This window comes from Antedon mediterranea, chromosome 3 (genome assembly GCF_964355755.1).
Source record: "Antedon mediterranea chromosome 3, ecAntMedi1.1, whole genome shotgun sequence".
NCBI classification, from domain to species: Eukaryota; Metazoa; Echinodermata; class Crinoidea; order Comatulida; family Antedonidae; genus Antedon; species Antedon mediterranea.
In genome coordinates, this window is record NC_092672.1 from 972096 (window position 1) to 1033043 (window position 60948).

The 60948-nt window shown below is 34.0% G+C and overlaps 6 protein-coding genes across 7 annotated transcripts in view; 4 read left to right on the forward strand and 2 right to left on the reverse strand.

Moving 5' to 3' along the window:
• LOC140044422 (nitric oxide synthase 1-like) overlaps window positions 1-3717 on the forward strand; it is a 19795-nt gene extending 16078 nt beyond the window's left edge. For both annotated transcript variants that reach the window (XM_072088919.1, XM_072088920.1), the window contains 6 exons: window positions 320-489; window positions 596-806; window positions 1103-1190; window positions 1445-1724; window positions 2250-2438; window positions 2857-3717. In XM_072088919.1, the coding sequence (XP_071945020.1) occupies window positions 320-489; window positions 596-806; window positions 1103-1190; window positions 1445-1724; window positions 2250-2438; window positions 2857-2997 (1079 nt within the window). In that variant the 3' untranslated portion in view covers window positions 2998-3717. The remainder of the gene's footprint in view (window positions 1-319; window positions 490-595; window positions 807-1102; window positions 1191-1444; window positions 1725-2249; window positions 2439-2856) is intronic.
• Window positions 3718-6873: 3156 nt separating this feature from the next.
• Window positions 6874-10856, reverse strand: LOC140044423 (uncharacterized). The gene is made up of 2 exons (XM_072088922.1): window positions 10726-10856; window positions 6874-7897 (listed from the first exon to the last, which is right to left on the reverse strand). Exon 2 carries the CDS (start codon window positions 7865-7867, stop codon window positions 6935-6937), a length of 933 nt encoding a protein of 310 aa, XP_071945023.1. The 5' UTR covers window positions 7868-7897; window positions 10726-10856; the 3' UTR covers window positions 6874-6934.
• Window positions 10857-19804: 8948 nt separating this feature from the next.
• Window positions 19805-25276, forward strand: LOC140044424 (cytochrome P450 2U1-like). Its single transcript, XM_072088923.1, has 4 exons — window positions 19805-20233; window positions 22048-22806; window positions 23116-23316; window positions 24769-25276. The coding sequence occupies exons 1-4, from the start codon at window positions 19858-19860 to the stop codon at window positions 24978-24980; spliced, it is 1548 nt and encodes a 515-aa protein (XP_071945024.1). The 5' UTR covers window positions 19805-19857; the 3' UTR covers window positions 24981-25276.
• A 6495-nt stretch (window positions 25277-31771) lies between these two features.
• LOC140043313 (14-3-3-like protein) lies at window positions 31772-33572 on the forward strand. Its single transcript, XM_072087815.1, has 4 exons — window positions 31772-31955; window positions 32616-32728; window positions 32896-33245; window positions 33489-33572. The coding sequence occupies exons 1-3, from the start codon at window positions 31776-31778 to the stop codon at window positions 33233-33235; spliced, it is 633 nt and encodes a 210-aa protein (XP_071943916.1). The 5' UTR covers window positions 31772-31775; the 3' UTR covers window positions 33236-33245; window positions 33489-33572.
• A 3227-nt stretch (window positions 33573-36799) lies between these two features.
• Window positions 36800-51317, reverse strand: LOC140044425 (E3 ubiquitin-protein ligase CHFR-like). Its single transcript, XM_072088924.1, has 16 exons — window positions 51175-51317; window positions 50595-50691; window positions 49336-49384; window positions 48990-49053; window positions 48118-48195; window positions 47221-47623; window positions 46826-46901; window positions 46463-46541; window positions 46253-46317; window positions 45635-45729; window positions 45285-45529; window positions 44424-44507; window positions 43773-43843; window positions 40179-40377; window positions 39237-39312; window positions 36800-39145 (listed from the first exon to the last, which is right to left on the reverse strand). Exons 1-16 carry the CDS (start codon window positions 51278-51280, stop codon window positions 39109-39111), a joined length of 1824 nt encoding a protein of 607 aa, XP_071945025.1. The 5' UTR covers window positions 51281-51317; the 3' UTR covers window positions 36800-39108.
• A 155-nt stretch (window positions 51318-51472) lies between these two features.
• On the forward strand, window positions 51473-60203 carry LOC140043315 (WD repeat-containing protein 89 homolog). Its single transcript, XM_072087817.1, has 9 exons — window positions 51473-51852; window positions 52033-52117; window positions 54552-54690; window positions 56549-56738; window positions 57218-57358; window positions 57506-57605; window positions 57955-58017; window positions 58369-58461; window positions 58802-60203. Exons 1-9 carry the CDS (start codon window positions 51650-51652, stop codon window positions 58928-58930), a joined length of 1143 nt encoding a protein of 380 aa, XP_071943918.1. The 5' UTR covers window positions 51473-51649; the 3' UTR covers window positions 58931-60203.
• The last annotated feature ends 745 nt before the right edge of the window (window positions 60204-60948 follow it).

Genomic DNA, 60948 nt, shown 5'->3' on the forward strand with positions numbered 1-60948 from the left:
GTTCACCACCAAATGTGACCACCAAATCAAGTCGAGATGGCCACACGCCGCTACATTATTCCACAGTGAAATAACGTAGCGGCGGCGTGTATATTCACTGTGAAATAACGTAGTGGCGTGTATATTCACTGTGGAATAACGTAGCGGCGTGTATATTCACTGTGAAATAACGTAGCGGCGTGTATATTCACTGTGAAATAACGTAGCGGCGCGGCGTGTATATTCACTGTGAAATAACGTAGCGGCGCGGCGTGTATATTCACTACTTATTATTGTCTAGAATGAATGGTGGGTTACACTAAGTTTGTTTTTCTTCCAGGGACTGTAAAAAATTGGAAAGTAGAAGACCGTCTGCCTCAGTGTTCTTTGAGAACAGCTTTATCACGATACTTGGACATTACGTCACCTCCTACTCCAGACTTTTTAGCTTTGCTTGCTAATTTCACCGACAATGAAGATGACAAGAAATATCTGAACACTCTAGCCGCTGTAAGTATACTATGATAAATGAACCTTTAGGCTAACTTGAAACGATAATATCGAGGAGTACTCTCTAGAGACAGTGCATAAAACAATTGTTTTTATTTATCTTTAGGGAACTTCATTGTACGAAGATTGGAAGTTCGAACATCACCCAAACTTAGCAGAAATATTAGAAGAATATTCAACTGTTGAAATTCCAGCTTCTCTTCTAATAGCAGAGTTACCGATGTTAAAGCCTAGATATTATTCCATTAGTTCAAGTCCCCGTATGTTTCCAGGAGAAATTCATCTTACAGTCGCCGTTGTTATTTATACAACTCGTGGTAAGTACTTTAATTGGCGACGCTGGAGACACCCTTTTCCAAATCAGGTACAAACGGCAAGTCCATTTGCAATCAAGTCCTATTCAACTTTGGTGTATAGGTGTGGAGGATGGCAGGAGGAAAAGAGAACTTATATCATTTGTTAATATTCACACTCATCTTGTGAACATCGTTTGGTTGCATGACGCCTTGATCCTATTATGTATACGAAAATAAGCGATTGATTTAATATTACTTTTTTTGAGTGGTAACTATAACAAAAAAATAAATCCTAAACATTTGCATTTGTTTTTCAGAGGGCCAAGGCGTGGAACACAATGGAGTTTGCTCAACATGGCTTAGCACAAGAAAACAAGGAGATGAAGTGGCAGCTTATACTAAATCGTAAGTATCTAAACAAAATAAGAATAAGCCTACTTTACCAGAAAAATGACATTCGGTGATATTATGTTACTTATGATAATATATTGTTTTATTTTGAAACATTGAGTAAGAGATTGTAACAATGGAAACTCTTTAATACTTTTGGAAACATCTGGTGTTTTGCAAACCTGTACTGCACTCTTATTCTCTCAACAAAATGAAAATCACTGTAAAAAAAACAATTAATGGTGATTAAAATGATATTTTGAATACAGAGCGAGTACGTTCCACATCCCAAGCAACCCATCAACACCAGTGGTTATGATCGGTCCTGGCACAGGTATTGCGCCTTTCCGTGGCTTTTGGCAAGACAGAGTACACTACTTAACTGACAAGCAAAACAACGGCAAATTGTCAGCAGATTGGAAGCTGTATTTTGGGTGTCGACGTTCTGATATGGATCACATTTATAAAGATGAGATGCAAGATGCCCTTAACGGCGAAGCTCTTACTGACTTATTTACCGCGTATTCACGAGAACCTGGTCAGCAAAAGGTGAGTTTATTATTACTTAGCTTTTACGAATATTCTAGAAAACGGAATGTTTTCGAAAGTTGTTTCGTTACGATGCATGCACTATTATTTGATTTATAATAATAATCAAATTGATTTGAATTGTCCGTGTTTTATTGTTTAAAAAATGCGCAAATGGGAAGTTAGTAATTAAATACAAACACTAGCAGAAAGAGAAGAACAAGTTTTAAACTTGTGACGTCCGAAAAGGAAAAAATTCAATCGTACACTATAAACTAGTTTGTTCCGTTTCAATATCAACGTATACCGTGCACGTTGACATGCGCAGTGTTTGTTCCGTTTCAATATCAACGTATACCGTGCACGTTGACATGCGCAGTGTTTGTTCCGTTTCAATATCAACGTATACCGTGCACGTTGACATGCGCAGTGTTTGTTCCGTTTCAATATCAACGTATACCGTGCACGTTGACATGCGCAGTGGGTGTACTGTATATTATTCTATGCGCATAAACTCAGTTTAATGTTTTTGTAATCTTCTCATAGACGTATGTCCAAGATATGCTAATACAAAGCAGTTCTCAATTCTACAATTACATTATGAACAACGAGGGGCATATTTTCGTTTGTGGTGATGTATCGATGGCCTCTGGTGTTTACAAAGCATTCTTACAAATCTTGGAAGAAAATGGATTGACGAAAGAGGAGGCTAAGACAAATATGTCCAATATGTTGGTAAGTGACATTTATTCATTCAATCAATTTTTAGATTTTTTTTATAATTACAATAATAACAATCATGATCATGATTACAACTTTTATTTTTTTGTACTATTTACGTTTGGTTCCCATTTTGACGCAATACAACGACGTACGCGCAACGCATGTGAGTTTGCCAATCACAAGCGACAGTTCGGATGACTCATCGAGATTGGTCAAATCATTAAATGCTTGGTTCCCACTAGAGAAGCAACACAGCGCAACGTAACGGAGTTGACCAATTACAAGCGATCTAATTCCTTATCATTGGTCAAGGGAGTCGCTTGCGTTGTGTCTATCTAGGGCCTTGCATTGCGTCTATCTAGGGCCTTGCATTGCGTAACCTCAGTTACATAGCGCCTAATTATTATTTCTTTTTAATTATTCATTTCAGCGAGAACATCGGTATCATGAAGACATCTTTGGCGTTACACTTCGAACTGATGAGGTGACGCGTCAACTACGAGAGAATGAAACGAGTGACACGAGTCAACAACTGGCGTTTAAAACGAGGATAAACCCAGCAAAGAAATAGTAGCTAAATCATGGTTTTTACTTCTTTATGCCTAAATTATTAATCCCTAGCGTTTATTTGTAACGTGTAGGTAAAACCATCACCGTGTTACTATACTCTGTAGGCCTAAGGGCACTGGCCTATATTTAAGTAAAATAGTCGAAGCTTGGACACAAATCCATGTTTTTTTTCTAACGTAGCGCCACCAGAGCCTTTTTATTTTTTAACGAGTGCAAGTATGACACGCTATGTGTGCCAAAAGTTTTTAGAACCTACATTGTATTATTTAAAAATATTTCAGTTTATTATGCACATCATGAACTAATAAAATGTACATTATGTAATCTTATGTAATGTACATTATGTAATCTTTCCTTGTCATTTATTCATAAGTTATTGTTTTGATGTAAACATTTGTTAACTGTTCAAAAATGTTCCAAAATATTAAGACATTCCATAAAGTTTACAAAATCGTGATATAAAGTTGCCATGGACAACAGACTGCTTCACACTTGGACGCAATGCAAAGTAATTTAACCAATCAGAGTTGAGATGATCCATAGGAATATGGCTTTGGAAATATAATTAAATCAAAATAAAAACAAGTTATTGTGAATAATGTTTAGCTTGGCGTTTCAAATTAACCAAGGCTTTTTTGTGAAAATGTTTTATACAGTGTATTTGTAATTTGTATTATGTAATTGACTTTTGACTTAGGTCATGCGGAATTTGTATAAATTATTTGCCAAATTAAATTTTAAACTTTAATGCATGTTTTACCTGTATTTTGTAATTAAATAAATGATTTTTACTACAGTCAATAACAAGCCATTCATACAGCAACAAGTTAATAATCAACATGAATAAATTTATTTATCATAAAAACACATTATATAACCATACATTTCAGTATCAATTAACATAACAAATAAATCCCATACCAACAAATACTAGCAAGTCCTCAAACATTAGGCCTATCAGCTACGTCAATACATACATTATCAACAATAATTTCTCTTGCTTTTAATTAAAATGCATTTAGTATTCTAAAAGTACGTTCACACTTAGCCTGTGTTCTGTCCAGTGAAAACTATTTTACGTTTTCAGATCACACATGATTTGTACAAAAATACGGAATGAGTTCAGTGTGTGAACAGTCTAGTATTCTTAAATACTACACCCATTTTTCATGATATCTGGACACCGGTTAGTGTGAATGGGGGTTAATGATTCGGGACAATTAGTCTGCTATCAGCTTTTTGTTAAACCTTGTTTAAATAAAGCATCATAAACAGAACTAATGAACTTAAAATTAAAACTACAATGTGAGAGTGTGCATGTGATTTACACAAAACATTTAAAGCTCTGTCCACACTATCAAACTTGTTTGACAAAAAAAACTATGATGTGCATAAATATTGTAGTGATATGACATCATCTAGTCCATATATAGGCATATCACATTTTTTGTTGTTGATAAAGTTTGATAGTGTAAACAGAGCTTAAAAATGTATTTTTTAAACTATTGTCTATAGATAGCAGATATTTATGTCCATTAGTACACAACATAAATCTGTGCAACAAAGCCATTTTAAAAGGTAAAGTGAGAAACTGTACACAAAAAGAATGCTGAAGATATAATGTAAAATGTTTTGTCGACTTGAGAAAATCACTTCAAATTCCATTTTGGGTATTTTGCATTATGTTGTCTATTCCTGACCACATGCAATGATTTAACATATGTTTCAATATGATGATATAGTAAAATAATACCACCATAATACAATATACTGGTATGGATCGATTCATTTACATTATGAAAGACAAAATAACAAAATTAAAACACTTAATGAAATTTAAGTAGGGGATAAACAATATCATTTACTGGTACTGAAGTCCTTTCTAATTTTAATATAAAGGTCAAAGGTTAGTACATTTTGTATCACTAAATATCCAACTAAATAAAACCCCAACAAAACACTATAAAAAGTCAATTATAGTAGTATTAAGCTACAGTATACTTTAAACTATAGTATTATATAGTAGTAAGTAAGCAAAATTTATGTCTTATCGATATATTAAACATAAACACAGAAAATACAATTACTTATTATCACACATTCTAGAAAAAAACAACATAATCCACTGGCATTTTAGTTGCAACTTAAAAAACCATTCTTTTTGTTTACCAAATTAACATCACACACAAAATACGTTTTATGGAATGAACAACCCTAATCTATAATATTGAGATAATCTAAACATCTTCCGTCATATTAACAAACATTTTGTTAATCTCATCATTTAAATTTGAATTAATTTTCATTTTTAATATTTGTAAATCTTTGTTATTATCCAAAATAAATAAAAATTTTGTTTAACGTCTGGAATTTTCATAAGGATCTTTACTATAATATTAGATTTTGTCTTGACAAACTAAAAGTGGTAATATTTAATTCAGTGTTAATTATTATTATTAAAGCAAAAATATACTCATTCTAAATTAAAAAAGCATTATAGGATTAACATTTCATTGAATATCCTATGTTTATTTTAAAAGGTACAAATTCAAATTAAATCTTTTATATATGAAATTGAAATTTTTTTAAAACTCTATTTAGAGAGGAAAACACTTCCAAACTTTACTACAAAAATTGTATTTTTAATTTGATATACCATCTGCTGTATTATCAATAATTCTATGATTTTTTTATTTTATAAATTAATAACTTAAATACTATTTACTACTACTACTATAAAAATGTAAAAAACAATATCTTATTTGAAATATCACAAAATTATCAGAGATCATAAAATGTTGGCAATCAAGAAGATTTTAGCTCTTAAATATGTTATAAATGTAAATGCATGCATTGCTATTTAGGCAAATATATAATAATAAATGACTATAATACTCCACTACATATCTTAAGTAATTTCTTAGGTACATTCTTAACTTTTCGCCAGATTATCCCAAGTTGCTTTCCAAGGGCTTATGTTTGGAAGAAATGTTTAAAAAAAAAGAAATATTATGCAAAACAAAAAAAGAAAACAAGGCTAACCAGCAAGAAAAGTCATTTAAAAATATCAGGGTCATTTTACTGCTTTAAAAAATATTTTTTTTTTTTTCAATGTGTGATTCTTAGGCAGTCTTAATGCATTATGGGATTTTTTTTTAAATTTCATTTCAACCCCTGTACTTCAAAACATATACGTATACATTAACAAGTAAACAGAAAAAAGGGATTTGAAAAAAAAACCATAAAATATCATATAAATGCATTATGGGATGGAGCAGGTGCAATGCATTATGGTAGTATTCAAATTCAATGAATGAGTGTCTAGTCAGTTGTTTTACAAGGTCATTTAAAAGAGCAGGGTCATTTACTGCTTAATATATTCATTTTTCTAATGTGTGATTGTTATGCAGTCCCAATGCATTATGATAGAAGAGCTATCATAATTTGAAAATAGTAAAATTGAGCTAACAGTTTTACAAGGTAATCATTTCAGTTTGTTGGAATGAATAATGTCATCAAAGAAATCTTTGATGTAAATTGTAATATTTATCAATTCACAAATAAAGTGTGGTCATACTTTTTCATTTACGCAAAAAAAATATTGATAGCACCTGAAAATGGATTCAAGTTTTTAAAAAAAGCTTACCTAAAAAAAGTTTTCATAAAAAAAAATATGATCAAACCTAATTTTGCAACCAAACATTTAACTATATGTATGGTTGTCAAATGCATTGTTTTGTCATTTATATATTATATATTATGAACATAAAACAAAACATTACTTTCAACACCAAGTTGCAATAATTAATCTTTACCCAGGTGAACGTTCACCTCATTCTACTTTGGTAAAGGCTATTAAAACATTTTATATATTTTATATATTTCCACTGTTACAACTACTACTAAATGAATAGAAGGAAATTCCCAGCAGACTCCTACTAAGATTTCTCTGGCATAGTAATTTCACACGTATCAGTAAAAGGAATTTTTGCAGTAACTGGTATGTACTCCGCTTGCGCAACAACGTCACGCTCTCGCTCGCATTGAAACGGATGATATAATTTCATTGTTGAAGTATAGATGATGTAAGCGAGCGTAATTCCAGCAAGACCGTCCACGAGGTAGTGATGACACGTGTACATGCTGGCCCACACAATCCAACAAACATGAAACACACCGAATCGGTAACCAAACCACGGTCGAAATAACATAACAACTGCCGGCCATGCCACATGCAGACTGGGAAATGCACCAAATGTTACTTTTGATTTACCGTACAAGTTATGAAATAACGGATATCCAAGCATGGCGTCAACTCGCTTAAAACCAGCCTCATTGTCAGCTACGGATATAATATTTCCATTTGCGTCATATTGTACAGAGTCTACAAACCAAGGGGAGGCTGTCGGGCTGACAAGCTGAACAAGAACAGCGATAAAGTTCACCCAACCAGCTACCCACAGATACAACGGTACTTCATGTCGCCTTCCAACGTATATCAAGTATAGAGAAAATACCAACGGCAGTATAAAATGGAACAAGTATGGAATGGCCGCAATAAAATCTAAAACTGGTGAGGTATGACTTGACAGGATCTTATGTGGGTAACAATGAAATAAGGAGTGTTCGAGCCACGGAAGAAACGCTGTACTCACATGCTTCTCGTCTAAGCCTAAAAGTTTTTGCAAATCGTGATAAAAGGTGAATGTGATGAGATAAGCACCAAAAGGTATAAACGCAAGCAGGATCTTGCCGAGGAGTGGCGTGCGCCTAGCCCCGGTAAACCCGCAGTGGACAACCGGAGCCGTCTTTACAAAGTTTGTGACTTTCGACACGGCAGTGCCCTGTGTCCAGTGGATTCTTGGTGCCATAATATTACTTTGGAATAATCACTTAGAAAACTGGAAAAAAAAAATGTAAAAATATATGTTAAAAAATAAATAATAAAATTAATCAACTATTTTACTGGACCATTGCACAGTAAATTTTGTTTCCAGGCTGGAATAAAAAATGATTATTATGTATTTAAGCACTCAGTAATAAGTTATAAAATATAAAATTGTAGGGAATATGTAACTTCAACAGGGTAAAGTATGCCATTATTGTAACTGTATAAATACCAACTTATTATTAGTACAATATAGCGTATAGTATATGACATTACAGTATTGCACTGTCTACATAGACCAACATATTAGTACAATAGTTCTCACCGAATGACCTCAAAAATTCCGGTTATCAATTGTGCAAACAATAGTGTTAAACAAATATGCTTTTCATTTATACTGTACAGTGTATTACAGTAATGTCAGCTTAAAGAATTTCACAATACAGTAGTAAGTTTCAGGGAGGCTTCCCCGACACACAAATTCTAGGTCCAGGTGAGACCCATGACACATTATGCGTAGCTCCTACAGTACAGTAGGTCTTGCGAATCGGAATGTCTTGAGAATTACCGTAAGTGCCAGAGACTAGCACTTTAATTAATAAATTTGGTCAATTATTCTTTCAACCATGACCTAATCAGATACAATTGTGGTAACGGTAGTACAGTAGTTCAATCAATCTATGGTGAACTACAATAGGGTTTTATTAGAAATATTATAATAATAAAGGAGAATTATATTATTTTATGAATCACAAGAAAATATAATGAAGGACTGAATTGGCAAGATTTTAAACTAGTTGTCATGGTTGCAACTGAAGGTCAAGTGAATTCAAAGAAGAGATTATTAAAATTTAAAGAAAAGATTTTTGAACAGGACAAGGATTTAAAAAAGACTACGCCTCCACATGTTGGCAAAAATGTCAAATATTCATGACAATACAATCAGAATAAAATTACTAATATTTTTCAATTTTTCAAAGAATTTCAAAAGAAATTTACAAAACATTATCTTTAAAGCTTGGTTCCCACTTAAGATGCAACATATGGACAACGTTAGAATCACAAGTCACAAGTGACAGTGTGGATGATCCATCACATGATTGCTCAAATGACATTGCATCTTTCCAACGTCTATTTAGGCTTAGTTACCCTGTGGTTAAGTTGATTCCTGCCCACTAAAGCGAGTGTGCCTCACATGGCACCAACTTAACCTGGAAAATACAGTAACTAAACTGAACAGGATCCTAGGACAACAAACTTAAGCTCTGTCTACACTATCAAACTTTATTGTGACAAAATAACTTGATGTGCCCATATGGACACGATGATGTCGTATCACTACCATATTTGAGAACATCACACTTTTTTTGTCAAACTAGTTTGATAGTGTGGACAGAGCTTTAGATAAGTTTCTGTAAATTTGTTATGTGAAGCGTCGCTGATTACATAAGCTATCATAGAAATGAGCGAGCGTTATACAGATGTTAATGAAAGAGATGATCTATCCCTGGTAGACAGTAATCATGTATTATTGAAACAATACAAGTCATGGGTCAAAGTGTAACCATGGAGAAATAATCATGTGGTGTATCCATCTGATCTATTGCGCAATATCCATTTGTTTCCTTTAATGAATTAAATATCAAATAAAACATCAAGTCAGTGAAATCTGAAAACCAACTGACATGTTGCAATATTTAAAAGCTGATTTGATTAGCAGAAGTAACAATATAAAGATATCATGAGATTGTAGTATTATCAATATTGCATACAGATATAACCTTAGTCTTTGGTACTCACTTATCAATCTAGAATGTACTGTATTGGTATCCTATTTATCATTCTGTAAGTTTGAACTTACTGTAGGTTTGATGGTTTAAATTCTAATTAGCATGCAATGACCTATGAACCCAAATCATTAATGCAAGAAGTCCTTATTGTTTGCAATTTCACACCTTCTTTGATTTCTAATATAAATACCCTTTGACAGTTGGTGCAAGAATACAAAGCAGGATTTCCTATTGTGTTAGGGAAGCCAAGCTTAGTCTGTGATGAAATCAGTTTGCACTTCATTATTGTACAAAAATGCTTGTCATCCAAATTTTAAGAAGATGGTTTGGGGCAGGGTATCCATACAGTTATTAAAAAAAAAGAAACAAATTGTTTGGTGGAGTTACACAAGATTATCATAAAGATACACACCAGACCAAAGATGGGTGTGGCCTTACTGATACTATCATGGTCAGTGACGTAAATGTATTTTGAACTCCAAATTACAAGGATGACCTGTTGCCAAACGATACAGTTGCAGCCGCCGCTCATTTCAAGCCAACTGGACCAGATCGTCTTAAAAAATACACTGTTTTATTTATATTTAGTGCAGTACATGGTGATGGCTTAATTGATCATCATTTAAAACTTACTATTTTGACATTGAATTGTGGTAAATTACATGTTTTGTGGGCGGCGTCTAAACTTGCCGATAGATCAACTATGCTATATTATATATATAAATAAACTGACCTCCCCTATTTTAGCACAGGGCCCACGCTAGGCCCAGCTTTCTAGAAAGGAGGCCTAACTAATTAATTCAAATATACAAAGTACTAGAAGATATACTTTATTTGGTTGTAAACAGCTACTTAGTATAGTATGGTGGACACCCAAACAACAAGTATAAGGGGTAGGCCTACTACTCTAAGCGGCTGGGCGCGGTATTCCTCTTTACCCACCCATGATCGATGATGTTGAGACTAACTAAGAGCGGGAAGGCTAGCCTAGCCTAGCTAGAGGTAGGCTAATAGAATTAGCGATGGAAAGACAATATAAACCAAACCTTACCTGTTATGTTAATTGAAACAATAATAAACAGAAATTAACACATTTATATTGTGGTTCAGTCCATGATTATTTTAGTTTTCGCTACTGTTGTTGAATTTAAGGGCAATAAATATACGTAGCGGCCGTACACACACATCAACTGTTTTTGCATCATTACAAAACTCAGCCCTTCGGGATTAGTGGGGGCGTGGCTGTCAGAATTCACAAAATCGGATCCACTGAAGAGTTATTCTAAAATTGTAGGTCTAAATTATGAATTGCGCGTCTGGGCTTATTTTATTAGTAACACATAACAGAATATAATAAATAACAAAATAAATCTATGCACAATAGTTGAATTAAATTTGTTTGTTCGGTTCTTTCCCCCTGTGTAGCCAGTGCTGGGCCAGCAGCATATTTTGTACTCGATCAGTTTCCTTTCTGAGTTTACCGCAGCTTTCATTTACAAATAAACAATCTCATTTTTTTAAACTTAGGCCTGTTTTTATATGTACTAAAATATTGAGTTGATTTGAAGGATCACAAAGTTAGTTATCAACATTCAAGATTCTTTCATCCGGGCCTAGAAATTTGACTTTCCCTTTTTAGCACTAAAACAATACATTGTTTTTAAAACCAACATGAAAGTCATTGAAATATATAAACTGAACATTACATTTAATATTAAGAATCGAAAAACGAAATCTAAAAATAACAATACTACCGCGTCACCCAACTATTAAATACATCACATCGCACAATCTCAAAATAAAAACTTCTGAGTAATTTGCCGCGTCAACAAAAAAAAAACCACTTCTGGGCTCAATTGGTACAACAACGTGGTACCCCAGACTTAGTGTGTTTAATATGCGTACTCGCCTCCTGGAACGATTTCTCCATGACAACCAGGAACTGAAGGAAGAGAACCACTCGCAACAATAAAATGACTGAATTTTAATCCAACATTATTCTACGTTCAAGATATATATGGCTGCAGTCGCGTGCTCAAATTTGAGTGTTTATCGACCGACCAACCGACCACGGTCCGACATAGTGAGTAGGGTCGCATTTGCACGCGACTAAAAATTAAGTTTATTAATAAATCTGACTCTATAGGACATTTTGCAGTCCAAAAAGCCATTGTCTGAAAATGTGACTATTTTCAGGTAAATAGTAATTTTTAAAGTGAATAAAGATTATATAAAATTAAAATGGCATATTCAACACTAAAATTATTGTTTTTGTTGACAATATCTACCTTCTTGAGAATAATAGTAATACCAATATATATAATGTTTTACACCTCCATTCAATTTTTATTTAGTGTTATTGATTAATTTTGTTAAAATATTTATTTAAAAATCAGGGTTCGTCGTACTTATCCAAACTTCGGAGTCCATTAGGAAAACGAGCCCTATTTAGCGTGAGCTTTTGCCTCTGGCATCTTACTTGTTTATTTTTGCCTAAAGCCAGTCATTAATGTCTTAGTCAATTAATAAATCACGTAACACCTTGTTCATCTTCCAGGCTCAGCCTTCCTTGCTTCTGATTGGCTGCAATGCACAGCCTATTTAGGAATTGGTCACTCATTGTATTTAGAAACCACCATTATACCATGGGTAAATTTTTTGCACACAAAATTAAAGAATGCAAGTGGCCTTGTGGTTAGCAAGGTCAGTTCTAATCTAACAGCAGGGAGCCAAAGAATGAACTGTAGAGATGAGTTTAAATTAAAAATGTGTGTTTTGTGCACCCTGACTAAAATCGCTGGAAAAGCAAAAACTTTTGTTTTGAAATTAAAACTATATTTATAAACTATTTCATGTTCTTCAGCTGAGATCTCAAAATGATCTCTATGGATTTGCCACCCCTCTAATATTAAATATATAGGCCTAGAGTACAGTAATACTATTTCAAATTATAAGCAAACAATTAAATACTGTATTTTATAATCATATTTTATATAATAGTTACTTTATGTCTCAATTATAAACCCCTTTTCTTGAGTATACCCCAATTGTATGCACATTTATGGAGGAAATATATATTTATGTTTTTCTCAATACATAATTTCAGTTTTTATTACACATTAATGTGACATTTGTTTGTCTAAGTTGTGTGAAGTAATGATACCAAAAATGTTAACTCTTAATTTGTAACTCCTGAATTGTAATCAATAGATTAGGTCTAAGTAAATATTAAACAAGGCCAACAGCCATTAAGTCGCGTGCTACAATGCATAGTGATACCGGACCGACAGACAGACCGACAGACCGACAGACAGACCGACAGACCGACAGACAGACAGACAGAGAGACCGACCGACCGACATAATGAACTATACTGACCGAAATTACTGAACATGTTTAAAAATGTTGAAATGTTTAAAAACATTTATTTTTTTTAATTTACACGTGCGTAGCCTGTCACTTTCGACGTGCTCGTATAACGTAATTTCGAGTTGAAAAGTAAGTCAAGAAAACAGAAATCGGGCAAAAAGAGTGCGCAATAACATTTAACGCGCAGTGCGCGCGCAAAAATATGCGCACTCATGGCAATTTTGTAAACGCTTAAAATTGCCTGAAATGTACTCTTATTTCATCGAAAATAAATTTTGAAAATGTTAAGCGCGCGTACGCATGCGTTACATGCGCTACGCACGTAATTGTATTGCCATATGATGATATTTTATGCCCTGAAATTTATGAGTACCAAATTTTATTTAATTGTGATTCATGGTTGTGAAGATATGATTACAAACGTGATTTCGTTAAATCGTGCGTAGATCGCGTAATTTTTTATTGCGCACCGTAAAAACATAACCACATTGATTCCTGGCCATAAGGAATATACTGTGTAAAATTGACCTAGCTAGATTAAACTGATATCAAGATAAGGTCAGAAAGCGATAAAACGCATAGTGATAACGGACCGACAGACAGACAGACAGACCGACAGACAGACCGACAGACAGACCGACAGACAGACAGACAGACCGACCGACCGACATAGTGAACTATAGAGTCGCTTCCACGCGACTAAAAATGGTTGTTAATGTTACAGATGGAACATTTTTGTTATAGGCCAGGATATCATTATTTTAACGATTAACTAAAAAATCAGATACTGTAATTAATACACTGAATAAAATCTGTATGTGCATGTTATATATTTATTTTAATTTGAAAATTAACAATTGCCATGTAAACATATATTATGGGCCTAATTTGAATGAAATTTTATAGAGTATATATTCTTAAAAAATTCCTGTCCGTTAAAAAACAAGGCCAACAGCCATTAAGTCGCGTGCTACAATGCATAGTGATACCGGACCGACCGACAGACAGACCGACATAGTGAACTATACTGATCGAAATTACTGAACATGTGTAAAAATGTTGAAATGTTTAAAAACATTTATATTTTTTTAATTTACACGTGCGTAGCCTGTCACTTTTGACGTGCTCATATAACGTAATTTCTAGTTGAAAAGTAAGTCAAGAAAACAGAAATCGGGCAAAAAGAGTGCGCAATAACATTTAATGCGCAGTGCGCGCGCAAAAATTTGATTACAAACGTGATTTCGTTAAATCGTACGTAGACCGCGTAATTTTTTATTGCGCACCGTGAAAACATAACCACATCGATTCCTGGCCATAAGGAATATACTGTGAAAAATTGACTTAGCTAGATTAAACTGATATCAAGATAAGGTCAGAAAGCGATAACATGCATAGTGATACCGGACCGACAGACAGACAGACCGACAGACTGACCGACATAGTGAACTATAGAGTCGCGTCCACGCGACTAAAAATGTGAACCTGCATAATGCGATAAAGTATTGTTGGCACATATATTAAATCCCGTCACAGTATATCTTGTATCCTTTAACATTTGGAATGAGTTGGTGCATGGTAAGATATAGGAATATGGATTATGAAGGGGATGAAAAAATGTGAAAAAGATAGCACAATTTCTCAAATAGGTATACCGTACGTACAATTTCTCAAAGAGGTAGCACAACTTCCGGAATGGATTGCACAATTTCTCAAAAAAAGAGGTAGCACAATTTCCCGAATGGTTAGCACAATTTCCCGAATGGTTAGCACAATTTCTCAAAGAGGTAGCACAATTTCCCGAATGGTTAGCACAATGTCTCAAAGAGGTAGCACAATTTCCCAAATGGTTAGCACAATTTCCCAAATGATTAGCACAATTTCTCAAAGAGGTAGCACAATTTCCCGAATGGTTAGCACAATTTCTCAAAGAGGTAGCACAATTTCCCGAATGGTTAGCACAATTTCTCAAAGAGGTAGCACAATTTCCCAAATGGCTAGCACAATTTCTCAAAGAGGTAGCACAATTTCCCGAATGGTTAGCACAATTGCTCAAAGAGGTAGCACAAAATCTCCCGAATGGATTGCATAATTTCTCAAAGAGGTAGCACAATTTCCGAAATGGATTGCACAATTTCTCAAAGAGGTAGCACAATTTCCCGAATGGTTAGCACAATTTCTCAAAGAGGTAGCACAATTTCCCGAATGGGTAGCACAATTTCTCGAATGGTTAGCACAATTTCTCAAAGAGGTAGCACAATTTCCCGAATGGTTAGCACAATTTCTCAAAGAGGTAGCACAATTTCCCGAATGGGTAGCACAATTTCTCAAAGAGGTAGCACAATTTCCCGAATGGTTAGCACAATTATTTCTCAAAAAGGTAGCACAATTTCCTGAATGTTGCATATTGCACAATTTCTCAAAGAGGAGCACAATTTTTTTAATGGATTGCACACTTTCTCAAATGTAGGTAGCACAATATTTTGTGATTGTATGACCACAATTGTACTGGGAAGGTTTTAAACTATATTTTAAAAAATCACAGTGTGCAGAGGTTAGAGGGGTTGGAGGCTTAGTGATTTGCTGGGGTTAGTATCAATGACCACATGAGTAATGTGAACTGGGGGTATGTTTTAACTGCATTTGAAAACCGTCATAGAGCCGGGGTTAGAATTTGTACCAGGAAGTTTTACATTATAAGTCAGCCCGAGTCTGATGTGATGGTGTACCTCTTGACATCCCTACCAAATCCCATCGCACCATCCCAGTTTATTTCAGAATCAATTTGTAGTAGGCTATGTATTTCATTGGTAAATTAATAAAATTAAAATTATTCAATTGTAATTGGTTGATCGCTTGACTACTCAATTTAAGGTTGAACTTTGTAGCTCCCCATACAATGTTGTTAAAATGTACAAAATCGAAAAGGAAACATGGAAATAAAGGCTTACTTAAATAATTATAAGGCGTGAAAAGGCTATTATATAAATATTCATTTATTTCATGAAATCAAACTATTACCTAATCATTAAAACATGCTGTAACTGAAACCTGATGCTGTCGGTGATTGGCTGTTGGCAAACAAAGTGGGCTTGGCCTCTTTTAGTACCCAGATACTTTCCTGCATGATTGATGGCCACTGTTCTGTTAATTACCCATCAACAAGACTGATCAGGGTCAAAACAATTACAGGCAATTATAGTACCCCGGGTTAGCCGGGGTACTAAAAGCTCACGTTAAATAGGGCTCGTTTTCCTAATGCAGTAGCGTGATGTAAGGTGGATCCGATTCTATTCTAAAGAAATCAATAAAAAACCCACATTAAGCACGTGAGAATTTGTACATTGAGGGCGTTTCGTTCAATATGAGTTTTGTAAATACAAGTTTGTCGCCCTCTATACCACAAATCGTAATTATTCGTTTACTCGAAACATGAATGATATTATAATTATGCTGTTTCGAGATACCGCCCGAGATACGGCATGTTTTAATCCATGCTCGAACTTTTCCGCTGCGTAAAAAAAATATTTATAAATCACAATGCATCTTGGGATTACAACTAGATAAATTAGGAATGTGTTGAGAGCTAGAAAGAGAAAGTTTAACAGTTTTATTCTGCAATCATTAACGATATTCCGCTGATATCATGAATTCCGATGTGAAATGATATTTTGTAAACTCAGTTTATGTTGAATTGTGATTTGTTTCTCTGTTATCGTTTATCGTTTGATACTTTCTTTTCTCTAAATAATTCGAGCCAGTTGAATGTTTACCATTACGACATCACCACTCCGGGGAGTAATTTGTCTGTAGTGTAAAATAATTATACACTATGCAAGGCGATCTAAGGACACTGAGTTCGCCTAGTCAAGATAGGAACTCGTAACAGTCCTTTTATCTTATGTCTGGCTGCGACAAATACCAACAATACTGTACAATGTAGGCCTAATTCTTCTCCGCGGCCCGCGGTTTCTCCTATGGGTGAGGAACTTATCCGCATGTCGCAATGACAGATAAACCCTTTGATATCCGGAGCTTAGCATCCTATTGTTAGAATGCCTTGCACTATGGTACTAATTTTAAGTTGACGACTACCCGCATACTTTTCACATGATTCTAAGCCAATGCGTCACGACGATAGAAACGAAAGTATCTACGTAACGCGACGATGTTGGTAATACTCGATTGTACGTCAATTGGAATCATGTGACATTGGAGAGAAGGCTCCTAATGTCACTATGTTAATTTTAGGCCCTACACCCCTCCTACTCCCTCCACAACATCATCGAAAAGTGCGAGGCGTACGGTAGCTTGCAGAAGTTTGACTGTTTTTGTTAGCAGACAGAGACGCGCCCAAAATGTATACATACATAAGTCTTATTTACATTATTATTTGGATCTTACAGTAATCATATGAATATCAAAATAACAAGAATCCTCTATTGTTGATGAAAACGAAACCAGACGCGCGACCACATACTTTCATTTCATCATTTTTTCAGCGTGAATAATTCCAGATATTTACCCTTTCATTGGCGGCAAATAAACATAATTAAATTAATTGTTTTCAGTTTCTTTTGAAATACCACTGCGTCACGCGTAGACGACCTATAATGTAATTATTATTGTTTAAGCTTGGTTGGACGCACGCAAAAATGTGAGCGTAACGTAAATAATTTGATCAACCATACATATTATCCAAATCCTGGCTTGTGATTGGTCAACTCACTTGCGTTGCTTGTACATCGCATGCTCAGTGGTAGGCCTACATTGCATGGCGAATTAGTTAAAGTTAATTTTGACGAATAAAACAATAGCGGTTATCGATATTCATAATAATAATAATATTTTTCGTAATATTGTTTGAGAAAGCAACATTATTAATGTCTGCCGCTGTTATGAAAGAGTTTTCCGAATCAATCAATATTATTATTAATTGATTAATATTTATAGTTTCTACGAATAAAACAATCGGTTTGTGATATTCTTACCAACAATTAAACAATCGGTTTGTGATATTCTTACTAACAATTAAACAATCGGTAATATTTGTTAAACAACTTCGTTGGAATACTACAAGCAAATCAACACAAAGAAATATTTCTTGTTGTATTACTCTAACGATGATTAAAAAAAGACATAGATGTTTAATGTGCGTTCACTCCTATACATGTTTAGGATCCGGTTTAGGAACCGGATTAGCAAGGCGGACATTAAACCAGGGAAGAGGTAATTTAACTCTTCCCTGATTAAACCAGGTTACGTGCGTTCAACCATGGATCATTGATGTTTCCCGCGAATTATGACGTATGAAATGTTACTGAATGTTTCCCCTAATAGGCTTAAAATGTATTAATTAGTTTTACCAAAATAAAAAAAAAATATTTAAATAATTTTCTCATTTTACTTATTTGTTGTGTTTTTAAGATTTTGTTGCTGTGTATACTTTATTAACATTTTTAATTTGACAAAAAGGAATAAAAAGAATGTAAACGTTTAAAAATATTTAAAAACACTATACACTTCTAATGCTTGTTTACGGTTTATTTAAATAAGTAAATTACACAGTAAAGCGTGGTTCCCACTAGCGACGAAACGCAACGCTATGACGTATTGACGCAAAGTGCTGTTGCGTAATCACAAGTGGGAACTGACGATGCAACAGTGCTGTAAAGTCACAGGTTTGATTTCACGCAGGCGGGGGCAAACACACTTATTGAAAGGACATATTCTTACGTTGCGTAGGTTGCGTTACTTTACGTCGCTACTGGGAACCAAGCTTAATACATATTGTATGATATACATAAAAAAGTAGGCCTTGTATTAATACCGAAAAGTCAGACAAACAACATTTGTACTTCCTTTTAGTAAACAGAAAATATCTGTGGTCATGTTACAAGAGTTAAAACAATAATCGATTATTTATCTGATAAAAAACTCCTAGAAAGTAGGAAGCTGTTGGCGATTTTCCCTTGACTGTATACACTCCGCAAACATTGGGCCTACACTACGGTACTATTGTTTAATGACCGCACTAGACATATTGTACTTTTTTCATATTTTTTTACGATTGTATAAAACATTTAGAAAAAACAAGCAGGATGATACATTATTTACCAATTTGTGGTTCATGTCAGTTAAACTATTTTTAAACTTTAAGTACAATGCTTAGTGCGTCTACCATTGTGTACGGCCATTGGCCCCACAAGGCAACTTACAAGTACAATGCTTAGTGCGTCTACCATTGTGTATGCCCATTGGCCCAACAAAGCAAATCGTACTTCGTTGTACGGTATCGGTTTTTAGACAAAACACAAACAATAAACCATAAACCACCATAAGCCATACTTCTTATATTTACACACAGTACTACGTAAATCACTATACTACATAAGCCTATGTCTCGTAATTTAAAACATTCAATTTTCAACAGTCAATAAAACGCAGAGCAAAATCAATAGATATTATTTTAACAATATTTGCATACATAAGAGAAAGAAGCTGGGTCCTCATTTTTAATCATATTTACTGTTAATTTTTATTTACTATGAAATTATAAGATAAATAAATGTTACTTTGATTGATTGATTGATTGATTGATTGATGACTTATTAGAACGCAAAAAAAATGGATTTACGTACGTAAGCGCAACGCAAAGATTTGACAAATCACAAACGATTCAGAACCGTAAACGGGTCCAAGTGGGAATTAAGTACTAATGTGACGTCATTAGCATAGGCCTATAAACATTCGTGGTTCATTGATTTTATCATACTGCTCGCGGTCCTCGTCGTCGTCGTAACATCAATACAGTATGGAAATAATCCTTGAAACCCTATCTGGTTGTTTCTCCGGCTACAAGCTGCAACTGTATCTTGTATTTGCAGTAGTGTTTTTCCTTACTTACAAATTACTGCAATGCTTCCAAGAAAAGAAGCAAGTATCACCACCTCGAGGACCAAGAGAATGGCCTATCGTTGGTATGTTACCGAGTTTAGCAGGCAAAGCTCCATACAAGATTCTCAGTCGCATGGCCAAGAGGTATGGTGGAATATTCGCAGGAAAAATGGGAAATGTTCCTACGATTTTCATCTCAGATTTTGAGTTACTGAAGCAAGCTTTTTGTCAGCCGGGTCATTTGTTTAGTGGCCGACCTTCTGTGACAATGTTTGAGTTGAGTAAAGGCCGAGGTAAGTTCAGTTTTCATATTATATAGGCCTAATTATGTTGCATCACAGGTCACTGTCACTTTCTCATAATTGATAATTGGTAGTAGCCTATAGCACGCAGTACGATGTGTTTTGATTAGATACCAATTAGGCCTCCGTATATCTGACACATTCCTCGAGGCTTTTAAACCTCACTCACATCAGATATTCTTTTAAACTGTGTGGTTATTATTTTAATATTTCAACTTTAAGGCGCATATTCTAAGTTGCTATTTGGATACTCTTATTTATGACATTAGTCTCAGCCAAAGTCGAAGAGTTCGCACAAAAAAATAGAAAGTATAATTAATGAACTATCGGTGAATGATCTATATAAAAAACTACATGAACATAAACTATACGTATGTATGTAAGCCTATGAACTGCTCCGGTAATGACCTGTTTAAGGCATACTGACGTTGACAAGCTGTCATGGTTAGACCATTGTCTACCGAATTATAATGGATTTCAATGGTACTATAATTATTCATATAACCCGAGTAGGCCTACAGATAGAGACATATGGTAGTTTAATAATAGGCCTATATAGTACATATAAAACATTGATAGACATGCCTAATGCCTTCAATATTAATCAGACTATCAAAGCATTTATTTAATCAGAGAGATGCAAACTAATACGACATCTCTCTCAATCAAGCACATCGTCTGGTTTCCAGACGGAGTTTTGTCTTAATATTAGTAAAGAGATTGGCTTCGTGAATCATGCCTACCCTGGATGTTACTAACACATAATGTAGCCTATACTATTTGAGTTTGTGTATTTTCACGTCAACTGGCGAACTAACATACAAAAGAGACAATAAACAGACTTGGAGCAGGTAGGTATACCTCACTGCTTGGAGCGTGTCTATGCAGCACAGTGAGGCGGCCCACGGTTTGTGAAAATAGCCTATGGCACGCACCCGCTATGGCCTCAGCGTAATGCACTATATTATAATATCAGCAGGGGTAATAAATTACACAGTACAATATTTTAGTCTACGTATTCTGTATGGTCTGGCATACCATAATAATGTATGCTTACAAGTAAATAATGTATGAAGGTCATCACGGAATTTATTTCCTGAATCTATTATTAGACTTGCAATAGGTCAAGATTCTTCTGTGTGAACGCGAACTTGTGTTTACAATTGACAGCTTACAGTTACAATTTAAGTTAATACACAATGGACAATGACACTCACTTTTTGTACAATACTATCCAGGAAGTTGTAAACTGTGGAAGTACGACCTTTAAACGCTTTAACTAAAAATCCCAATATTATACACACTATTATTATGCTTGTAACTCGATATTAATGTCAATACAATTGCGACAATGCAATATAAAATAGAATATTTAATGAAAGCTATAGTGAAAAGGAAAGTTTGCTGCCCGGTTTGAGGCGAAGGGGAGTGCGGAGATTGAGAAAGAGTGGGGAAGATTGAGAAAGAGTGTGGGAGATTGAGAAAGAGTGGGGGAAGATTGAGAAAGAGTGGGGAGATTGAGAAAGAGTGGGGGAGATTGAGAAAGAGTTGGGGAGATTGAGAAAAGAGTGGGGAAGATTGGGAGAGGCAAAGTGGGGAAGATTGAAAGAAAACTGGTGAGAGTGGGGGAAGGTTGGTGCAAGAGAATTCCGGGAGATTGAGGGGTGTATTGTGGAGTACGGTTTAATTTTTGTTAATTTTCGGCGTATTATTGTAATAAAATGATATTCAAAACATTTATTTAATATTAAAAATAATGATGAAATATTGGTACAATACTGAATATTATTATACTTCTTTTATAGGTATAGGATGTGCATATTACGGACAGTCTTGGAAAGAACATCGCAAATTCACAGTTAAACTCCTCCGCCATTTTGGAATGGGTAGACGTAGTATACAGGGACGCATAATGACAGAGGTGGACTTTTACCTATCAGACTTATCGAACATGGTCGATAAACCATATTACATGGGTCAGCTGACCAACAATGCAGTCGCCAATATCATCTATTCTATTGCGTTTGGTGAACGGTTTGAATACACTGACGAGAACTTTATAAATCTTCAGCGAATTACGAGGTATTGTTTAGACATGATGGGCTCTGCTGGTATCTTCAACTACCTCCCGTACCTCAGGCACCTCCCATTTACGTCTTTCAACGCCTTTCATAAACTATATGATGAATTCTGTTTGTTTGTCGACGAACGGTTAGTCCAACCTTCTACGGATAACCCCACCGAAGCTAAGAGTTTTATCGATGCGTATTTCATAGAGATGAACAGGAAAAATGATAACGAAGAAGAAACTACAATGTGTAGAGAGACACTGCTATTCACCGTTGTAGACTTAATTGCCGGAGGTACCGACACGACGACTTCAACGTTGATGTTTTTACTAGCGTACACCGTCGCGTACAAGGATGTGCAGCGTAAGATTCAGGAGGAAATTGACACGGCGGTCGGTTCTCAACGAAATGTTTTCTTGGACGACATGGATAATTTACCGTACACGTGCGCAACTATTTACGAAGTTATGCGCATGGCTAGTTCGGTTGCTCTTGGTAGGTTCTATACGTTGTCATAAGTAGGCGCCGGGTTGGCGGGGCTATATAAAATATCACGATAAAGCAACGGAAGCTTTTTGCACAGACTATATATTAGGAATTGCCAATTGGCATTTGCGCACTGGATGGACATTATTTTGTTTTTAAATTATATGTGCGTAACGTCCTTAAGTGCCTACACGTCATTATATGCGTACACGTCATTATGTGCGTACATGCAATTAAGTGCGCACACGTAATTAAGTGTCTCATTGCGATGTCGTGGTATTTTTTTTAATGCTAACATTTTTATTTTGTAAATTCAAGGTGTACCTCATTCTACAACGAAAGCAGTCGAATTGAATGGATACCACCTCGATGAGGGCGTTCAAGTGATTGGTAACCTGTACTCAATAATGCACGATCCTTCTACCTGGGAAAACCCCGAAGAATTCAAGCCGGAAAGGTTCTTGAATGAAGATCGCAGCAAAGTCATCCTCCCGAAACAATGGATACCATTTGGAATAGGTAAGCACGCTATATCTTTTAACATCATGTGTATGCATACCGCCGAAAAAAGCACTACGCGCGCGTTTAAATATTGATGATAATAAATGTAACGCATGATGTCACTGACGTACGGATAGTTTGCGGGGTTGTGATTGGCGAATTAAAGTTAACACTCTGGGACACACAATGCAGAAATTATCTTGACCAATCACGAGCGACGGATCGGATGAGTTGACGTCGCTTATAATGAATCAAGTTGATTGCGTTGTGCGACGTCCTTCATTTGGTTTGCGTGTAACTATGCGATACGTAAAGACAGGGCTTGGTTCACACTTGCACGTAACGCAATGACGTAGTCGCGTCGTGATTGATCAAATTACGGTGGTGCAGTTAATTACGTCATTGCGTTACGTCCAAAGTGAGAATCAAGCTATCGGATGTCGCGCGTGGTTTTTTTATTTGACTTTTAGAGAAGGCTATACATTTCTTCGGGTTAACAAACGCGGACAGTGCCACGTCATATTTTGGCGGTCTAGTGATGTCTCCAATTCCGGTTGTCACCTGGTGCCTTCTCATCCTGGTAAATCGTGAAAGGTATTGTAGGCATAGTATTGAGGAAACAGTTTTACAATTCAAGAACGGACATTATTGACATCCACGCGTTGACAGCTAATATCCGTCGAAAACAAGGTCGTACTCGTAGTGTCGGTAGTTCAAGGAAATAAAAAAAAACAGCTACGGAGAATAAAGGGTTTACCTGTGACCGCGACACGATCTTTTCTGCGCCCTTTAACTGACACTGCGCGCTGCGGAGAATATTTCCATAGTGTACAGTACTGTTTGTATTTGCAGCCAGTCATAAGATCAAAGGACTGTTACGAGTTCCTATTTTGGCAAGGCAAAACAGTGTCCTGTTGGTATATCTATTCCCTGGGTCATGGTTATCAAAACCGGGAAGTCAAGTAAAGTTGAGAATGGCGTTCCGTCTTAACTTTAAGCTATTACTACTCCAGAAACGCCTAGCCAAGTTCCCAACTATACTTATCTTAAGCTCTCTGTCTACACTATTAAACTTTATATGTGACAAAAAAATGTGATGGGCCCATATATGGACATGATGATGTCATATAACTATCATTAGGGGCCTATATTGGCATATCACCACCATATTTGGGTACATCACATTTTTTATGTCACATAAAGTTTGATAGTGTAGACAGAGCTTTAGGAGAGAATGTTTCTTTTTTGTTGATCCAATAGATTAAAAAGTATTAAAAGTGGTACTTACAACGACGTTTCGCAAACATTCAGTGTGTTTTCTCACAAGTAGACGATGGTACCATTTTTAGTACACATTTCGATCTATTAATCAACAAAAATGAAAAATTCTCTCTGGAACCCAGACTAGCCGCCTTGCAAACGTACAGCATTGCAACCAAGTTCCTAATAGCATCGTTATTATTTTTTCAGGTAATAGAAGATGTCCTGGTGAGGCTCTTGCTAAAAGCACGGTGTTCTTATTCTACACGAATCTCATACACACGTTTGACCTGAGTCTACCGGAGAATGAACCAAAAATCAATCTTCAACCTCGAGATGGAATTACTCTGCAACCAGAATCTCACAAAATATTACTGTCACATCGGACACACAGTAACATTACCACCGAAACCAAACAGTAGACTTTGAATATAATTCATTGGACCGAATACAGGGCGGGTGGAGGATAGAGGGCGGTTTAGGGGGTACAAAATTACAGCGACAATTCTGGATTTGTGGATTGAAGCTTGGTTCCAACTAGACCGTAACGCAACGTAACATAACGTAACTAGACCGTAACGCAAGTACGTAAAAGGTACAGAAGTACAGTAGGTTGTTTCAATCACAAGCGACGCGTACGATTCTATCCTTTCGTTTGTGATTGGTCAAATTACGTGCGTTGCGCGTACGTCGTGTGTTGCGTCATAATGGGAGCCAAGCTTTAGGAATTTACAGGAATTATTATTATATTATTATAGGAAGTATTCTTCAAAAACGTAGCCTATAGACAAAATAAAAATGTAGATATAAACAGTCACTGCCAAACAGGAGCTAAAAACAAAATCTAATTAATTCTACAATTATCAAAGACCCAGTACTACAATAAAATAATTACCCAGATATGTCCAAATTTAAACAACGCAGTTGAAATGTAGAATGTGTTTTCAGTATTTCAGTAGTGATGTTTTGTGCTCTTATACTTCAATCTGGGAGAATTCTAGTCAAGCTAGCCATATTTGTACAAAGATTTATGTTACGTCACTGTAATATAGTTTATATAATTATTTTATATATCAAGAACTACTTTAGATAACTTCTCTAACTATTTGTCAAAGTACATGTAGATTCATCCGCATTTGAACGCGCGCGCGTATCTAAATTTGTTTCATCGCATTGACGTGACACGTACTAAAAACGCGTACAAATACAAAAACTTATGTCAGTAGATACGTAACACTGACGTCATAAGTAAATAAGCACTAAAGTTTTGTTGTAAAATATTCAATATTCATTGTTTCCATTAATGTTGATATCTATGTTATGCATTAATGTTGATATCTATGTTATGCATTGCGCAGCTAATACATTATTTTTAATGAATTATTTAAAAATGCATACAAATAGGCTATAGATATTGAAACAAGAATTCTTATCTAAAGGCTAAATTAATGCACTTTTCCTGTTATAATAATTGTCATTAAAGATAACATGCCTACGATAGCGAGTCACTAACAATATCAACAAAAAATCACAGTAATACAATAAGTGATGTACGCATATCGTCGTGTTGTTACGTCATAGTGCAATGTATAAATGTATTATAATCTCTATGCACAAACACAGTAAAGAATGACGTCAGCGAACATGTTTGCAAAGAATAAACTGTTATTGTCATTCAAAATCTGTTTTGTTTACATCAGCAATTGTTTGTTTTGTAAAAATAATGTGAATAAATAAAATAAAAGATTTATTTTGTTATTTAGTCGTTTTCTTTGTAATTGACGTTGACTTAAATTCAGAATAATTCAGATTAACTAAACTAAACTTAACAAAATAATAAAATAATTCTGTAGGTGTGAAACCGATGGTATGTTGATGACATTAATATTGTTGTATTATTTATATATTGACGACAGACTGAGGATAATACATACATATTTGCCCAATGACACAGGAGGAATGAGTAAATGTTCTCACTGATTTTTTAAAACAACAATGTGGTTCTAGTAACAAAGATAAGCTGTGGCACTGAATATTCATAAGACGAATGTACAAAGTAGGATGGTATTCAAATGACGGCCTATACAAAGGAAGTCAACATACGTCCTGTGAATGTTATCGTTGGGCTTATAGACTATAGGAGCTTCACCTTTTATTCAACATTTTTAGTCTAAAGCCTATTTCCAACAAGGCGAATTTGTTCGCTCGAATCGAAAGCGCCAGCTTTTACACATGCATATTCATGTTTCCCATCTTCAAAAGACGCTTTCAATTCGGTGACTACTTCTTCGCATGCAGCTAAAGTAAAATGACGTCACGCGCGAACTAATTCGTATAGTGGAAAATCGGCTTAAAATCACCGGACATTTAAGAACAAATTGAAAAAATGGAATAAATTCTACAACGTTGAATTATCGCACTTGCTAATTCGCATGAATAACCTCTCATACCAAACAGACCGATAAAAAGATATTTTAATATCTATATATAAATTTACGTAAGGGCAAAATTCGGTAAATCGCGCCTTACTTTTAGAATTTTTACTCGATGGTATATAAAGTTGGTTCGTACTTTCGGTACTGATTTTAACCACCTGATGTAACCCTGTTTACTAATTAAATTAAGTTAGATAATTAGTTATTGACGATTAAAACGAATTTAGGTTCAACGATTTGCCCCAAATAGGGGTGTTTTCCGATCGTGGTATACACTGTCTAATGGATGTCCATCTTGAAAAATACCCGCCACAAAAATGCGAGGAGGCTTCGCATTTTCCTATCTCCTCCTACGATAATTGTTTTTAATAGCTGAAAACCGGTTGAACAGCTCGAGTACAGTATCATAATGTTGAAGACATGCCGATTTTCTTAAAAAAATACTATTTTTACGTTTATGCAAATGTATTGATTTGAAATGAATGGAACATTCCATTCTCTGTTCCACAAGTGTCTATTCCCTCAGGCGTCGTAAAGGCAAGTACTGTATACTCATAACAGAAATTCGATCCATTTTTTTTTCAATCTGTGCTGCAGAGGTTGGATATAGATTTGTTTTTAACGGATAATGAGCTAGCGTTTTCAGTCGCCGTATATTATGTACAAATCTTTATTATTGCAGTTAAACCACCAACGTGACATCATCACCCTTCCCTCACTGGCATGAGTAGCGTTGTAAAGCCAGTAGAGGATAGGCCTACGGTGCATCACATGCCCTAAACGTAGAACAACTTTGGTGGGTAGGGTTAGGAACCAACTTAAGTATGAATTGGCTCTAAGAAACAATTAAAAACCATTAGGCCTACTAATTAAGTTGAGTTAGATAATTTAATATTTATTGACGATTAAATCGAATTTATGATTTGCCACGAATAGGGGTGGTTTTCACAAATTGTTTTACATTATATAAACTACAGTATTATTATACACGTCGTAGTGATGTATCGTTACATGTACTGTACTATTTCAATCGACTAGGACGGTGATAGTTTCAACAAAGTATTACATCGCAATGTTTTACTGTGTTTAGTGGTATATTATTTGTAAAACATGAAAACAATTAATATTTCGTTACTACATGGATAAAGAATATATTTAAAAATTGTTCCTCTTTGCACCCATCCTCTTTCCCATCCCTCAACCCTAATGTTACATACAAAACACAAATTAAGTTTGTTTAAATTTGACTTAAACAATTGGTCTCATTTTGTGACAAGTTTCTCTTTCGGAAGTAATTCCCAGGGTGCTAATTTTAGTTCAGTACATAAATCACAGTGTCTATTTATTCGTTCCTGTAAACGACATGTATTATTGTCCTGCGGTACGTACATTTGAAATCGCCAGTTTTTTAACGCTGAAATTATTATGTATTCGAGAACCATCTGTGGGCACGACCTAGATGGTACGCGAGCGAAGCGAGCGTACCATCTAGTTATGATAATAATATTAAAAAACACTTTGAAATGTATGAGAATTTATTAAATTATTCATTCCACTTGGTTAGTTCCCATGAAAGGCGAATGGAAATGGCCTCCCGATAACTTTACTATTATGATGTTAATATAAATATGTATGTACTGCAGAGGTTCCTATTTTTTAACGAAGGCACCAGAGTTCACATCTCTTATATATATTTTTTTTAAAGTTTTAGATAAAGCCAGAGAAGATCATTTGTACGCAGCTAAATTGGCCGAAAAAGCAGAACAATATGATGGTATAAGTTTGTATTTAAAATATAAAAATTATTATGAAACTTGATTAAAAAATAGTTGTCCTGGCGAGGTGTACCTAATATATAGCTTAATTTACCTAACTAGACACTGAAAAGAAGCAAAGAAAGTATCTCTTTAAAAGGAAAAATAATTTAGCATATAAAGGTCTTAAGAAAGTAATAATTGTCCTAAAATATGGTTGGTTGTCATTTTTAATCGCCACAATGTATTGATGTTTTTATTTTCAATTTCATTGTAATATCTTTAATTATAGTTATTATAGAAATGGTATTCTCTCTGTTTTTTTTATAGACATGGTTAGGGCAATGAAGAATGTAGTTCAATTGGGCGTAACCTTTACTGTAGAGGAAAGAAATTTACTGTCGGCTGCCTACGAAAATGCAGTAGATGCTAAGAGAGCCTCGTGGAGAACGGTCAACGACGAACTCAAACAGAAAGAGTTGATTTATCAATCTAAGTATGCATCTAAGTATGGATGTAGTATCAATCTAAGTATGGATACTTCTAAGTATGGATCTAGTATGGATCTCAGTATGGATACTTCTAAGTATGGATACTTCTAAGTATGGATACTTCATGGATCTCAGTATGGATACTTCTAAGTATAGATACTTCTAAGTATGGATACTTCTAAGTATGGATACTTCTAAGTATGGATCTCAGTATGGATACTTCTAAGTATGGATACTTCTAAGTATGTATATTTCTAAGTATGGATCTCAGTATGGATACTTCTAAGTATGGATACTTCTAAGTATGGATACTTCTAAGTATGGATATTTATAAGTATGGATACTTCTAAGTATGGATACTTCTAAGTATGGATATTTCTAAGTATGGATATTTCTAAGTATGGATATTTCTAAGTATGGATACTTCTAAGTATGGATACTTCTAAGTATGGATACTTCTAAGTATGGATACTTCTAAGTATGGATACTTCTAAGTATGGATACTTCTAAGTATGGATACTTCTAAGTATGGATACTTCTAAGTATGGATACTTCTAAGTATGGATCTCAGCATGGATACTTCTAAGTATGGATCTAAGCATGAATTTAAGTATGGATACTTCTAAGTATGGATCTAAGTATGAATCTAAGTATGAATCTAAGTATGAATCTAAGTATGAATCTAAGTATGAATCTAAGTAAGGATCTAAGTAGAATCTAAGTAGGATCTAACTACTAATGCCTAAACGTTCAATTATACGAAGACGGATTGCTTCACTGTCAGTGACCACGTGACCACCAATTAGAAGTAAACGATGCAATAAAAGCTATATTATTATTAGATACAAGTAAAACTATATAAAAGATAGTTAACTCTTTGAAATACATGATAATATATTAAATCATTCATTCCATGGTTAGTTCTCATGGGATAACCTTTCATCAATACAATCAAACAAAGAATTCCATTACCGATAAAAATATACTTTAAATTTTGCTGTTAATATACAGTACAATCGAAGGAAAAAATGGTCTGACCAATAACAAGTTAATTACTATTATAATAATAATTATAACAAAAGAAGCATTTTTATGATTTTTTAAACGTGATTTTAAACATTACTATTATGATGGTAATATACAGTACAATCGACGGAAAGTGGCCTGACCGATAAAAAGATACTTTACTATTTTAATTAAAATACTATGAATTAATGAGCTATTGTTTAATCTCTCTGAAATATATGAGCACTGACTATTACTCTTATTCTACCTGAAGGCAACAGAAGGCAGCAGTCTTTCCATCGTTGTAAACTAACTTAAATAAAATAACACTTTTAAAATGAACGTAACGTCAGTAGTATACCTTGTATTGCTTTGTTTCTTCGCAAGAGTGACATACTCGCAACACAATGGTAAGATGTATTATCTTGTTTATTTTGTATAATAATAATTAATTAGAATAACTTTTGAAATAAGTATGTTCAATATATTTTTCCATCCAGCAGCGAGTAACTTGCCAATTGCAGGATGGATAAACTATTTTATAATTTATCGTGCTTATAAACCAAGTCTCTGTTGAGGCTTATAGGGAGTGGAGTTGAAAGAGTCGTGACTTACAACCCTGACACTAGGTCAGGATTGAACCCCGGACCCGGCAAGCACTTTGACCACAAATCTACAGCTCCACTCCACCAAGCTACAGCTCCACAATATAAAGCCGAAACAAAATATATAGAAACGTGTGTTTTTCTCGGTTTAAGCATTGTAATTGTTTTCCAGTAGTTTGCCTAATTTAATATATAAAAAACAGCTCCTCTGCAAATAATCTTCTGACTGTTTTACCCTCTTTCGGACTTTCTTTCTGCCTACGTAAAATAAGCATAGGACATCTCGTGATATTTTGTGTTTATTTGTAGAAAAATCAAGAGAAGATCATGTGTACGAAGCTAAATTGTCCGTACAAGCAAGAAGATATGATGGTATACGTGGATTGTATTTGTTATAAAAAGTATTGAGATTTGACGGCATACTATAGCTTACCAGACACTGCAAAATAGTTTGTTTAAAGTGTATTAGGCAATTGACTAAATACCGAGGAGATGTTGACGGTCTCCTTCCTTGATATTCTCTCCCTCCTACATAATTTAGCACAATTTTACTTCTACACAAATGTTCACCTTACTTCACTTGGTTACCATTCCTATTTAGATATTACTTAAAACATTTGCATTGATGAAGGGCTAGTGTTGATCGTTTTGATTTAGCTTTTTGCTGATCTTATTTTGTATTTTGCATATCTCCATTGACATCCAGCCACTGATACCCACAGCTTTATCATTATTTTTAGTAATTTGCCTTTGGATTAAAAACATTTTAAATGTATTACATAGGTATTGTATAATAGAGGTATGTGCTATGCATAATAGGCCTATAGCTATTACGCTTAATTCCTTGCTAATTCTTTTAAATTATATTCCATTGCAAGAATAAATGTTGGTAATTATAATTTTATAAAAACAGGTATGTTTGAATCAATGAAAGCTGTAGCTAACCTAGACAAAGTAGAGTTAACGACAGAGGAGAGAGACTTACTGTCAGTCGCCTTCGAACAAGCAGTGGGAGCTAAAAGAGACTCGTGGGAAATTATCAGCAGCACTGAACAAAAGGAAACAAATGACAAACATTCTGAATTGGCTAAAACTTACAAAACTAAGGTGTGTAACAAAATAAAATAAACAAAATGGCCGAAATTTAAAAAATAAATAAAATTTCGACATCGTAAATATAAATCTAAAAACTACATTTAAATTCATATGTACTGGTATCAAATATGATGAAGACACGTGAAACGTGTCCAAAATTCAAGGTAAGTTAAATTTGTGCTTTGTTAGTTTGTTTAAAATACTTTCTATATTTACATTCATTTGGCAGTATTAGTCTTTTATTAGTTTATTTATTTATTTATTTATTTATTCAATTTCTGCCATATACATAACAAAGAAGACAAAACAATTATAAAAGGAGGCACGGAAAGACCAAATAGGTGCTAAACACCTATGCTAGTTGGTCAACCCAGAACAGAGAAAAATAAATAAATTACGTTCTACAATAAAAGCATCGACAAGAAAGCGACCAACTACACACATTTTCAATATCAAAATTATTTAAAAAATAAATATTGAGATAATTGCTAGTAATTTATTTTTATTGAAACTGATCTACTTTATACAATGATAACTGAATAAAGCGGAACTAAAAATGATTTATTCATGTTGTAAGAAGTGATGAGCCTCATAGACACATATATATTATTCAACGTGTTATTATTAGACCTATCAGTCTGTTGTAGATTGTTGTTGCTACTTTTTTGTTAGATGGAAAAAGAAATTCAGGCGATGTGTGAAGATATGTTAGAAGCACTTGATAAACTAATCGCAACTGCTGAAAGCACTAAAAGACAAGAAGATAAAGTGATTTATCACAGAATGCAAGTATACAGGATTTTTATTATTAATTTAATATTTCTACTCTATCATGAATATTTTTGTGGTCTTCTATAAGAAAACTCCGAACGTTTGCAATTTTCGAAATATTTTTAAATAAATAAATTAACTTAAAAGTTAATGTTGTATAATTTTAAATATATATTTTTAGGAAAGGAGACGCTTACAGATATCTGGCAGAAATTGCTGTCGGAGCAGAAAGAACAGAGGCAGAAAATGAGAGTTTACAAGCCTATAAAACCGCAAAACAACTTGCGGAGGAAGAATTACCAACCACTGATCCAATTCGATTGGAAGTAGCTCTGAACTTGTCAGAGTTCTACTATGAAATCTTAAACGATCCAGACAGTGCAATGACGTTAGCCAAATCTGCCTTCGATGCTGCAATAGCCGAGTTGGATGCGCTAAATGAAGATGATTACAAGGAGTTTACGCGTATTATGCAGTTATTACGTGATAACCTGACTCTGTGGACCTCGGACATCCCATAATAATGAGATGGTAGGAAACAATTGTTATAATTTAAAACTCTTTTTATTTTAAAATCTTATTATTTGAATAAGAAGAATCTGGTTGGTCTAGTTTTCATTGCAACAACAATACTTTTTAATATGTTATGATGCGCATGCTCACAATCACTTGGAGGCGGAGTAAAACTGGGGTTAAGGTGAGGGGTTTTGGAGTGGGAGAGAATTTCCAAAATATCTGAAAAAAATATCATTATATTATTTGTGTTCTTTTCAGATAACGACAATGGAGAAGCCTATAGCTTATCCTCATGCCGTGATGACTTCATAGAGCCTATAATTGGGTTAGGCTTTTTTTGTGATTTTTGTTTTATTATCGGTGTGATTGTATACGTGGTATTTGGTTATGGGTCTATTCAAGTTTTTGCTTTATCAAACGTATTTTTTATGTTTAAATTAAATTAATTAATCATATCAACTATTTTAGTATCTCATCCTAATGTTTATACCCGGATGTGTGTATCCATTGGAATTGAAACAAGAATGTATAACGGTTACCAGGATACGAAGTGGATTGTTGCGCATGCGTTTGTTGTGCTGATGAGCTAATCAAGTATTTTAAAATAAAAATTACGGAGCAGGTGCGTATAGTATGCATTATACAATGTAAACAGCACAATTAACACCCATCATGCATTGCAATCAACACCCATCATGCATTGCAATTAACACCCATCATGCATTGTAGTATTGCAATTTAGTGAGGACAACAGATTTTGTTGCTTTGTAGTTTTTTGTTCTTGTTATCTTTTTCTTTGAAATCCTGCATGTGACAAGAAACTTGTTACAGGATCCTCAATAATTGTTTAATTATATTGTCATTTTGCCATTATTTAAATTAATAAATATTTTTGAAAATGAAATAGGCCTATGTCTTTGTGTTTATTACAGAAAAAAATAATTAGGCTAAGAATAATTGTTCACCATGAAATCGGCAGAAAAAAATAAAAAAGAACAATGTCAGTATGTTTCTGTTGTCGATTATTAAAATAAATATTAAGATACTTCCAAATACCAGGTACTTCCAGATCCCAGGTACTTCCAGATCACAGGTACTTTCAAATCTCAGGTACTTCCAAATCCCAGGTACTTCCAAATCCCAGGTACTTCCAAATCACAGGTACTTCCAAATCACAGGTACTTCCAAATCCCAGGTACTTCCAAATCCCAGGTACTTCCAGATCCCAGGTACTTCCAGATCCCAGGTACTTCCAGATCCCAGGTACTTCCAGATCCCAGGTACTTCCAGATCCCAGGTACTTCCAGATCCCAGGTACTTCCAGATCCCAAATTATGTAAAATATTGAATGACACCGTTGAAGGTTTACATCTTCTATAAATTAAAGGTGTATTGTCTCCCAAAAATTAAGATTAATTAAATCACACTTTGAAAAGCTTATTTTATAGTTTTAATCAAGTTAATCACTTTCATTGAAAAAAACCCCCAAAATAATGTTTTCACTTATAAAATAACATAATAAATGGTTAAATTCAACCAAAAATAAATTGGCTGGCAGCCTATTTGACCATTTTTTCAGTTATTTTAGGTTTGGGGCAAATCGTTGAACCTAAATTCGTTTTAATTGTCAATAACTAATTATCTAACTCAATTTAATTAGTAAACAGGGTGGTTAAAATCAGTACCAAAAGTACGAACCAACTTTATATACCATCGAGTAAACATTCTAGAAGTAATACGCGATTTACCGAATTTTGCCTTTATGTAAATTTATATATATAGATAATTTGTTCATGAGATCGGTAAAGATCGCTTGATATTTTGAAGATCACTTGAATAAGAAACTTAAATAAATCTACCCTTCTCTTTAAAAACTTAGCATAAAATCCGGGAAGGTAAGTAGTTACAATAAATTAACTTTGTCTTAAATTAAGTTTGGTTGCCCGTCCAGGGTATTTCACAGGTCTGTATCCAGGAATTATTATTATTATCATTATTAGAAATTAATCCAAGAACAGACTTTATAAACATTTTAAAAAGTTGCACAATTAATGTTATGACTGAATTAGATTGTTGTTGTAGTCGTGGCAGGTGGTGGTTATATCCATAACATGTTTTGAAAATACTATTATTATTGATTTGATTTATTACACTCTAAAAAAATGACTATATTACATATTTCACCATGTGTTGATAATCTGAACAAAAACTTTAAATTGTGACAAAAACCTACAGCAGATGTGAATGCAATGTAACGTTACTAAATATGTAAATTACATGTAAATCACATATGTAAATTTATGCATAAAAAATATAACACGCTACTGAATTGAAGAAAACACATGGCAAATATAATCTAATTAGGTTAACATAATTTGCATGATGAAGTTGGTATAAAAAAAAACAAGAAAAGACTATGAAATACCATCAAGGTAAAATATCTGCCCAGGAACATCTTTCAGCTAGGGGGAATCCTAGAAAGAAGTACTCCATTCCCAATTCAATATATTGCCTCGGTTTTATTTAATTCCTTATTTCTAAATATTCTAAATGGCTCTAAGACTAGGCTTACTTGTAATCCACATAGACAACACACACAAAATAACAATGAAATAAGGATAACAGTCTGCTGGTATACATGATAGGCCTAGGTCTATATCCATTTTCTACAGCATGTGGTATGTCTCTCTAGAATTATTTACCCATTACCGAATTAAAATGTATGAATTAAGATACTGGAGATTAGAAACAATCACGCGTGGACTATTACTGACATAAACTTTGCACACGCGCGCGCTTTTAAGTTGATAATCTTAAAATCCATAAGGTCGACATAATGTCAATTTGTTTTCAGAATTCGTCGCATTAGTAAACAGCACATTACTCTATGTTGTAAAATGTTTATTACTGTTACTATCTATAAGTAGACGAAAGTCGTAAGAAATTGTTGGAATACTTCAAAATCTCGTCCTTTAGGTTCGGCCCCATGCAATTATTAAGTACGCTCAATTTGACCAATCACAAGCAATGAATCAAGCGACCTTTTTTGTTGCGCGTGCGCGGTACGCCAAGCATTGCGTCATATAGCGCCATTTGTGAGGGAAGAAAGCAGAGCAAATACAGTATTTGAAAGTACAGAAAGAAAGGTAATTGGCTAAGCTTGCATAACAATCCTTTGCGATTTTTGCAAATAGCAATACTAACTCCCAGGCAAGTTAAATGCAGGATACATCAAACTTACAACACATTATTATGTAGACATACATCGACTAAGTATATTATGTTAATGTACTTAAAATATCAACTGTCAAAAGTTGGAATCGATCAAACATTTTAATGTCAAATGCGGTGAGAGAGTCGTCAACTGGAAGTGAACTTTAATAACTATAAATAGGCCTAAGATTTTCTTGAAGGTAGGTTTTACATTGCTGATACAGTACATGTATTATTCTGCACATTATATTCTTGGCAATCGGACACACTCTTTCCTGAGAACAAATCGACATGCCCTTTCAAAGCATAACCAGGTACCGTATAATATTAATAAAATAAGCAAACTATAGCCGGCATTTTCATTTGATATATATATTTAAAATATTTATACTTTGGTAAATAAAATATAAAAGAAAACATAAGAACTAATATACTCTATGAACACTAATATAATATTCTAATTAAAATTCTAAATTTATTTATCGTTGTACATTGATTAATTAAAGGCCTACCTATTATTATTATGTCTATACCGAGTTAAGTAGGCCTACACATAACAATTCAAAATACTGAATTCTCGTGTTGTTGTCTAATTATTACAAATTTGAATCACGGTTCCTCGAAAAACATTATCTACGTATAAACATATCTATACCGAGTTAAGTACACAACTTAATATTCAATATTCGTGTTTATGTTGTCTCTTTCAAAATGTCAACATCATTATTTAAAATCTGAATATTCATCGAAAAACATAATCTACTTAGTATACATATATCTATACCGAGTTAAGTACACAAGTTAATATTGAATGCGTCGTGTGTTTATGTTTAAAATGTCAACATCATTATTTAAAATCTGAATCACGATTCCTCGGAAAACATTACAACTCAAACTATACATATCCTCGTTAATCTATTAATACTTTCTAAAATTCAAAACATTAATTTTTGCCTTTAAAATTCGTGATATCCAATGTATGTCTGGCAGCCAGCAGGGGAGTTAGTAGGAATATGTATAAACAATTAGTCTGATGGTATTTTGTAGCAATGTTCAATGTGTATGTGGCCATACACATTGCTTCAGCTTGAAAAACTAAGTATCTATCTATGATCTGGGTTAATGTCAACCTGGGCATGATTAGTCATAACTTCTTTCCTGAATTTAAGGGTGAATGGCACGAATTCAAACAATGTGATTTTCATTAAGAGTAAAAAAAAAAAATCGGTATTAGATAGTATAGACCTACATTATAAGCAGTTTGAAATTACGCTTCCCAGTAGTACGCAATGCAAGAAAATTGACCAATCAACGAAGCCAAAAAATCATAATAATCCGAACTGTTCCTTGTGATTGGTCAACTCACTTTCGCTGCGTCTACGTCTTTATGCGTTGCGTCCAAATGGGAATTATTTTGTTTAGATCACAACGCTTTTAAAAACTGAGCATTAAATTGCGTGAATACCTAGTATATAGTATATTAGTAGGCCTAATTGCTACGAATACTAATTAGTATTGGTAATACCATTATTTTTACTACCTTCATATAAATACTTGAACAAAGAGCCATTTACATACTGTATAGAAAAAAAACTATATTACTGTAAGAAGAAGTAGTTCAATTTATAAGGACACTGAACTCGTTTTACTGAAATAATTAAAACCACAAAGATTAAATGAGATATATAATAATAGGAATGTTATATAAAAAATTGCAGAAGTTAATTATTATGAGTTCCTGGTAAAGTTGGAAAAAAGAAAATTAGGGTTTTTTTCGAAATAGATTCACACAATTATGGAATACAATATCAGTAATCAGGGGAAAATGGCAAAATCAGCACTGTGGTCATTTTACAAAAGTTGATCAATATAGACATTATGATAAAACAAACAATTGAATAAGGATTGTTCCTCTTACGGAATATTAGATTAAATTTAGCAGAAAATGAGGAACTGAACAAGAACATTTCAAGTGAGGGCTGCAAGCAGATGACATCATTAGGTGACCATTTAGAATAAAATGATCACCTATTGTTATTTTATGAAATCTTTATTGTTATTATTATTATACATACATTACATACATACACTATTTTGTGTAACAATCATCTCGAAAAGTTAAATGTCAATGAATGATCACACAATTTTCACAATATCTTAACTTAATCCTAATAAGCTTTCCAGCGTGATCACTCATCCGTGACGTCATTTATACGCCATTGTGTGAAATCACATTATCGATCATATCTCTACAACTTGTAATCACATGCCAATAAAATTCACTATACATAAACTTCATGTCAAGGGTAAAAATAATAGCAAATAAAAACCTACACATTCCAAGGTCATGCGCATGAAGAAGATGAGGAACCAGAACTTTCCTATTAGTTTCCCTACTTGAACATAAATTTCAGAGTTAGATTAGGACAATCATCTGATCAAGCTCCTTGACTCAAAGCCATACTTTACAGTAAATATTAAATTATCATTCTGCGATTATTAAAGTATTATTTAAAGATTTCAACTTAAAGAAAGCACATGCAACTTTGTTTTTATTAAAATATATTTTCTAAACTTCTACAACAAGCATGCATACATTATTCAAATATCTATATTGTAACATCAGGTAAAAAAAGGTCATAGGTCAAATATTGAGTAGGTTGCGTCAATGTCTTGTCTGCTCACAAATATGATTAAAGTTTCTAGAAAAAGAAGAAAAAAGAACATCTTTAAACATTTAACAAATAAAAAGTAGGGAGGAGATAGTAAAACAAGATATATGTGACCTCTGACCTTGCATGGTGTGGCTTTTTGGTTTGTGTTTTACAATTTTTCCCCCAATAACAGTTAGGACGACTGGTTACATCATCTGCAAATTTAAAAAAAAGATTTGAGATGATTAAATACAATGTTTACATCAGTCAACTTTTAAAGTTTATTGTGAATGTAAACTTTTCAACTCATAAAACGGTTTAAAACGATTCAAAATTATGAATGTGTGTTATGAATTATGTTTAAAAAGAAAATTAAAAAAAAACACATGTTTTGAAATTGTATTACATGTACATTTGACTTTGAGTGTTGGTAGTGGGTAGTAGATTATATGTAAATCTACTTTTTAAATATGACGTTGAGCGTTGGTGGAGGGCAATATACTTGGCCCTATGTTGATTTAAAAAATGGAATATGACTTTGCTTTTGATACAAACTACATTGTTTAATTTAATCTCTGAGGAAATGTTTGGTTTTTAAAGAAACAAATAGAGGAAGAAGCCAAGTAGGCATTCAAAGGCCACTTGGAAACCCACATATATCCTATAATTGCCAATGTATAGTTGAGAGCATGATCAAAGGGTGGTTTAGTTCACAAATCCATACTTAACAATTTATATATTGGTCACGTAGATAGATATAGATTAATACATTATACTATTCATTATTATGTAAATATATTAACACCTAAATAAATTCCTGTCTGTCATTTGATTGGCCAATTGTGGGTCACATGGTGTGCATTAATACGCACTATTGAACAGATAAACTTTGATTGAACTTGAATCTGGATTGTATTGTTAATTTTTCAGTAGATAACGTTTAAAAAGTAATAGACTTACAGTAAATTGGTGAATTTAGATTTTTAAATTTTTTTTTAAAGATTTAAATAGATTTGGTGTAAAAACTGTTTCAATTGGAGAATTGAATTTTTTTTTCTTATTAATTAAAAAATATACTTACTGGGCAAATCACTAATTGGTATATCTTTCCGATACAAATAAGCTAATTCTTTAAAAAGTTTCAGGCCGCATTGGTAGCAAATCACACTTGCACTAGTGGTTTGGGCCTGTAATTGAGGAGTGTAGCGGTTCGAATCCAATCGCACCAAACACTCTTGGAAAAGATCAAGGTAAGTCATATTCTTGGATTGGATGTAGTTCTGAAATATAAACAATCCAAAACACACATTTAGTGGCAGTGTAAAGAAAGCAAATTAAGTATGTTAAAGAACATACAGTATTGGTGCCAAGTTCAATACTCTTTTCACATCGTCTGGTAAAACTCTACACCAGAGGGCACACCATACAAAACGCTTGTGTTGACGTCGGGTGTGTGCTAGGCGATTGATGTGACAGGTCTATAAGAGTTTAGCCAGATATAGTACTTGTGATAAACCCTAGCCGGCCCTATTACTATCATATACTATAATGTACTGTTATCAAAAAAATTGTTGCAGAAAGTATTTCAAACTACAGAATGGATTAACATGGCAGTTCCACCACACATTCTATCTTGTGGTTTCTGTATTCCAATTTGTTGGTACTCATTATGGAAACTTTAAGCTTCTTCTACACTGCTATCAAACTAGTTTAACAAAAAAAGTGTGATGTGCCCAAATAAGGTAGTGATATGCCCACATATGGTAGTGATATGACATCATCATATTGGAGTGGAGCTGTGGCTTGGTGGTTATGATGCTTGGCTACCAATCTAAGGGTCCTGGGTTCAAGTCCTGTCATATGTCAGGGTTTTTTTCTCATGACAATTTACAACTCCACTCCCAAAGACTTAATATTAAGTCTTTGTTTATGTAGAGCATCTTGTGTATATGTTTGTCTTATATGTTCTAGTGCAGTATATGGAGAGCCATCTCGATAGTGCTTTGCACTCATGGCAATCCTCAGGGTGCTGCACCGCTGTATTGGCATGTATTGTTGTGCCTGAAAATTGAATAAAACATAAAACATAGTCCATATATGGGCACATCACATCTTGTTGTCACATAAAGTTTGATAGTGTAGCCAGAGCTTTAATATATTAAATAAAATGTTTACAGTAATTCACTTTCTGCTGCAGTAAATCATAGACCCATATTTCAATATTGTGTGTATATAATAGTGTTAGCTCTATACTTCAATGATTAAGCATGGGTGGTACAACCTTGTGGAAAAACACAAGTTTCTTTGTAAAATACAGAGTATGTAGGCAGGCTAGGTCATGGCATCCCTTCAATGTCATATTTAATCATTTTTCTTTCAATGAACAATTGTTTACAATAATATATGTGTATAAAGATTAATGGCAACAAAGCATAACCTATAAAGGAAACAAACAAGATAATGTTAAATCTTAATTTAATACCAGGGGCGGATCAAGCATTGTGTATCAGAGGGTGCCGCATTTTATGTCAAATAGTTTGAAGAATAGAATTTATGACAGTTGTTAATAGTCAGATTCAAACCATAGTCAATGTACTTCCACAATCCAACCAACATCAGCGTGGGTTCAAATTGATATTTTAGGTTGGTTTTGTGAAAGTTGCTATTGTTAATTTCCTGGTGAAATCTTTTTGTTTTGTATGATTTGTATTTGGATGTAAAATAAGAAAATGAATGAATGAAATAAGAGTTTTCATTTCCATTTGTAAACATAATTAATGACCTTTCATAATTAAACTAAAGATATAAAACAAATCTGCATCCTGGTTTATAACGGCCAATCAAACTATGACCTATTTAATACAACTTTCAAATCATGTGATTTTACACGCACACAACTAGAAGTGGAGAAAGATTTATGTAATATAGTTTTAAAAACTATAGTTTATCTAAAGAATCAATTTGAATTACAGTCAACTCTCTCCAATTGGACTACACAAGCCAGCCTAAAGGCCCATTTACACTACACTAGGACAATAAGATCAACTGGACTACACAAGCCAGCCTAAAGGCCCATTTACACTAGGACAATAACTATCAACGAGAATAGATAAACATACATTCTTCTTCTCATTCTTACATACAGTGAACCAAAAGAAAATAGAAAGGCTTTCATTCTAGAACTATTATAGTGTGACAGTGGCTGTGTTTGTGTGGACTAGTACACCGAGGTAACACCCTACTCGTCTCGAAAGATGTACTCGGTTCTTTAAAGTGCACATGAGCTATGTGTACACTGGACCTACGAGAAGACTCGTTCTACCATGGAACGAGTGAGCCTCGAACCCTTGCCGATTTTATGGCTACATAATTACGGTTCCATCTTAACCGCTCGGCTACTTACTTGCTACTACTCACATCATTATTGAGTCACTTTAAGTCACTACTCAAAATTCACCTTTTCTGATTTTTTTTTTACAGCGCCATGAGCAATGAATGTTGGAATGGCGCTATATAAATCGAACGATTGATTGATTGATTGCTAAAGTCCTATTATATAATTAAAGGATGAAAAATTTTTCAATTTCTTTTGTTTTATGCATGAAAAATACATATTTATCTAATTATTGTGTATTTTTATCTTTCTAGTATAAATGGGCCTTAAAATAGTAAACTTTATTAACTGACTGATGTTAAATGTTTGCTGGCTGGTATTGCCTGACCGCTTTCGTTTGATGCTATTGATGTGACTTTACTGTCAGAAATTCAACAGGATTTGCAATGTAAAAAAAGTCCTACTAAATAAATATTGTAATCTACAGTAGTACTATATTGATTTGACCGGCAATACATTTTATATAGTTCAATAATGAAAGTACAAAAAACAGTTAGACTTAAATGGGGAATACCCTTTTGTTGTATAGAGTTGACGTTTTTTGCAAATGAATTTCCTTCACATAATTGACCACAAGCAATCAACTTGAATCAACTCATACACCATTGACCTTTCTCACTAGTAAGACGACAGATTTTAAACCATTTTCTATAGAGTACCTGAACTGTATTTCCACCATACTTGGCAAAATGCCAAGTATATTGTTTTTCTATTTATTTTTTGTTTATTGGTTTGTACAAACTATGTCATGAAGTAGTGGACTTAGAAGCCACTCCCTAATTAGATTATTAATGTCCACAATTTTAAGTTTAATCTGTAGACCTATATACAACATGGATTGACATATTAAATAGCACGCCCTCTGCCGTTCTATGAATTTTGACAAGTATTGATTAAATGTATTTTATCAATTTACAAGAAAATATTTTGATTTACGGACTAGTTAACTTTATAATAGTGTTGCAATAAATCAAACACATAAGTGTACCATATACATAAAGAACTTTACCAAAATCAGAGTCATAAATCTAAGGTTCTGTCTACACCATAAAACTAAATGTGATGTGTCCAAATATAGCAGTGATATGCTCAAATATATAGTAGTGATATGCCCAAATATGGTAGTGATTGACATCATGTCCATAATAGGCACATATCACATAAAGTTTGGTAGTGTAGACAGAGCTTAAGCCTTTTATTTATTGCAACACAACCATACATTGGTTTGAAAACTAAAAATGCAAGACGGCATCAAATTAAGCAACAAATAGTGCAACTTACCATAAGTATTCCAGATTCATAGTCATTGTCATTCACCAATCTGGTGGTACACATTTGATTAAATTTTAAATCTAAAAAATAAGAAAAACAATATTTTCATTTATCGAGGAATTTTGCTATTTCCTGTTTTACTTCAATATGTAAAATATGTCATTGAATAGCGCTTTGAATAGCGCATTGATAGCATTGAATAGTGTATTGAATATGTACAGAGCATAGAATATGTGCAGCACACATTAAGAGCATGCTTATATCTGCTATATAAGAATACAGAATTATTTTCATCAAACAATCATTAATGTTATACAATAAAACATAATCATTTTCCTGTTTTTAATGCTATAACACTGACAGTACATGTTGACAACAGAATTTGTTGAAATGAAAAGGCAAATTACTAAAAAAGAAATGACAATGATACATGTGTGCATCAGTGGAGACACAAATTAAATAAGCATAAAGCGATTAATCAAAACGATAAAGAAAGAAATTGAAGAGATTTCGGGTAACACTAACCCTTTCTCATGAACACAAATTATATAAATAAATAACAAAAAAAAAGTAAGAGGACAACCTTTTAAGCTCAAAAGCTTGTTTCCACAGAGTTTTGATTATATTGTCACAAAATCTTTACAATTTGACTATTCTTACCTTTAAATTTGTTGAGACAGCCTAGGCAGTCAGTTCTTTGACAACCCCAATACATGTGACAAAAATATAGATGACAATTACTACCTAAAAATAAATAATAATTAACATTATGAGCTAATAAGCTTTTTGGGCTATCCTGGAAAATCTTAAATTATAAATGTATTTATTTGTAATGTCAGTATTTTATGTTTATTTGTATGTATTTTTATGATGATTTTCCTAATAAATTCAAATCAAATCATTTCATGTGTAACAATGTAAAGTTGTCTCAACCAACAATCCTGCTTGATGAAGTGTCTACAGCTAGATATGATTTAAGCTGTCTACACTATCAAACTGTTTGTCAATGTGATGTGCCCATATACGGACATAGGGAGCCTCCAATTTTGTAACGATCTAAGACCTTTACGTCACTTTAATTCATTGTGCCTCCTAGATTCCCCCACCCAGTTATGGTGGTTTCTAGGCCTAGGCAATAACCTAGCATAGGCAATTACTTAGGCAATAACCTAGCGTAGGCAACTGCCTAGGCCTAGGCAATAACCTAGCGTATGCAACTACCTAGGCCTAGGCAATAACCTAGCGTATGCAACTACCTAGGCCTAGGCAATAACCTAGCGTAGGCAACTACAGGTACCTAGGCAATAACCTTGCGTAGGCAACTACTTAGGCCTAGGCAATAGCCTAGCGTAGGCAACTACTTAGGCCTAGGCAATAACCTAGCGTAGGCAACTACTTAGGCCTAGGCAATAGCCTAGCGTAGGCAACTACTTAGGCCTAGGCAATAGCTTAGCGTAGGTGACAACCTAGGCATATGCCGCAATCAAAACCTCAAATTACAATCTGGTATACAATACTTACAAGATTGCCGTGGCAATGGTATATCAACACTAGCCAGTCTACGATCTGGAAAGGGATCTCCACAACAACCACAAACTAGATGGTTAGAGAACGGCGCACAAGAATATGGTGGAGGCGTAGGCATGGGTACAGCTATTCCATGTGAGGTCATCTTACTCCTCTGAACTAAAGTTGGTACCAATTGCACAGTGCTAAATGAGGATAATTGGCTTAAGTTGTAATCCAAACATTGTCTACACGTTGGTCTGCAAATAGAAGAGAATAACAAGTGAGAAAAAATAGTAAAAAGACATAAGATGACCGATTTAGACTTTAACTTTCTCCAAAAAAAAAACATTAAAGCTACTCACAAAAGGCCTTCGTCAGAGTCGGAATCATCACTACTATTTGTTCCAAAACTGGAATCAAGAAAACTAAAACTGCTTTGTACTGGTTTCTTGTAAACCTAAAAACACAATAGAACAGTTTAAATTGTTTTTAAATATTTTCAATTTCTATTTTCTTTTTTAAACCGATAAAAATGACTTATAATTTAATTTATTTCAGAGATTAGCTCAAAATCCTAATACTTTGAATGTTTATGATATTATTGATATTTTATTAAATAATTTATCAATTTTTAGATCTGAGATTGTAAAAGTTGTTTAATGCTTATTTTGTTCTTTGTTTTGTTTTATCTCAGCCTGTTAGGTTTTTATCTCTGTTTGTTGTGAATTGAATAAAATAGAAATTTATATATTATATTGTATCAAGAAAAAAACCTGTTTATACTTGTTTCCTACTGTAGACAACAATTTGAGAGAGAGACATCATCAAAACTGTTTAATAATTATTCACATGTAAATCATTCGTTGATTGCTAGTGTAAACCAGGCTTAATAGAGGAATGTCACCCTGGCAATATGTTCCTTTATACTGCACTACAACCAGCTTCTATTCACTATCTAAATTCCCCCTATTTCATCTTACCATATCGTGAGTTATCAGATTTTTTGCATCCATTTCTTTAATTTCTTCCTCAGTTCTTTTTTTTTCTGTAAAAAAAAAGAAATTTCATCTGTAGTTGCCGTAATAGTAGAGACCATGAAGGGAACTGTTTACTATGATGTTGGAAAAAGATTGTTTTGAAAACGTCTCCATGACTGTAATATTAATTTAAAATAATTCACTCCAACTTACCAGGATGATTCTTTAAATAGACTTCTACTAGATTCTTTACAATGTGATTGTAACTGATTCTATCTACATTAGTGCGGCACTAACAAAAAGAAACAACAACACATTATATATTTGCAGTAAATAATAAATTAAAAACAATGACATTCGTGTTGGAATAGCTTTGGGTTTGTCTAATCTATCATAATTGAAGTTAAGTATAGTTCAGTATACCTGAAAAACAAGTTTTAACTCAATTCAAAATATCTGTATTCATCCCTCGAGTAGAAGGAAAGGATTACATCATTTGTTTGAAGTCTTGTTCTTCTCTTGGAGGGAAAAATGCCAATGTCGGTTTATCCAGGTAAGATAGGCACGTGTACTTACTGTAGGGCATTCCTTGGAATTAGACATCCATGATGAATAACAGGCTGCACAAAATGTATGCATACACGGCTGCAAGCTAAAGAAGGGAAACAAAAACTAAAATAAAACCTAAGCAAATTACTGAAAACCAACTGGGCTGCGAACGTTTCTATAAAATACATAAACGATACTAAACGACATGTAAAGCTCTGTCTACATATATATAGTGATATGCCCAAGTATGGTAGGGATATGATGTCATCATGTCTATATATGGGCACATCACATAAAGTTTGATAGCCCTGTTTACACTATCAAACTTTATGTGACAACAAAATGTGATGTGCCATATATGGACATGATGATGTCATATAGTTTTAATTTTAATTTTTAAAATACAGTACAATGCAATTTACCTGACTGCATTGTGTAGAATGTCCTGACAAATACTACAGAGCAGAGTCTCTTCCATGTCATCTCGTTTGTTGTCAGTTGATGGACCAGCTTTACTGGTGTCAACAACATCTGGCAAACCAGAGTGTCTTTCATCAGATGTAGAGGGATCACCAGATGGAGCAACCTTTGTGATCTGGATGTTTTTGGAGGTTGTCTGGACATCAGACAGGCTTTCACAAGATGTTTTTCTGGCCTTACTCAATACAACTCTTGAAGTTGTCTGGTCACGTTTTAGTTCCTCACTTGTTTCTGGTTCTGCAGCCTCTTCTTTTGAGTCATCCAATTTAACTCTCTTAGCTGCTGGAGGGTCATGTGACTCAATATTTTGGCTAGATGCCAAAATGTTGTATTCTAATGTACAGTCTGTTAAAAAAAAACAATAATTACAAAAATGTTACGGAATGTGAATGTATGTTTGTTTCATTTATTATGCAAAGTTTGCATGTAAACTTAGCAATAGATTTAGAAAGAAAACTTAGCTTATACATTTAGTATGAAAACTTAGCATGCAAACATAGTATGAAAACTTAGCATGCAAACATAGTATGAAAACTTAGCATGCAAACATAGTATGAAAACTTAGCATGCAAACATAGTATGAAAACTTAGCATGCAAACATAGTATGAAAACTTAGCATGCAAACATAGTATGAAAACTTAGCATGCAAACATAGTATGAAAACTTAGCATGCAAACATAGTATGAAAACTAATTTGACGTGATGTACCCACATATAATATGACATCATCATGTCTATATATGGGCACATCACATTTTGTTGTCACATAAAGTTTGAAAAACTTAAAATGCAAACTTAGTGTGAAAACTTAGCATGCAAACTTAGCATATGTAATGACCTGTTCTCTGGAGGTCACTACTGTCATTCTCCAGTTCCTTTTGAAGTTCCAAAGAGTCTTGGTAAAGAAAAGCTACATCTGGAAAAATAAAAGTTATTGTTCAAAGATTTGCATGGCAAATAAAAACAAGTAAAGTTAGGTTTGCAGACTTACATCATTTTTCTAAAAAGGACAATACAGTAGTTGAGAATGTCTAAAGTTTTATGTGACATCAAATCAAAACTTTATGTGACAAAAAATTTGATGTGCCTATATATCAAGTCAAGTCAAGTCAAGTATCATTTATTATCATTTGTTTTAGGAAAAACATAGAAATTCTGTTTGCTCTGTTGGCGGAGCACAATATCCAACGGACACAACACGTACTCAAAAACAAAAACATTACAAAAAAGTGTCTAAATTATGTTTAAGGCTCTAATAGCTCCTGGAAAGATACTATTTGTAAATCGTGCCTTATTGGCCTTAATAGAACGCAATCGCCGACCGCTGCGCATCAACTGGAACATACTAGAGGCCGGATGAAATTGATCATCTTTGATAGCCACTGCCTTTTTCAGAAGACGATCCGAAAATATGTTCTCCAAAGGCAGTTGTGCAGATCCAATTATACGCGATGCGGTCTTGACTATTCTATTTAGGTCACGCTTTTCATTTTCGGTAGCGCTACCGAACCATACCGTTAAAGAATACGTTATTACACTCTGGACATGATGATGTCATTACCATATTTAAGAATATCATTACTAAATCTGGGCACATCACATTTTTTGTAAAACTAGTTTGATAGTGTAGAGAGCTTTAGGTTTATATGATTTCATTCAAATATAATCAGTGGTTTTTGGAAAATAATCTGCATTATTTTGAATACTTACTGCATTCAGAGTCAGTCTTCTTGAAAACAATGTAAACTTCATCACCATGTTTTAACTTGTATTTCTAAATCAATTAAAGAAAAAAACTAATTTTATATTATAAATAGAAATTTCAACTAAATTCAATGTCAGACAAATTGATATTATTGCAGTTTTTTCAATACTGTAAATTTTCTCCCCATATTTTAACTTGTATTTCTGAAATTAATTTTTAAAAAGTAATATTGTATTGGTTTGTATAAACAAAAATGTCAACAAAATTCATCAGATCAATTAATAGATTATATTTGTATTATTGTAGGTAAATAGTTACTGTTTTAGCAGGTATGACTAAAGACCACTGTACCTGTCCTTTAGTGATTTGTATCTCCTGGTTGATTGTTGTACCATTTGTGCTGTAAATATAAACATGTTTTATTAAGTACAACAATTTTTGTTAATTCTGGAAGATATGATGTTTCTGTTAGTTTCTTTGCTGTTTTATAATGTTGTATTTGTTATCGGAGGCACCTTGAAGCTAAGGTGGTTCCACCTTTTGAGGCACCTGTGTAAAATAGTGACTAAAAAAAATATATTCATATAATATATATTTGGTGGCTTATCCTTGGTTCCCACATAACACAAGGATTAACAGTAATTGACGTGAAGGATCACTTTTGATTGTCAAATCACTGGTGTGAACCAAACTTTAAGTTATGTTACGTTGCCGTTTTTTGTTTAATAAAAAAAAGTGCCGATATTAGTGCTGATACCAATATGTGATAGATATCATCATGTCCATATCAGCATGTACCTCACTTTATTTTTATTGAACACAACAGCTCTGTAATGTAACTTAAAGCTTGGTTCCCATGAACTGTGTAAACAGAGCTTAAAGCTCAGGTACAGGCATGAATTTTAAATATAATATTTGGTTAATTGTACATAAATCAAATATTTGTAACAGAAATCAAGACGAAAAAACATCAATTTCCCGTAATATGGTCAAATACAAAATTTGGCAAAATTCTTCCATAAAAACCAGGATAATTTTTTTTCAGTAGTTTAGGTAGTTAACCTAATGTAATAACATGTCTGGTGACTCCCTAGACGGTGAAAAAAGGTGGTGGATATACAGTGGATAATTTTTGCTATAGCATGAAAATAAAAATCTGAAGTTGAATAAAAATATCAGAAATGTAATATTTAAGTTATATTACCTATATTTAGTCATCTGATAACATTTTTTACCACACCGTTTATTTTTCATAGCTTTTTAAAACGCCTCTTTATTTACAAAATTTGTGTACAAAAGAATAGAGATTTTACTGTGTAATTTGAACTATCCCCCCACTGATTAGAAAGTGCTTATTTTCAACAAGCTCGTGTAACACAAATAAAATCCCAAAAATTATGAAACATAGGGGAAACTATAGATCGATAATTATTGGAATGTATGATCAATAGAAATTTTTTGCCCGCACCTGGCCTTTAAATGGGATTGTCTCCCGTTCTGAGTGTAGCATTATCCTGATTGTCTTTCCAAAATATTCAATGATAAAATTAAACAATGCATAATTTTCACATTTTGTAACTTGTTTTCAGGTGTAATGTTTATTCTGGTACCTGTTATCTTGTAACCAAACTTCATTGTCAGCACCTTTTGTAATACAACAATGATGGCTGGAAATGTGATGATTACCTCGTATGCACAGATTGCAATCTGGAGAAAAAGATTCATTCTTAAGTTATTGATTTAATTTTGATATTAAAATAATAAATAATAGGCCTAGGCCTAATTAAAATAAAATATGCAACAATCAATCCTGTATCATACAGTGTATGTATATATATATATATTAACTTATTTATTGAACAATTAGTAATTACCTCTCCTCTCACTCAATACAATACAATGGCCAAAAGTTAGTCAACATTGGCATGTGTCCTGGCCTGGGTATACAATGGGCCTAGCCTACTACTAGCTAGGCTCAGACGGACTCGGCCTCTCTACTACTACTACTAGTCCTAGCCTAGTAGTACTACTACTAGGCGTAGCTACCCTCTCAGCAGGCTCTCTCAGTAGTAGTACTAGCCTAGCCTGGCCCTTCCTTGTTGTAGCCTAGGCCTACCGATACGACCAACTATACTAGCTAGGTTAGGCCTAGCCTAGCTAGCTTTATTGTTAGCTTACGTAATAGTTTACCTTTGGATCGACCGATAGTAAAAGATTCTGTACTGATGTATGAAATAGGAGTATCCACGTCAGTAGAACAAACTAATTGGGCCCAGCTAGTTTTATTTTCGTCCATCTTCTTTTCACACGTACGTCGTCCAGTCTTGTCATGTTGTTTTCTTCGTCATGCATGATCAATCTCTCTACTAACTTGAGGTCGCACTGGTGGTAATTGTAAACATTGATTTTTTGGTCGACCATCATCGATCGTTGAGCAAAGATTGTATAGCGCCGCTACGCGGCGCTATACAATCTTTGGTTTGAGTGCCCGGAGGTACGTTGGAGCTAGAAAAGTTAGCGTCCGTTGTCAAGGAAAATAAAGTGACGTTTGTCACGTAGTTATGTCATTCGATCCACTTATACATCACCTGTCGACGTATGCAAAGATTTGGAATTGTGACCAACCGGAATTCTATTTACATTTAATCAAATTTACTCAATTAAAATGTTTGCACTTGCAGGAGTGACGGGAGCTGGAGTGGCCCGAAACCATCCTCGCTCCGCCGGCAGTGAGATGTCTTCCACACCTCGGAGCAGCAGTGTACTCAGCATTCCAGCTAGCCTACGAAGTGAAGTTATAAATTCTGAAAGGAGGGGGAAAAGAAAAGACCCAGTGGCGGAAGGGAACATGCGAATTTTATCAGTGGTGTAAGTATCGATTTTAAATTACGGTTTTACCCTTCCAAGCTGTAGAGGCTTAATTTGCATGTTTTGAATGTAACTTGGAACAAGATAGAAATCTAATTAGGCCCAGGCCTATCCGTCTTTAAACTTTAGTGCACAATATTTGTGAACTGTGCTTTATGGCTAATATTCTATTATTTACAGAGAGTGCCATGAAACCATAATGTGCTGTAAATACAATGAAATGGGGAAGTTGCTGGCCGTAGGATTTGTAGATGGATCAATAAAGGTAACAAGTAAAATAAGAAAGTAATATGTCTGAGAAACGACAACAATAATCATTGGTTGAAGATAATAACACTAAAGATTAAATCTCAGTTGTTGCGAAAGTGTAGTAGCACCAAAAAATCTATATATCTGTCTGTATACAGATTATTTGATTATTAAGAATTAAAAATGTGTTTTTTTTCTGCCTGAAGCTAATATGAAAATTAGCTATTTTCTTAAATTTAAATTCTACATGTAAAATTAACAGATCGCACAAAATGAATTATAAGCGAGTTTCCCCCACGAAGAAAGAGAAAAAAAAATTAGTTATTCACATTTTAACTTATTGTTATATTTTGGTTCTCTGAAGGTCGTCTATTGATTCAAAGCAGCTGGGTGAAAACGACGGATGAATAGGGGAAACCATAGCACTACAGCATCACACATCCCCACACATCACACATCACACATCCCCACACATTGTTTGTAAATGTCATTCCAACCTTGCAAGTACTCCGTTAGTAAGGCAACGTTGAATGGGCTGTTAAAACTTAGACATAATTTAGATATCTCTCCTTGTGATTGTAGGAAAGTAAAAATATTCAACCAATAAAATACCAATATGTTTGCTAATGAATGTACATGCACAATAATTAATTCAATAGTTAATTTAACCATCAACCAATTTTATTTTAATTTAAAATTTAAATTGATATGAGTATTTTTTTCTTTAATCAATTTGTTTTATTAAAATTTTTATTACAGTATATTTTGACTTAAACAAAAATGTTTTTGGGCGGATTAATTTCCTATCAATGTTTATTAAACTGGAATGCATCCAAATCTACTCCCAGAGTGAGCTGTAGCACATGTGAATCTACTCCCAGAGTGAGCTGTAGCACATGTGAATCTACTCCCAGAGTGAGCTGTAGCACATGTGAACTTAAACCTTCCTAAATAAAAAAAAAAAGAGTCCTCACAAAATTCTTTCCTAAAATGCCTATCATATGTCTTCGGAACAATCATATTGTAGAAAATGATAATTATAACATGAAAACTCTTTCATGTTATAATCAAAATTGTTCTACAATTTGTCAATTCTACCTCGGAGTAATAATTTAGCCTACTCCATGATCCTACAGTGTGTATACAATAGCCATTGTACTTTAACAAATAATGAAATTTATACCTCCATGTTGAAAATTAAATTCTACACTAAGTTGGTCTGTAAACACTAACTTGATGATCAAGTTAGTGTTTACAGACCAACTTAGTGATGGGGATCATGCGACGGACTGCAGCCATGTATATGGTCTTGTTTTTATACAAGAGCCATTGTACTTTAACATTACAAATAGTGAAATTTATACCTCCATGGTAAAAATTAATTTTCAATCATTATATTGCAAGACTTGGGAGGCCTAGAGTTCCTTACACTTTTTAAACCTCAATCACTAAGGTTATATTTTCAAATAGACTATAATAATCTTCATGTTTTCTTTCCACAATTCCTTTGTACAGGTGTTGTTTATTGTGCATTCTCATCAATCATATTCTGTATTCCTACCCCATGCATGTGGATGGTTTATGGTGTTATTGAAGTAAATACTTTATAAATAGGTCACTATTGTTGCAGAATGATGTCATCAATATTTAGTGCCTCATCTGAGGACTGAATTCCATCAACAACACAACTTATTAACTTATTACTGATGATCATTAATTATCCTCAGCCATAATGTCTAGCCCAACCCCCCCCCCCCCCCCCAACATGAAATGAAGAAGATTCCTGTATTTTATCTCTGCTACTTCTGAAGGAGACATTGGAAAAAGCACAATAGTGCCTGATAAATAACTCTGTCTACACTATCAAACATTGTGACAAAAAAAATGTGATGATGTGTCCATATATGGACATGATGACGTCATATTACTACCATTATTTTGGCACATCACACTTGTTTTGTCACATAAAGTTTGATAATGTAGACTGAGCTTTAAAGATTTTCAGCATGGAACACTTCATGTTCATTTATAAAGAAAAGCAATTTTAATTTTTTTGAATAATTTGCACATTTCCAATCATTTCAACTCATTAATAGTGAATACTTTATGAATCAAATTACCATACATTTTATTTCAAAATGTGCTCTTATACATTGTTCTCAATTGATGTAGTTTTAAGCAGAAAATAAACCAACCAAAAACAGTCTTGCCACAGACACGATAACCTTTGTACACACTCTTCACTGTCTATCCAACTGACCAATGCTGTTGATTGATAGATAGCCATCAACTACTACAATAATGACACTTATTGATTTTATGTCAAATGATTGATTAATTAAATATCAACAAATTCAGAGACCTTTGTGTTTTTTTTGGTTTAAAATTCATAAATTGAGTGTTTGCAATACGTCTAAAGATAAATGATGTTGTTTGATGCTGTTTGACAGGTATATTCAGGAGAGACAGGATCAATCTTATACAGCCTAGGTGATCACAATACCCAGGAGAGCCATTTACCATGCACTAGCATCAACTTTAAACCTCATCTGGAGGGGGATCGCTCAGAAAACCATTTACTTGCTACATGTAAGTATGCAAGCAGATTATTGTCTTAAAGTGTTTTTAAATTGAGGGATAAGCAAGCAGTACAGTTTCCTTGGTAACTCATTAAAACACCAATATAATAAGTCATTATTACAGCATTACAATACATGCTCATAATCCAGGGAAGATACAAAAAATGTTGTGTACAACTACTACCATAAACTCCTCGAAAAGAAGCCCATCTCGAAAAGTTTGCAAAAGTAATCTGGAAAAGAGGCCTATCTCAAAAAGCCCACCCAAGAGTCCTAAAAAATAAGCCCATGGGCTTATTTTTTATTCTTTACGGTAGCTCACTAACGTAGCATAGTAAATGTATAGTTCTTAAAACGTAACTTAAAACATTTGTAGTACAACAGTGCTATGTACAACAGTGCTGCTATGTACAACAGTGCTGCTATGTACAACAGTGCTGCTATGTACAACAGTGCTGCTATGTACAACAGTGCTGCTATGTACAACAGTGCTGCTATGTACAACAGTGCTGCTATGTACAACAGTGCTGCTATGTACAACAGTGCTGCTATGTACAACAGTGCTGCTATGTACAACAGTGCTGCTATGTACAACAGTGCTGCTATGTACAACAGTGCTGCTATGTACAACAGTGCTGCTATGTACAACAGTGCTGCTATGTACAACAGTGCTGCTATGTACAACAGTGCTGCTATGTACAACAGTGCTGCTATGTACAACAGTGCTGCTATGTACAACAGTGCTGCTATGTACAACAGTGCTGCTATGTACAACAGTGCTGCTATGTACAACAGTGCTGCTATGTACAACAGTGCTGCTATGTACAACAGTGCTGCTATGTACAACAGTGCTGCTATGTACAACAGTGCTGCTATGTACAACAGTGCTGCTATGTACAACAGTGCTGCTATGTACAACAGTGCTGCTATGTACAACAGTGCTGCTATGTACAACAGTGCTGCTATGTACAACAGTGCTGCTATGTACAACAGTGCTGCTATGTACAACAGTGCTGCTATGTACAACAGTGCTGCTATGTACAACAGTGCTGCTATGTACAACAGTGCTGCTATGTACAACAGTGCTGCTATGTACAACAGTGCTGCTATGTACAACAGTGCTGCTATGTACAACAGTGCTGCTATGTACAACAGTGCTGCTATGTACAACAGTGCTGCTATGTACAACAGTGCTGCTATGTACAACAGTGCTGCTATGTACAACAGTGCTGCTATGTACAACAGTGCTGCTATGTACAACAGTGCTGCTATGTACAACAGTGCTGCTATGTACAACAGTGCTGCTATGTACAACAGTGCTGCTATGTACAACAGTGCTGCTATGTACAACAGTGCTGCTATGTACAACAGTGCTGCTATGTACAACAGTGCTGCTATGTACAACAGTGCTGCTATGTACAACAGTGCTGCTATGTACAACAGTGCTGCTATGTACAACAGTGCTGCTATGTACAACAGTGCTGCTATGTACAACAGTGCTGCTATGTACAACAGTGCTGCTATGTACAACAGTGCTGCTATGTACAACAGTGCTGCTATGTACAACAGTGCTGCTATGTACAACAGTGCTGCTATGTACAACAGTGCTGCTATGTACAACAGTGCTATGTTCATTTGTAGTACAACAGTGCTATGTTCATTTGTAGTACAACAGTGCTATGTTCCTAATTTTTCCATTCTTAGCAAGGCTTCATGATTTTTCTTGTTAACATCTTACTGTAAGTTTAACTAATAAAATCTATGTTTACATACAGTAGTTAATGTTTGATTAATGTTTCATTGCTAATTACTGTAGATGCATCTATGTTTACATACAGTAGTTAATGTTTAATTGTTAATTACTGTAGATGCATCTGGTATGGTTAAACTGTGGCACATGTCTACTGGTCAGTGCCTGCACACATCACATGAAGCAAGACAGACGTTGACAGCAGCATACAACCAAGACGCTACCTTGTATGTCACTGGGGGATCAGATACCAAACTCAATGTATATGATACTACCACAGGACAGATTTGTAAGACTTGTGAACCAAGGCAAGAAATTACAATTACAATTATTACTCAAAAGAATATAAAGCTCTGTCTACACTATCAAACTAGTTTGACAAAAATGCCTAAATATGGTAGTGATATGCCCAAATATGGTAGTGTATGATATCATTTGTCTCCCAATATGGGCATTTCACATTTTGATAGTATAGACAGAGCTTTATATTGTTTGAAGATTTGCATAGCAAAATCAAACGTTGATATAAAGTTTGTGGTACACTACATACAGTATATATTCTGGAGTGAGAAATCCGTTCTCACTCCTGAGGAAAATAAAATTATATTGATCTAAACTTCAAGATAAACTCAATACAACAGATATATGTGGTAAAAGAATATTATAATACAATTGTTGCTCCATAATATAGCCCCATATTATATTATCTCAGTGAATGTTTGAGAACATGTGTGCTAAACAAATGTCAAATCTTGTTTTTAACATGAAAGACAACCTTGTTTCACAGCCCTTCTGTCACCATCATGGATGGCCATCGGTTCCGTGTCTTCTCTATTAAATTCCATCCTCACGACAATGCTTCATTTGTGTCCGGTGGCTGGGATGACACTGTTCAATTCTGGAACACAACGTCTGAGCACTCAATAAGGTAACATGTTTATTTTTTTTCAAGCATATTGTACTACAAAATTCCAGGATTCGAAAGTCCTGTCACATGACCTATCACCCTGGGATTATTTATAATTATTACTTTTAAAAAATAATGTACAAATATAATTTAAATAAATAACTTTAGGAAATTAAATGGACCTCATATATGCGGTGATGCCTTAGACATTGATCCTCATCATAACCATGTTGTAACAGGATCATGGCGTACAGAGTACAACCTACAGGTAACATTACATTTGGTTATTTGGAAAAAAATAATGAAAGAACTTGGAAAAACTAGATTTATTCAATAATTAATGTAGATCATGAAAACTGCATGACTCTACTGTAGTTTCTTGTTTGTAGTATCACCAGCGGGTATGACACGTTATATGTGCCAAAATGTATTTCTTTTATTTTAAAGAATAGTAAGCAAATTCACTGTATAGAACCTAGACTTATACATAGCATATGAAAGGTGATTTCAGCTCATGTATGGTGCGCTATATGTGCAAAAAATGTCCTTTTTATGAATGTAAAGTCAAATTTAATACAGGTATAGCATACTGTTAAAGGTTTTATTTTGACTTACAGATCTGGGATTACAGTACTGGCGCCTTAATCAAAAATGTCCCTCAAGATTACAATAACTCATTGGTAAATATGTTCATTTGTCACTTTCTACTTGGTGGATTTGGGGCTGGGGAGTGGTTTTGCAGTGTAGGTTGTTCAAGACTATACCACTGATACATTGTTATGTCTATTAAATCTTTACGCTTTATTGTTTTTTGGCAAAACTATGACAAAAAGAAATGGCCCTTGTGTTATCCATGATACGAGGGAAGTGCAACTGTGGAAAATGTTGAGATGGACCATTACCACGTACACACACACATTGTGTAAAAATAGTTCATAAACTTCACAAGAAAAGTTTAATTAAATTATTTATTGAAAAAAATATAGAAAATATATTGAAAATTAGAATAATCAAATGTTCTCTTTTTCCAGTTATACTGTGCTCAGTGGTTGGGAAAGGACCATATTTTAGTAGGAGGATGTGAAGCCAACTTGACTCGTATTGTAGACAGAGGAACACTTCAGGTAATACAAATATTGTAGACTTTGTATTAGATTTCATAGGCTAGCTTCACTACTGGACTTTCAGAATGTAGTTTAAATACCGTTGACTCTCCCAATACCAGACACCTTTGGACTGGCCGAATTCGTTGACGGTTTTGGACCTCAAGAAAAGTCTGGTTTTGGGGAAGTTTTCGGTTTTCAGAGAGGCTGGTATTGGGGGAGTTAACTGTAGTATGAAATTATGTTGAAACTTTTGGTTGTCAGAGGTGGTTTCAAGAGACTAATTGCATTTGGTACAAAATAAAAATATTTGTTGATAGTATCATATAAATGATCTTTTTTTGTTGTTTTCTATTTTTAGACGACTGGCAGACTTGCAGATCTTCCGAGAGGAGTCTACTGCTTGGATAACAACCGGCAAGGAAATGTTCCCAAATTCGCAGCAGGTTCGGATCGTTCCCTCTTTTTCCTGGACATGAAGCAAGACTAAAGATGACTTAAGAGTGCCAGGTTAGGTTACAGAGCTTAGACAGCTAGCTAATTTACCAATAATAGCAACACTGTTATTAAAGATGTACTTAGCATATGCATGAATCTATCGGAAGTACAGAGTCCAGCACATCGACTGTTTTCTGTGCCTTATACTGTTATCACTACAGTAATACTACTACAGTGTATGAACCTAAAACTAAAAAAATAATTATAGATCAATGGCAAAAGGATGTGTTTATACCAGTTTTATTTGTTACAAAAAACATTTAAATAAGTCATGGGCCAAAAGTGAACACAGTTTCAGAGTTTAAAAGCTAATTTAGTGTTCATAAAATATTATAACACATGGACTGATTGCCTCCCTGGACTGATGAGCTTTAACATGGTATTCTCATAATTATAGGTCGATGTGTTGTAAAGATGTGTTTATAAATGTATTAATAATAAAACATAAATATGTTATGGTCTGCTCAGATACAGTAACTTTGCTAAATAAATATTTAAAAGAAAGGTATAACAGTAGTCATATAAGAACATCTTCATAAAGAAGACTAACACCTTTCTCAATTTAGTATACTGTAATTGTTATTTTTAAAACAAGCTTTTATCAAAATATCACAATTGCACTAGATAAATTAATACAAGTGCGCATTATTTAATGTACAGAAACTTGATTAATAGTCAACTTGTTTAAGTTTATGAATCAACAGATAAAGTACACAATAGTAGGCTTATTAATAATTTGTAAGCAAGGGCTAGTGTAAGAGGCATATACCAGGTTACTTATTAAACAAGGGCTAGTGTAAGAGGCATATACCAGGTTACTTAAAACCACAAGGTACTTTGTCCTTGCAAGCTGGTTTCAGTTGTGCCTACTAGTATCGCACTGTTATAAACACACACTGGTTCCGCTGTTGGACTTCATTATCATAATTTAAAATGTATATACAGTACAAGTTTAAACAAATGTAATAAATACTCCTAAGGAATCAACTTCAGTAATCCTTTTTTTTTAAACAGTAGTTTATTTATTAGTAGATAGGCAGTTGCACTACTGTATGAAATCGTCGATTAAAGTTACAAAGCTGCAACTGTTGAATACCAACACATGATCGCATACATTAAATTTTGTTTCTCTCATTGTAGAAGTATTTTTTATTTGTCCCAATTTAAAAAACAAACCATTACCAACTTCCCATCACTGGCAACTTTCCCACCCACTCATTTCGCATTCATTTTAACTATACCAGGCCTACGTTATCCAAAAACATATGACAGTTGGTCAGAATTGTCATCGTCATCAGCATGTTCATCAGCATATTCATAAGCTTTCTTCTTCTTGTAGGTTCTGTAAAAGAACAATTCATTTTATTTAAACAGAGAACAATATATCCTGCTTTCTGTACCAAAACGTTTTCTTTCAGAATGTTTTCCTTTTATTACCTCATCATCCATGTAAACGCAATTAGGCCTAATTAATGAAAATAGTCAATATAAACAATTAATTTCTATTATCATCATTACTGTAAATAATCATTGTATATATTTTATAATTAATATTTATATTGTTTTTTGTTTGTGTAAAAATCTACTGTAATATTATACCTCATTATGGTTACCATTATAAAAAAAAGGACGATTGAATGAATAAAGTTCATTTATATATTAAAAAAAAAAAAAATCATAATTTGCAGTAGGCCTTATAAATACCGATTATAATAGACGTACTGTAGTGGACTACGACGTTGACAATATAACAAATTAATTATTTACTATTACTATTAGTATATTTAGTAAATAAATATATTAATTATTATTATTTAGTTTGATTTCCAATTGGTTATAATCTTACCTGTAACAAGTACATAGAATAATGAATACTGCTTTCGGTACCAACACTTTTCCTTTCAGAATCAACGCGATATCGCAATCCTGTTCTTCCATTTATGGTCCTTCACACCTTGCAACTGCACATTCGGCCTTTCGTACCTCATCACGTGACCTTACGCGAGTTGT

Bases quoted from the DNA above. Each gene is read 5' to 3' on its own strand.
- LOC140043313 (XM_072087815.1), top strand. From the start codon at position 31,776: ATGAAAGCTGTAGCTAACCTAGACAAAGTAGAGTTAACGACAGAGGAG. The intron at 31,956-32,615 runs GTGTGTAACAAA...CTTTTTTGTTAG, and splicing joins CTAAAACTTACAAAACTAAG to ATGGAAAAAGAAATTCAGGC. The intron at 32,729-32,895 runs GCAAGTATACAG...ATATATTTTTAG, and splicing joins AAAGTGATTTATCACAGAAT to GAAAGGAGACGCTTACAGAT.
- LOC140044423 (XM_072088922.1), bottom strand. From the start codon at position 7,867: ATGGCACCAAGAATCCACTGGACACAGGGCACTGCCGTGTCGAAAGTC.
- LOC140044424 (XM_072088923.1), top strand. From the start codon at position 19,858: ATGGAAATAATCCTTGAAACCCTATCTGGTTGTTTCTCCGGCTACAAG. The intron at 22,807-23,115 runs GTAGGTTCTATA...TGTAAATTCAAG, and splicing joins GGCTAGTTCGGTTGCTCTTG to GTGTACCTCATTCTACAACG. The intron at 23,317-24,768 runs GTAAGCACGCTA...TTATTTTTTCAG, and splicing joins ATGGATACCATTTGGAATAG to GTAATAGAAGATGTCCTGGT.
- LOC140043315 (XM_072087817.1), top strand. From the start codon at position 51,650: ATGTTTGCACTTGCAGGAGTGACGGGAGCTGGAGTGGCCCGAAACCAT. The intron at 56,739-57,217 runs GCAAGAAATTAC...CTTGTTTCACAG, and splicing joins TGTAAGACTTGTGAACCAAG to CCCTTCTGTCACCATCATGG. The intron at 58,462-58,801 runs GTAATACAAATA...TTCTATTTTTAG, and splicing joins TAGACAGAGGAACACTTCAG to ACGACTGGCAGACTTGCAGA.
- LOC140044425 (XM_072088924.1), bottom strand. From the start codon at position 51,280: ATGGACGAAAATAAAACTAGCTGGGCCCAATTAGTTTGTTCTACTGAC. The intron at 50,692-51,174 runs GTAAACTATTAC...CTTTTTCTCCAG, and splicing joins TACTATCGGTCGATCCAAAG to ATTGCAATCTGTGCATACGA. The intron at 40,378-43,772 runs GTAAGTTGCACT...TTTATATTTCAG, and splicing joins ATGAATCTGGAATACTTATG to AACTACATCCAATCCAAGAA.